The sequence below is a fragment of the Eretmochelys imbricata genome, chromosome 5, assembly GCF_965152235.1.
Source record: "Eretmochelys imbricata isolate rEreImb1 chromosome 5, rEreImb1.hap1, whole genome shotgun sequence".
Lineage (NCBI taxonomy): Eukaryota > Metazoa > Chordata > Testudines > Cheloniidae > Eretmochelys > Eretmochelys imbricata.
This window is the reverse complement of record NC_135576.1, coordinates 100445839-100517927: the sequence shown is the minus strand read 5'-3', so window position 1 is coordinate 100517927 and position 72089 is coordinate 100445839. Positions and strand designations below refer to the sequence as shown.

Here is a 72089-nt window from a genome sequence, read left to right as displayed (position 1 = left end):
TCGCTCCCCTCCCCTTTTTATTCATTTGTTTTTGTCTCTGGAGCCTTAATCTGAGCTTTCTTTAATTTATAAGGAAGGTGAAGTCTAGGCAATGGGATCACATTGCATGTACGCCAAAACAAAACTCCACAGAGTTGTGTTCCAACCAGAAGGGGTTTTTTGCATCTGCTGGCAGAAGTCACTGGTCCTGAATTCAGTGAACATTCTGGAGGGAGACCCAAAGTTGCCAGCTCTTCTGTACAGGTTTTGGAATGTTTCTGTGTGAAATTTTTTGACTCTACAATACAACTCAAGGCCAATTACATTTAAGGTGCAATGACCCCATTATGTTCTCACCAAAGTCAAGAGAGTTGGCCTCAGTAATTCTTTCTAACATGCCCTTCCCTCCAACCTACAGCATGCCAAAGAGCTCCCTTCTTACTATTTTGAAGCATGGTGCTTCTCTTACAGTTTATCAGTTTCCACTTATAATTTATTTGTGCACCCAAGAACTAGTTTTTCCCAATTAGTGGAGAAGGATAAGTATCATGTTTGTGTTTCTGAGGCCATCTATTTATTATAGGCCAGGTTGTGACTGCCCCTTACAGCAGGGGCCAGCAGATGAGGGGCCTATGCTGGGAGTCTTCGCCTCATTCTTTTGTGCCCTATAAAAGAGCCAGTCATAACCTCAATCCCAAGTGGACAGGAGCTGTTCCCTCCATTGCACCTGGGCATGAACATCGTCCCAAAGTGCGGAGGAAAGGTCAGCGTGTGGGACTGTGTTCCAACTCATAGTTCAGGCCTGAAGCAGCAAGGGGAGTATGCTGCATCCCTGAATGGACATAGAAGCGGGAAGCGTCAGCTCAAACACAAATGGAATTTGCTTTCAGCGCCATTCCCAGCACTTCAGACAGGGAGCTGAGGCATCAGTAGCTCCAGATGCGTTGCTTGTTAAAGAAACCACTAGAAATATCAGTATGAGTAGACATGTATTGGGTGGGTGGGTAGATGTGGGTTACAGAATCCCAGAAATTAAGGGATTATGTTAAAAAATGTTTTCAAAATAAATCCCAAAGTGCCTACCTGGAAACAGTCCCCTCCAAGGGTATCAACCTACCCAACAATATTAGGCTGTAGCTTTAAACAAAAATGAAATTGGAAACAAAAGTGAGTCTACCAAACTGTGCTGAGTAAAATGCAAAAAGTAAACAATTTGCAAATTTGGCAAAGCAAATTAAATTGAACCATTCATACCTGTTTCAGATGTTAAGAGATGTTAACATTTCAGATGTTAAGAGCTTTAAAAGTCTCAGATGGGATGATTATTATTATAACTAGTAACAGATGGCGGGGGGGGGGTGAAAAACAACACTTTTATCCCTGTGAAGAACCAAAGTCTGTTTTTTGTTTTTCTCCTTTGTTCCTGAATCATTTCATTCCAGATTTAAAGACCAGTGGAAGGGCATGAGCTATCAGGCTCTCTGGAATTTTTAGCTGTTGTTAATAATTTACTTTGATAGCTATTTCAAAGCATTATTAGGCTTGACTTATAAAATAAAGGTAGATGAGCATGCAGGAGGAAACCAGAGCAGCCTTCACATTCATTTTAGGCACACTCAAAAAATTAATTGGACCAGTGACTTAGAACATTGAGGTCGCTTGCATGACTCATTAAACTGACATTTCTAACATTTGTAATTCACTCTATCAGAATGATAGAATCCTATAAGCAATCTATATGTTTGAGCTCTTTTATCAGAGAACAGTGCTATTGCATTCAGTGCCTTCAGATTTGAATACCAACATCAATTGAGATACAAGACAACCGATGCAAGACAACGAAATTTGATAGATTTCCAGACTGTGGCAAAGTAAACTCCGATCTTTTAAAGCTACACAATTAATTGCTATGTCTTTTATTTATGATCTTTAATCTCTCACTGGATACAGCTGACTTTCCACTTCAGTGAACAAAGCCACTGCATTAGTTCGTATTTAAAGGAATTAATAGATCATTTCAAATTATAAAGCAGTTGCTTTATTATCTGCAATTTTTAAAGTTGCTCAAGTTCCAGTTATTTAAAGTTCTTCATCTGAAATAGACAAAAACTGATGGTGTTCCAGCCACACTGCGAAAGCCATTTATTTATTGCACAGAGGTTTGTAGTGGGGGGAGGGGAGACTGAGGGCATGTACCAAGAGTTAAAGGGACTGGTTTTGCGGCTTTGATTTATTGGCTGGCAGAGTTAATTCCTTATTTGGATATGCTTATTTTTTGCTGCTGAGCAATTATTTGGGACTGGAAGTCTAATTAATTGTTTGAGCACTCACAGCTTTTTGTAGAAGTTTTTGTTGTTGTCATTTAACTGTAAATAAATAACAAATAATTCTTTAGGGCTGAACTCTGCTTTCAAACACACACACATCTGTTGATGTCAGTCTGATTGACTTTCTATTGAAGTCAGTTGGAACAGCCTGGGTCCAAGAGCAAAATTTTTCCCTGCTTTATTTATTTTATATTTTTAATTCTGTCCCGTGAGTTCTGTGCGTCTCCCCCCGCCCCCCACCCATTTTCCCCTATTTATTTCCTCTTTCAAATCATCTATGTAGGTGAGATAGGCCAGACTCCACTTTGGATAGAGTTGGACCACTTAGAACATTTTGATGAGGGCTATATTATTGTTATTCAAGTCTTTAGTCAGTCTGCTGGTGTATAAGGTTTTATATGGACATCAAGGTATTGTTGTGTCATGTAAGAGTACTCAATACATCGAGATAATTGTTTAGCCCTAGTAACAGTTTTCCTCTGTTGTTAGATGTGTGTTTTGCACAATATTGCAGTCCGGCAATGTAAAGGTTAGTACTCCCTAAAAATATACACATATAGGCTAAATTAAAGACCATATGAGCATCTATGTTCCTATTGGTTAGGTGGTGCTGAAGAAGATGATACTTTGTTACAAATTCTCCTAACTGTCAGACTATTGATTTTGATTAGAGGGAGTGTGACTTTTTCTAAACACAGCTGTTTTTATTTCTATCACCCCTTGGTAACCTTCCCTTGCAATTAACAAAAAAGTATTTTGGGTGCAAGTCAGCAACCCCTAGTTACATTGCAGAGCTCATGCAAATAGTCCTATTGCCCAAATAAAGACTAAATAATGAAACCTAGGAGTTTGATGTCCTAGTACATTAAAAACCAATATTCATAGATGCAGGCTCAGAAATCAACCTTTTAAATAAGCAATAACTTTGCAAGGATCCTGCTTTAACACATCATTTTGTCTTCTCTTGTTTTTATATGTAAAGTCATTGAATGCAACCAAGCTATTAGACGCTGAAAAGCAACTTCTGTGCAAGCACGTTAATGACTTCTCAGAAGAATTTTCACCAAGCGCATTGAGGTAAATAGGATACATTTTTTAAATTGTCCAAATACCTATTTACACAATAGACCATAACTCCATGCTGTAGAACTTGCTATGGTCTATCAAGTAAATGATACACATTTTAAAAACTGTCTGGATGTACATTTACCTGATAGACCATCGGACTGCAGTTGTTACGGTCCACTGGGTAAATAATACATGTTTTAAGCAATTTTAAAATAGCTATTTATTCTCATACACTTCAATAAAATTGCTTTTCTCATTTTTTTAAACCAAATGTTAACACACAAAGAAAATTAAATACAAAACCCACATCTGGAAAAAATGTATTAATCTCTCTGGGCTTGTGATACCAAAGTTCCTTAACACAGCTATGACTGAGCTCTCATAGAACATGAGAACGTTACCAGTACTATTTTGCAATTACTTTGTGTTTTCATAGGCAAAGAACAAATAATCGTTATGTGTATCACAGTAGGGTTTCAGAGTTCCACTGTGCTGGGCATTGTACACATTCAGTAATGAGAAAACAGTCCCTGCCTCTGAGAGCTCCCTATCTCAGTGTATTCAATAATTGATCTGCAAAACAACTTCACGCAAGGATGTATCATTAGCCACGTTTTGTGAGTGCAGAAATTGAGGCTTGGTTACTTACCCCAGGCCACAAGATGGAGTTAGTGTCCCAGGTGCTGTTGAGGCCTTAGCGCTGGTTGCACTTGGAACAAAGATGACTTCTTTAGGTGACCTTGAAGACATTTTCTCAGTAGAAGCTTCCCTGGCCGTTAAATAGAAACCATCAGTTTTGGTGGCATACTAAAAAAATAATTCAGGCATGTAAGTAAAATAACCAATGATGGGAGCAGGAGCAGAGCTCACCCACATGCATGCTCTACAGCATTCAGTGGTGTAAATAAGGGAAGAAACAGCAGGGAGAACACATAGTTTCTTGTTTTTATTTTGAAGACTCTGTACAGTCTTGCCTGTACAGACTCTGCTGGCGGAGCTAGAAATATCCAAAAATTCGGGTACGGCATCACTAAACATGCCCGGTAGCCATTTTGAAGCTATATATGAAATTTTGTGGGCAAGCTAACTGGGAGGAGATACCAAAAGTAACCATCTGAACTGAAGACTGAGCCAGTTGAGGTCCCTGAGGAGGAGGCTATAAATAAGGGAAGTTGGAGCCAGCCTAGGAGAACTTAGTAGCTGAATCATGCAGTGATAAGAGATGACCACTGCATGGTCTATATCTAAAGACTGTGCCACTCCATTTGGATCCAGACGGTGTACTCCACAACTCAGGGGGAACCAGAGAAGGTAGAGGGCTCACCCCATGAGGATACTGGAGGGAAGTGAATATATATGTGTGGTTACAAGATACATATTTCCTCAATATTTTGTAATAGCAACAAACGTGGCAATTTGGATGAGAAACACCAGAGAAGAGCTATCACATACTAGTTGTTAGCGAAAAATATTCACAACTAAGTCAAACATCGGTTGAAGGTTGTTCATACTTATTACATGTTACTTTCAAAAGAAATTGTGTCACACTCTCAGTCAGAAATGTAACTGTGTCTAATGTCAAATCTTTGTCCTGGAAGGACTGAGCTCTGCCTTGTGCTTCTGTAGAAGAATAGGCTGAAGCACAGGAAAGGGGGGGAGTGATTAAGTGGAATCTCAGCCCCCTGATGAAGTACTCTGAGACATTCTCATGTACTCTCTTTCCCCAGTGCTGGGCACATACACTCCGAATACCTCACATTCTTGACCGAATTGACTTCACGAGAACAAAAACTACATGTTGGCCAAATTCTTTGCCGTATCAAAGCATTGACTTTTCCTAATGGGAAAATTAGAGGGAGGGGGTCTAATTCCTATTTTCGTAAGGCGCATAGGAGCCTAGGTCTCGTAGAAAGTCAATGGAATTTAGGTTGCTAATTGCTTACGGATAATGGTTTCAAGAGATTTAGGAGACTACATTCCACTTTCAAAGGTGATTTAAGGCCCAGATCCTCAAAGGCTTTTGGGCTCCTAACTCCCAGTGGTAGGATTGGAGCTTTGGGCACTTAGGACCACATTTTAAAAGGTATTTAGGTGCCTAAAGATGCACATAGGCACATAGTGGTATTTTCAAAAGTGCCAAGGTAGGGAGTTAGGCACCTAGGTCCTTCTGAAAATTCCACTAGGTGCCTATCTGCATCTTTAGGCACCTAAATACCTTAACAATTCTGGCCCTTAGGAGCCTGAAAGTCAGTGCCTAAGTCACTTTTGAAAATGGGACTTTGGTGCTTTTGCTTTTACTGGAGGGTCTATATATAAAGAAAAATTTTCCTCTTGTGCATGGAGCTTGTGCCTCCTGAGTTGTTGTTTTTCACCCATACTCAGCCCTTCCATACCTTTTTACAGTCCTCCTGGGCTAGTTGGGTGCCCCACGGCTTCCTTCCAGCTGCTGGTCTCTGCCTTTTGCAGAGTATTACTGCACTTTCCAGTAAGATGGAGAAGCAAGGAAGGTACTGGACTCGTAACCCAAAGTGAATTAAGACACATCATCTATCCTTGGAAACGCCCGAGTTTCACATGTATGGTCCCTTAACTTTACACATTGAAAACGGTTTTTAAAACCCAGAAAATGAATGGGACAAGCTCTCAGACTAGAATACTCGTGGGTGACTTGTGAAAAATGCTGTGAATAACCACTCTGTAAAAGGCAAGAATGCATTTTCTGCAAAGCTGTAAATCTTGGTAGTATTTGGCATTTCCTGCCAACAGAGGTCTCCCTTCTCCTTAGAGAAATGTCTAATCATGCATGAAGGAGCTAAGAGAGAAGCCAAGCAGACGTCCCAAGTCTCAAGACTGTTTGTTTTTTTAAAGCTTGTGGCTAAATTTAGCATTAACAAAAGAGACTAAAGGCAGGCAGGCTGCAGGCTGGGGCTCTGCAATTTTCCCTATGCAGCCCTACCAGGCATGTGGATCCTTATCTGGAAAACCCTGCTTTCTACTCCCAGCCTGATCTTGAGCAGATACAACACCATTGTGGTTTTGTCATGTGTGTCAATGGTGACACCATAAGACCATGTTCACTTATATTGTGATCCGTGTCTTTCCAAAAACTGGACTCAGTTCTCCAGAGGTAACTTGCCATGTCCCGTTAGTCACAGAGAGCCTCTTATTATTAATTGCAAATAATTACTTCATTGTTCTCTTTTAGTTTCATTTTCTACTTGATGTTTAAACCCTTCAAATATTTATAGTTCTTTCCACATTCCCCACTTTTAGCAGTTGTCTCCTTGCTTTACAGATATTTTTTTCCCTTTAACCTTTCTCCATAAATTGACCCCTCCAGCATGCTCATCATTTTGTTGATTTGCCCAGAACTCCTGCCAATTTGTCATTTTCTTTCCAGTAAAAGGCTGGCCAGAAATGAACACAACCTTCCAGATGCAGTTGCATCAGAGCTACCAGTATATAGGGAGGGATGTTTACCTCCCTGCTCCATGACTCATGCATAAGCAGAAAAAATTGCAGAGGTCTTTTTCACTGCCCCCAACACCTTGCAAATACCTGCCTGGTTTGCTCTCCGCCCAGCTCTCTTTCAGCATTACTGCTTTCAAGGCTTCTCCTCCCACTGATTAGCTGTGGTTCAGATTCTTTTTCCTGAGCTGTATTTTTATTTTACCAAACTGAATCTCATTTTATTCTCTGCCCATGTTTCTAATCTCTCTCAATCCCTTTGTATTATTCCTCTGCCCTCACTATTGTTTGCAGCTCCTCCCAATTTAGTATTATCTGCAGAAGTTATTAACATGTCGGTTACGCCTTCTTCCAGGGCCGAAGGGTATCGTTAATCACCACAGCAAAGGGCACTGGAGTAGATTTTGTGCCTGAACTCATGACAAATTTGCAAGACTGGTTTATGATTGTAATTTGGTTGTAATTTCCAAACCTGAAGCCCTTAACTCAGGGCCTGATTGATCCACATGGAATGCCCTCTCTCCTATGGAAAGGAGGTTCAGCCACATCCACAGTAGCCTCTCATCCACCCATGGACTCTAAGGAAGGTGCTCTTCAGGTCTGGGGTTACATTTAGGGGCGTGGTGGCTAAAGTTGAGGAAACAGATATTGCACAGGACTCCAGACAGCCAGAGGCAACAGGAGGCTTTGGAAAGCACTTGGAGAACCTTGAAGGAAAGGCGCTGTACAAGAGCAAAGAATGCATGCAAATGAAGTGAGTAAGTCAAATTCTTCCCTTCATTTATAGTGAAGCCAGTGGGGCTTTACCAGGGATGAATCTCTCATTGACTGTTCTGGATACACTCTTTGATTTTTGTGGTTAGCCTGCGCAATGTAGTAGTAACTTAGAATGAGATGCTTCTTCAACTCTGGCCATTGTAATTAAAGAAACAGCAGATAAAAATTATTAGAAGTAAACTAAGTAAACATCCCAAAGGTTTCTCTCTGCTACTTCCATTCAATGGGAGTTCCTCAGCTAAAATTCCTAGCATTGCTTTGAAAACTTACCTCTCATTGTCTATAGAATAAGACAGGGATAGAATGTATTGGCTTTTGGAAGATATGGAGAGAGATTCATGCTAGCAATAGTTATCTAATAATTCTCCATTTAAGAGCATAGCCATGTCTGTATCTACAAGGCATTTAGTATAGAAAGGCCTCTTGGCCACCAAAGGGTACTTTTGACTATACTACACAAAGTATTCAAAAGGCAATTTCTCATCTATGGTACCAGCTACGATGGTTTCCTGAACAGAAAATGGGCAGGGGTAGCTCCCAGTAAGAAATGACCAAGAGGAAAGGGTGCCAAATCAATAGGAGTCTTTCCATTGACTTTAATGGTCTTTGGAGTAGGCCCTGAGCAGGGAAGTCTAATAGCTTTACAATTTTCAACTGAGCAAACATGAGTCTGAGGGCTCCTTCCCTGAGACCTCATTTCAGTATTTCTAAGAGAGTCTCTCGCTCTCTCTTTTTTTTTTCTAAAAGGATTTTAAAAAAACAAAACAAACAAAAACAAAGGCAAGGTCCCAGAAGGTATTTGTTCTGTTCCTGTGTGACACCCTCAGGTTTGCTGGGGGTATGAGTGAAGCCTCTACAAAGTTGTGTTTCAGAGGAACAAAGCCTTTCCTCTGTATCAGATCCACATTAGATGTTTATATCACAGTATCACTTAGAGACCCTAATCAGGAGTAGGTTCCCTTTTTGCTGGGCACTTTACAAACACATTGGATGACACAATCCATGCCCCAATGAGCTTACAGTTTTTCCCTATTTCTAGCAGAGTAATAATCATGGTGCTTCTGGAGCTTGTAACTCTGGGATCCTTTTAGCTCTTTTCTAAATGTGAGCTGCTTTCTTTAATATTACAGTCTCAGAGATGAGAACTCAAACTTCCTGAGATAAAGTTCCTCTCAATTTGTGCTGTGGAATCCCCAAAATGTGTACATACCCTTGTTTTCCAGGATCTCCTACAGAGATGGGCCCAAGCCTCAAAGCTTGGATCAGAATCTGAACTTTTCCCAAGACTTAGAGGGGCTTGGATTTGGGGTTTTGGTAGGAGTCCATCTTAAATCCTGAGACTTCTCTGAGCCAGGAAATTGTTTTTAGTCAAACCTGTTAATTTGGAGAGGTCCAGGTTGCTTCTGGATGGAGTCACAAGAGTGGGAGAGGATGAAGTCTTTTTCTCACACGTATCCCCATGCCTCTGTAAAGGGTCAGACACAACTGGTTTAGGGTGTGCAAGCACTACACTACGGTGGTGCTGTCATTAGCTTTTCAAAGGCATGGGGAGAGCCATAATCCCAGTCCTCCTCCATACCAGTGAATCATATCTTTGCATGTCAGGGAAGCAACTCAGTTGGCATATGCTTACTCACACCAGGGTTGAAATGGACCCATAGCATCTAGGCTTCTCACCCAGAAGTACCATACCAGTGACAGTCCCCCACTAACTATATACATATCATATACCTTCATGATGACTGAAGTTCCTCCAGCAGAAAACTGGAAAGGGTGAAAAACTTCTGAATGCAAGTGGTTGCAGAAACAGTCTCATAATTCCTCTCTTTTGGACTAACATTTATGTTATATATATTACTATAAAACAAGTCAACAGTCTGGCTCTAAATGAGATGGAATGTGTCACTCGTCTACATTGGGGCTGCTTGAACACACCAGTGGTGTCTGTGACTTGCGGTGCGGTATTTTGCGGTTTCCCCAAGAACAATGGAACTTTTAAACTTCCCTACAGAGCAAGGGTTCAAAGGTGGTTACAATTCCAGATTTTGAGAGACTTTATTGTCTGACCTGGATTGAGAAACTAACCACTGGTGAGCTCAGCACATATCCAGTATGGAATTGGTATGTATGGTAAACCCCTTAATCCAACCATCTGTGATAAATTCCATCCAATGCTGACAGATAGAATTAAACACTGCTAGCGAAGGGCATCAGTGGATGTAGGCATTACTGTGAACTCCAAAGTATTTCCTGTTTGAGGCCGTGGCTTTCAAGGTGTGAACTATTTAGGGCTTCAAGCTATTTGAGACAGGAGGGGCATCAAGAGAACGGAAGTCCAGGGGAGTAAATTACTTTTTTTTTTGGTAACTGTTTATTCTGCTCAATTAATTAAATCTGACAAAGGAATTGCAGGTCAAAACAGGCTGTAGGCTTTTTGTTGCCTTTGGCAAATTGGAAAATGTACTGTTAGTGTTTGCTTGTTGTGAGAGCAAGTGCCAGCCATGGATGGCTATGTTTTTGCCACCCTTGGCAGTTCTTCTGACTGTGTGGGGGAGCAGGCCCTGCTCCCAGCATAACAAAAGCTGTCTTTTCGATGGCCTAAGAAGACAGTGCTAATTAGCTTTTGTTGAGTTGAAGATTACTGCACAGACATGGACTTGGGTCACAGAGTCTGGTTCTGAATCTGAACTTCCCCATGGCTGGAGAAGATTATAGATCTATGTGCAAATTCTGAACCATCTCTAGCACTAACCAGACCATAATCATGTAAAGACACTAGGGAAGGTTCTGACCTGTATCCAAACTCCTCCAAACTTTTGGACATTCAGATTCAGATCTAGACTTTGTGAGTTAGGCCTGCACGTTCACCTCACTAGCACCATCCATGCTTTAGAGTTTGGGGCTAAAATTCCAAAATTTAGGTCCCAACTTTAGACACCCATATCCATAATTACCCCTCTGAATAAGTGGTGTGGTTTTTTTAAGGCACTGACCACCCAGAGCTCCCACTGGTTTCCTTGGGGACTGCAGATCCCCAGCTCCTTTGAGAATCAGGACACTTTATTTAGGCAGCCTAACTTGGGACACTCAAGTTTGGAAATTTTAGCCTAGGGCTACGAGAGGTTCAAAGGTATAATAGTGTCTGCAGTCCCAGAGAAACCACTAAACTGCCTGTGTGGCTTCACTTTGACAAACCCTAGCATTTTTCGTTTGAAATATATATTAAAAAAATGATTTTTGTGGCTAGCGCTGTGACATGTATTAAATGTGCAAGGAGCCTGCTACAGAGTAAGATGCACCAGAGCAGTTTGAGGGTACTTACTGTGCACATCCAGGTTCTCAAGAGCTATGGAGAGCTGGTTCAGTAACTTCACAGCTCAGTATAATCTTTAGCAAAGTGTATTTTTTATATGATCCACTGGCTTTCAAAGTGCTGCCATGATAAATAAGCAAGAGGCAAACACATGATTAGTAATTTCCTTATGGCAGGAAGCACAGCTAAATGGTTTCTGGCCACAGACCAAGGCTAAATAAGAATCATGTTCTCAGTAAAACAGAAAATAGAAAGTTGTCCCACGTCCAAATATCGTCTGGCAGTTCAGTGGCTCTCTACCATATATAGTGCACAAGTACCTGCTGTTAGGTCAAGGGAAATAGAAGACAAACCTGCAAACAACCTGATAAGACTGGCTTACAGGTGCCTCTTTACATGAAATCAGTAGGTTCCTAAACCCCAATTAAAATTAAAAAAAAAATTCCTTTAGTAAAGCAAATGTCTCAGCACTTCTTTTTAAAGCAGGGTGTTTAAAGCATCCTAGTTTTCTTCCAATTCCACCATGTTGATTAGCCTAATATGCCCTTGGCAGTCTTGGCCAGTGGTATAAATCACATAGCAGCCAGAGGGGTGGTAGGGTAGTTTAGATAGTATGTCTACACTGCAATTAAAACCCCATGGCTGGCCCATGCCAGCTGATTCAGGCTCATGGGGCTCAGGCTAAGAGGCTGTTTAACTGCGGTGTAGACGCTCAGGCTCAGGCTGCAGTCTGGGCTCAAGAACACTGCGAGGTGGGAGGGTCCCAGAGCTCTGGCTGCAGGTGGAGCCCAGAAGTCAACACCAAAATTAAACAGCCCCTTAAGCCTGAGCCTTGAAAGCCCAAGTCAGCTGGCATGGGCTAAGCACAGGTGTCTAATTGCAGAGTGGACATAACCTAAAAGTCTATCCAGTCTCAGACTTCTTTGCCTGAATTGTTCTATTCCACACCCATCACAGTGGCATCTGAGCACCTTCCAGAGTTAAAGACTATATAAGGTGAGGCATGGCAGTAATGTTTCCGCTGTCTCCCACCCCTCCTGAAGGGAGTCAGTTTTGTGAGGATCAGGCTTTTATCCTAGTTTGTGTTTCAGAGGTGATACTGGGTTCTGAATTGCTGTGTGGGAAATCAAGGTCAAAGAAGTGGGATTTGCATTTGGATCTGAAAGTGGTGGGGCTTGTGGTCTTTAAATTTGCTGTGGGAGTGAATTCCAAAACACCGGGCTTGCTGCCAAGAAAGCCCTATCTGTTACATACACAAGCTTCACTCCTGTGGTGAACAGTTGTATTGTTCTTCAGAAGCAAAATTCTTGAGATCCAGAGGGTAAGCTGTTTCTTTAGATAACCTAGGCCCAGACCATGGAGATCCTTGAAAATAAAGACGGAGGGTGAAATCCAGACCTGATTGAAGTTGATGGCAAACTTCCACCGACTTCAGTGGGGCCAAGATTTCATGCAGAGCCTGAGTACGGAGCCAGAAGCAAGCACAGAGTGATGTGCTCCTTGTGACCTCTATTGACGCAGTTACGATGCTGCACTTTCCAGAATGATGTCTGTTGTGCTGAGATAATCCCAATGGAAGTGAGAAGCATATGGTGCAGTCCCAGTTATCATTGCACAGGACAGAGAGCAATTTCTTCAGTCGTTGTAGGGGAGAGAGTATGCTTTTTGTAGTGACTGACATCTGCTGTCTAGGAGCCCAGTGTCAGTGAAGAGCCCAGGAGGATCCTTAGAGTTCAGATTACTTTGACATACATTCTCAGATAGTGGACCTGTCATGATAGTGACAGACTCTTCAAAGAGTTCTATTCTGTCTCCGTCTTGTTGGCTAGAACTTCAAGTATCTCTCTCCCCCTGCGGGCAGGAAAGTAATGGTGACATTAGTATGTGTTGTGACTGATAAATAGAGGGTGCTAGTAGGAGCCAACTGTGATTGTGGTTTGTGTGGCATAGACACCTGTTCCCTGGGAACTAGAACTTAGACTAATTTCATACAGACAAAATCACCAGTCACTCAGCAGGGCTTTCAGTCACCACTAAATTGGGTTAGATCAGAGCTATTGAGCTGGAGAGGAAAACATTCTTAATCCCGTTAGAAATAATAGTTATTACCAATCACTTGAGCCACCCAGAGCCTCAGCCCAGTTGACTTTTTTTAAAAATATGATTGAAAGTGTTGGCGCTCTCAAGTTACAAGTTTTAACTTCAGTTCCCCTTAAAACAATCACTTCTGCTGGAAGTAGATGGTGCAGAAATGTGGACCTTATACACAAGAGTCACTTAGGAATAGAAGAGCATAGGAATTGCTCCCCTACCTCAGATGCATGGCTCCACCTGGTCCAGTATCCTGTCTCAGATAGTGGCCAGCCCCACATACTTCAAAGGAAGATGCAAGAAATCCCACAGTATGCAGATGTAGGGAAATCTGCTCCCCTACCCCCAAGGTCTCATCCTAATTCCTAATACTGTTAGGAGTTAGAGATCATTTGAGGCCCTGAAACATAAGGTTTTACCTCCCTTCCAAGACTCTGTTAGCATTAACTCTAACTCTTAAATCATGAGGAGTACTGCGGTGATGAAGGCACTTTCAAGATTGGCTCTGCTTAATGGATTTGAATTAGTCTTTCCCACAAGAAACTGGGAGACAGACAGCTGTTCTACCTAACAGGTGGTTTGAAAAGTATGTGCAAGTAATTAGAAGAAAACCATGCAGAGTGTCATTTTTTTAACTTTTCCCCTTTGAAAAGTTCCCTGCCATCCATGTCATTTGTTCAAAAACGAGAAGGAGAAAAAGACAGGGTAAAAGTCATCTTGGGCTACATTTTGCTCGGTTAAACCTCTATAGATCTGGAGTAACTCCACTGAAGGCAGTGGAATAGAATCCACACCCTCTGTATTTAATCAGATGGCATACCCCACGTTTTTGTTTCCTGACTTAACATCCTGTCCTGCCAAAAATCACATGCAGGGGATGAAAATAACCAATCTTTCAGATGAAGTGTTAAAAGCCTGCAATTCAAAATAGTTTCACAATTAGGTACCTACAAATCAAGACACAAAGTACCATTTAAGCAGATGGAATATTTTGTCCCAATCCTCTGTCTGGCCAAGTAAAGCACAAGATGATTGTCCTCCAGAGAGCACCTTCTCTACTTTAGTTCCTGTGGTTGTGCTGAAAGACTTTAATACGTTAGTTCTGTAGGTATCCTAGGGAGACAAAGAAACTCCACCTACAAATCCAATTACAACAAGTATAGGACCTCTGCAACCTTGTTCAGGGTCTGGCTTTCTGATTCACTTTCCTTGAGCAGTAGGTTAGGGGAATTGGAAAGCAAGTGGTGTGACCTTACTGGAGACTTTGTCCTTTGCTGCAGTTCAAAGGGTACTAGTTACACTGAAACATACCTACTTATTGGGATCCTGTGCTGATCTTGGTTTCGGTACCTTTCCTTCTCCAAGGCTACAACCCTGAATGGCAGTCTAGATGTTGAGCACATATCTACATTCAGAGCACAAATCTGTGAAGGGATCATGTCAGTAGTTCATTTAGTCATGCAAAGGAAAGACTATCAGCTGGTTTTCTCAGCATGGGACATATCGGTGTTCAAATGAACTCACTGGAGACCTGACCTCTCTGGAGATAAAGTCACCAGGCAAAAGAATGCAACTGACGTTTAAAAAAAAGTAAATGCTTGTCCTTGTCTAGTCCTATGCGATGAATGTGAATAGGTAGGACATAAGAACACAGCTGGATTTGGAGCCCTGTTTGGGCCTGAACCTTGAGCATTTCAGTCAGAGCAGAATGAGTGAGACACAGTTTAAACTCACATGCGGGCTGGAATGTAACTAAATGACTTACATTTCCAATAAACCTGTAGTGAGAGCAAGAACATACATCTACACAGCTCCTTAACCCGTTGGAAATTAGCTCCTCTCTGCCTCCTTCTCAGCTGGATATCACCCAGGCACGGGCTGATTTTTGGTGGCTTCTTTTTGTTCAGTGTGTGTGGGTGGAGGGGAAAGGGGGACCCACAAGGGTGTGATGTACTAAGAAGGTCACTTCATTTCTCTCTGTGCCCCAATTTCCCTGTCCAGTAGAAAGGGATAAGAACATCTGTCCCCCTCTGTGACGTGCCTTGTGATCCTTAAATAAAAGGCACTGGCAACATCAGTGGTAAGGATTATTAATAATGACATTCAATGGAAAGACTAGCTATACAAAATGTGAAAATTGACCAACATCAATAACAGTTTAAAACTTGTGAAACTAGATTTTCAATTATAAGTTTCATGACAACAGCAATCAGACAAAATGGTTCCATGTTACACCCTCATCTCATGGAGATGGCTAGACAGGGACTTGTTTGCCTAGTGAAACTCTTAAAACCTGTAGCTACCAAGTACAACTTGATCAGGGCTATAGGAGATGAATGAGTGAAGTCAGCTGACAACGTTAACACCTCAGTAACACCTCAGAGTGTTGAACTATCCACTCATCTCAGCCTTGATCAATACAGCATGCTTCACTACTGCACTTGTAATTCTCAGACTTTTGGATGATGGTAGATTACAACTAAAGCAGCAGAGGAGTAAAACAGCATAATGAAATTTTATTTTGAAAATATGGCAAGAGTCTAAGGCACTTCAAACATTTAACTACATATGACTAAAGTGAATGTGACAAGGTAACAGCATTCCATAAATATGCACTGAGAACTACTTAATTCCACTATAGAGGAACATACAGCTAATGCCTCTAATTTTATTCTCTGATAAACATTATGTATGGATCCTATGGACACTGACACATAGTTAATAAAAATATGGTGACAATACATGTAATTCTTCATGTAGTTTTTAATTACTAGAGAATATAAAATGTTGAAAATACTGTGCGATTTAATTTTATAGATACAATTATCTTTAATATAAAAGTTATACAATACATCCAACTGGTGACAACTCATTTATTTAGCTAATTTCAGACCTGACAGAGAGCCCTTCTTCTATTCCTAAACCATCAACCCACCAGCCCAAGCTCCAAAGAGCTGACGACATAAGAAATTGCAATTTTTATAATTTTAAAATTAAAAAACTCAAAACCGTATTGGAATGACATTTATGAAAATAATAATTGCCAATAGCTCCATGTAAAGTAAATATAAATATTTTAGAGAACAATTAAAAAGTGCCCTGGAGACTATGACACTTGTCCAAAGGGGGGAAAAACACTCATACCTGTGAAGATAGCTTAAAATTCCTGTTGTACATAATTCAACAGAATAGACTCTACAGCAAAGAGAAACAGGATTTATGCTGTATCCTGCAACGATGGATAGATGACAAAAGAATGGTTCTGGCTATGTTCCTAGCAGACTACTATCTAACTGTATGCTTTCTTCAAGTTTATAGTCTTCTACCTTTAGCACTAGATTCTGCTTTCAATTTGCTGGTGAGTTCAGGCACAAGACAATTACATTCAGTATCTGTCTCTGTAATACAGTAACAATTAGCAGCTTAGAGATGGCATTAAAATTTACAGATATTCGTGCATTACTAATCAAACGTGGCTCTGCGGGTAGGACCAGGAGATGTCTTTCTGCTGAGCCTAGGTGTACTCTAGAAAGGGGAAAGGAAAGAACAGTTAGTTAACTGAATTCAGCTAATTAAATAAAGAGATTAAAACAGACTGCACATGAACCACTGTCCCTTCAGTTTATGAAGGCAGCAATTAAAATTCAACCTATACAGAACAGGTAATGTGTTTTGTTTCAGTCCAGGAGCAGCTATGCTGGCTACATATAGCCTAGTATCTGAAGCAGCACAGTATTATGGGTAGTAAAACATTTAGGAACTGTTTATCATGAAGACAAGTGCAGACTGTAAGAGTTGGTGGATGTTTGCCAGTTTGTCTAGGGTTGCAACAAAACTAGAGCTGGCCTTGCTTTGATGACTTGCTCTGTAATAGGCATCACAATTACGCAAAAGAAACTTTGTACATTGGCCAGTCTACGTGGATCTCTGATTTAACACAGACGATGAATTGTCCTCACCCAGAGAGAAAGGGGTAGGAAGTGTTCTCTCGCCAGGGTCCAGGCTGTCCTGGTCTGTATTGCACTATTTGCTTAAAGGTTGTCTTGTGAATAAACACAGATTGTCCTATCCTGTGCTGCCCACCCAATACCTTTCAGAAGCTAAGTATTTACCAAACAAGAAGTACCCACAAGCTATATGCACTTGTGCGTGCAGTCAGAGGGAGTATATTCACAGACAGATGACCTACATAGCGCTGTCAAAGTTCTTTGTATGCAGTGTTGTTATAGCCATGGTGGTCCCAGGATATGAGAGAGAAGAGGTGGCTGAGGTCACATAAGTTGGTCCTCACCCACCTTGCCTCTCTAAAAAGTTCTTTGCTTAAAGCCTGGCCTCTCCAGACACTGACCACATAATTTTTCCCATGTTTAGTCTCAAGAACAGAGAGATACCATGTAAACTCCGTGTTCAGCGACCTGGAACATTTAACATACTAACCGGTGACTGGGGTTTGGAAAAGTTTACATGAGCATAAAGAAGAACGGCTATGTCCTTGTGTCCCGCTTCCAGAGCTATGGAAAGTGCTGTGCTGCCATCCTTAAAGAATGAAAAGGAAAAAGAAATTAATGTTCATTTGCATTACCAAGCCCCTTAAAAGCTCCTTCAGTCTACAGAGAGTAGAAGTTACTGAAATGAGGCCCTATTGCTCCAACAGCCAGCCTAATTTAGGGTCCTGTTTAATTTCCTTTATTATAATTAAGTGACAACAAGCCTTGTGCTTCTGTTTTATGAGGCAATCCAAGTGCCAGAGGCCTCATAATTTCTCTCAACAAGGGGACTGGATTATAGCTGAGAAAGAATGAGTGTGCCATTATTACAATAACGTTACAAGTAATTCTGTGTAAAACCAGTGATTTCAGGAGATTGGTTTGAATTTGCTTGAGAGAAATTGCATTGTTGGTGGGGAGGGGAAGAGAAGTGAAGGGAGGGATAAAAGTTAATCAGATACAATGAGAATTAGCTGTGTTATAACTCCCATTAAGAGTAAGAGCAGCTGCATTCCTAATTCCAAAAGCACCTGGCTGAGAGTCTACCCACGAATATTGTTCTTTACAGATATTGTTTTCTTGCATCAGAAAATATTTTATTTATTTCAAAATCATTGGGGAACATAAGATTGTACCTTATTTGTGTGTGTGTGTTTACCTGCTTTAACCTTGTAAATAAATCTCTTATTTCTTTTTCTGAGTTAATAAACTGTTAATTAGTTTACAATAGGATTGGCTACAAGTGTCTTTAGTGAGAGATCTAGGGTGCACTGGACCTTGGTAAGTGATTGGTCCTTTGGGACTGTGACTAACCGGAATATTGTTGTGATTTTTGGTGTAAGGGGCCAGCTACCACAGAGGCAGGCTTGTCTGGGTGGCAAGATAGATTGGCATCCCCAAGGCTGCCTATTAAGGCTGATATAGTGCCGGAGCTCACAACCTGTTTGAGGTTCGTGCCCTGGCTCTTGACAGTCTGCCCTAAAAGTGGCACCCACAGTCCTGTGCCATTCCAGACAGCGGGACAGTTGACTCCTTATCTCTGACCCTCTCCTGCACAGCACACAAGTCAGTCAAGAGAAGCTCTCCCTGCCCTGACTCTCCCTCCTGTGGAGCTAGTGTTTGCTTCCCCTCCTGAGGCCAAGCTGTGATGGATGCAGGCATCACTCAGCCGTAGCACCTGCTGACCAGTGATTTTTAGCTCACAGGGCACGAGGGGATTTGCCAATAACAGCGTTCAGCACTGATATCACCAGTGCTCACTAGTGTGCTGTCAGCCTCTTCTTCCCTTGTCCACACAAGTTTCCACTACACCACCAGCATTAAAGCTGGCATCACAGTTAAATGTTTGGGAGGAGCAGACTTGTTAACTATTGCTGTGGCATTTGGTATTAGAGCAGTCAAGACCAACCTAAAGGAAGGTGCAGCCTTGATCTTTGCATGGGCCACCTTTAAGTGAAATGCTTCCTTATCAGGTGGTGAGGAGTGATTGCCATGTTTAATTCTACTGAATGGACGGGGGTGGGGTGGTCAACCACGAGGATATTTGTGCTAAGAGAGGAACACTGGTACATTTGGGGTGTACACAGATTTGTCCTGGAAAAGCAGGAAGTGTTCAGCAAAGTTCCTGAATCATTAGCAGGATGGCACAAATCAATAGCACAGAGCTCATTTCCATAATGGCAGCTGGAAACCAAATTCTTGGTCCTAAAAGGGGACCAGTAGAAATATAATCATTCCTTAAAAATGCCAAAGTACCAAGCAAGGTACTTGCCCATATCAAAGAACTGGAGGTAATTTAATCTCAACAGATCTACAACTGAATGGCTTGTGTAATTGACAGCACCATAGTATCTAAGTCAGGGTTGGTGCCATAGCATCACCTAAATTTTAGGCACCACCAATGTGACCAACAGAATGTTGACAGGCTGCTTAAAATTAGCACCTGTCTCCGGTGGCCCTAGACTGCTTTAAGAAGGGACCTGTTACACCAAGGTAACCTCATTCACATGTCTATCGGTACGTCTATACAGGGAAAAAAGCCTCGAGGAATGGCCATAGCTGTCCTGGGTCAGCTGACTCGGGCTCACGCTGTGGGGCTAAAAATTGCTGTGTAGATGTTTAGACTTGGGCTCAAGCCTGAGATCTGGGACCCTCCGCCCTCGCAGGGTCCCACAGCTCGGGCTCCCAGCCAGAGCCTGAACACCTACCTACACAGTGATTTTTCAGCTTCAGAGCCCAACCCCCACGAGCCGGAGCGAGCAGACTCTGGCCAGGCATGGGTTTTTTATCTCAGTGTAGACATGCCCGATGAGGCCAGCTATTGTACACCACTCACTCTGACGGCAGTAAAACCAACTGACCTTCCTGACTAAGGTTTATGTACTGAAAGTGTTACAACTGTTGTACAGGGAAGTTAAACCCCCAAATTAAAAAAAAAAGCCAGACTGTGTAAGGGTTGAAAGTAAATAACTGGGTGACAGTAATAGCTAGAATCCAAACATACCCTGGAACAATACTGTCACCAAGAACACAACCATAATACTCAGTCAAGACATTCTCAAGTTTTAAAGGATATATTGATCAAATCCTCTATCTCAGGGGTTCTCAGACTTTTGTATTGGTGACCCCTTCACACAGCAAGCCTCTGAGTGTGACCACTCCTTATAAATTAAAAACACTTTTAAACGTATTTAACACCATTATAAATGCTGGAGGCAAAGCAGGGTTTGGGGGTGGATGCTGACAGCTCGTGACCCCCCATGTAATAACCTCATGACCCCTTGAGGGTTGCCAACCCCCAGTTTGAGAACCCCTGCTCTGTCTACTCACACAGGGTGCAGTGATCTTTTCTAACCCAAGAAACATACAAGCATATCATTCTCAGTTGAGCACACATATTGCCTCCTCACCCCCCAACTTGTATGCGTGAAGTTAAGCATCTAAGTTTAGGCACCTTAATAAGGGAGCCCTGATTTTTGGAAGTGCTCAGAAAACCATGTATTTAAAAGAAAAACAATCACAGCATGCACTAAGACTAATAAGATTCTGGCATTTCTATTTTAGGTTGTCAGCCATAAATTTCACATAAGTAGATCTTTGAATCTCTCCATTCAGTAAAAATAAATCAACATTCCAAAAGTTATCTGGTGGAAAGGTAGAGCAGTGTCTGGAAAAGCAACTCACATTGTCCTGTAGGGTGCCATTACATCCGGCTTGAGCCAGCAAGAGCTTTACTATCTCTACATGTCCATGTTCACTAGCACACATCAGAGCAGTAGAGCCCTCATCATCCTGGATATTGACATCTGCACCACAGGCCAGCAGAGCTTTAACCATGTCTATCCGTCCATGACTTACTGCCAGCATCAGAGCAGTTTGGCCGGCCTGAAAGGAAAATCACAGCTGAAGTAACAACCAACCAAGGGCTGGGACTGTCAGACAGCACCTGTTTGAGTCCTCTAGCTCCTACACATGCACATGCATACACTCACTCTCATCTGCAACTGCTGAAAGAAGTCAAAACTATCACAAGAGAAGATCTGCTTTAGGAGAAATGTTGCGGTAACAATATCTCACAAAGTATAAAGAACTATGAGTTCTACAGAGTTTACAAACTTCTCCTGAAATTCAGTTTTGTTTTTCCACACAGTGCCCCAAAAAATTAAAAGGACAGTTGAGGCACTTGAAAAAGAAACATCTTATTTAAAGCTCAGATATTTTTCCATGGCTCCATTTTGTAAACAGGAACCAAAACCATACACACAGATGTCAAGAGGCAGTGACTGGCTGCGTACAGTCCATGCAAACTCTGAACTAATGGAAAGTCACACATCTGCTCTGCGGTTGCAATAAAGGCAACTTTATAGTCAATTTACAAAGCAAAACAGCTTTGAATGGTATCTGAGTGCGACAGTACTGACCTGACTGGCTTTAGCATTCACGTCCCCACAGCCAAAGAGTTCTTCCACTATTCGCATGTCTTTCTCAGCCTCCACAGCTGCAAGAGCAGCCAGCATGATGGGGGTATAGCCAGCCTTGTTCTGATGATTTACATTACAAACATCTGCAGAGGAATGAGATAGTTTCTTTGGAAAGCAGGAATTGTAGTAATGAACTGAATAAATTGCTCTGAGAACGGCCTATTGAATCTGCAGTAGTCGCTCACATAATGAAAGCAATTCAAAGGAAAGCTGAGGAAAAAAGGGTGCTCTTGAACCAAAGAAAAAATCATTCTTCTTCGTTACATGTATGACATACTTGCCACAGAAAGGATACAAAGCAATTAATTTGTCACTGTTGAGGTACTGTTAAACTTTAAAAAATGATGGAAATTTTACAAGAATATTACATACAATACCAGCCTTGGGTTGGAATTTGGGGCAGGCTAGCTGGGTGAGCCTTTATTTCATTTTTGGAATGAGGATTCCCTAAATATAATTAAATTAGTAATTATGGCCAATGAAATTCAAGACCAAAAGGTTTCCCCACAGCACGTTTTCCTTTAGCTACTTATATTGGTGCATTTTAAAGTTTTGCACAAGATACTCTGACTTGTTTTGGAGCTTTAGAAAAGGCTTTCCAGTTAAAAGGTTTCAAGCTCTAACAAATACTTGTCTGGGAACCAATACAGTAAGGCCGCTGAGGAAGTGTCAGGAACTAATAATCTTTTTGTTCCAACCTAATACACCAATCTGTCTTCTATTCCTAAAATTTTTGAGTTCAGTGGGGTTAGTACTCATTTAGAATCCAATAGCTTTCGAATGTGATCATATTTTAATTATCATTTGGAGGGCAAGAGGGGATTTATATAAGGTTTCTGTAAGAGGCTTGAAGTTTCAGCTCCACTGCAGATTTACCACCAGAAAAAAAATTCACAGCAACATCTTCACGTTTCTCCCTGCTTTTCAAACAAAAATGGCATTTGCAAAAGCGATGCAGGAAGAAGAAGCAGGATGGGAAGGTGTCAAAAAATGTATGCATCCATGTCTCAGAGGAGTGGCAGTCAATTATACTAGCTATAACCAGCTACAGAGATCCAGGCTTGCTTTCCAGTGCCAACATGCTGGCCCCCCCCAGTTACCACTGGGGAATTCAGCTGAAAGGATCAAAGATTTTCAAAGGGCAGAAAAATATCTGACCCCTTTTAAGTGCTGCTCTGCTGCAGGTGACAAATGCTACACCTTGTGGTGGTGCTAGCTGAAGCCATTCTTACTTGACTGATCCACCTCAGCATTTAAATGCCTCCTAGGAAGTGCGTTCTCAACTACCCTCCCCGTCTTTATAGCAGGATGGGAGGAGAGGGTCCTGAACCTTGTTTCTGTTGTAACATTGGGTGACAGATTGCAAAAGGTTGAGAGCCACTCTGCGCTATTACAACTCACTCCATCCTTGCCAGCTGGAGATTTTGCACCTATGCACAGAGCTGATTTGGGAAGTTCACTGTTTCATGTGTCTAGTGACCATTCACATACAGTAATTAAAGGAAGAGCTGTCCACACTGACACTTAGGAAGGAATTCTAAACCTTTTAACAGGATGCCTGGCACAACAGTCCTTTTCACATCGCACTAGCCCATAATTGTTGGCATTTCCAATTCCAGTCACTTCATTTAATTACTAATGCAACTACACTGGCTATTGTGGACTGAAAAACAATGGCTTCCCACACAGCAGCAGCATGCTCATGCTACTTTGAGATATTCAGGGAGGTAGGAGAGAAAATTATTTCCAACAGTCTAGAGCTTGCATCAGAACTCAGTCCTGTCACATTCTCCTTCAGTGACTCATTGCTTCCACCCGGCCTGCGTTCAAGCCAGCCTATAGCATTTGAAGTGCTTGTTTTCCTGTCAACGGAGGAGGAAGTCTTTGGTGCTGGATGTGCTGCATTGTTACATTATGTTCATTCTCTAGCTGGTGTTTCTATTTTTGCTGATGAACAATCGTTAGTATAGCACCTTTCCTTTGGGAACCACAAACCAATTTACTAGCATTAATCAAGCCTCTCTACACCCTTTTGAGGTACAGCAGGTAAGTATTATAGCTATTTTACAGAGACAAATTCTGTTCTGTACCTCACTTGGGGCACAGCCCATGTGAGGTGGGGTGGGTTCTGGACTACCCTTACACTATCTACCTTTTGCCAGGGGCCAGCTCTAATTTACAGCAGCCCTAGCTGGGCTGTCCACTGCCTGAACTGCAGCCCAAAGCAGTCACTGTGCCAACTCTCCCTACGACCACTATTTCTTTCCCTCCCCCCCTTACACTGGGCTGGAAAGGGGGCAGTATAGGGCTACATGTGGCAGCCCCACTCTGCTCCTGGGCTAGGGAAACTCTCCCCTGGCTGCTGCAGCACCTTTATAGTCCCCATTTGCCATCAGGGTAGCGCATAGGTGCTGAGGTGGTGGCCAGGCTCAACCCCTAAGTCAGTGGCTAGATTAGCCATTCAGCAAGTCACTGGCAAAATCTGGAATCTAACCTAGGAATTTAGATGCCAGTTGCCTAGTCTAACAACTAGACAACACTGCCTTCTCTTCTGCAAGTTAAGCAAAAACCATCACCCGCAAAGCAAGTCTGGAATCCTTAATTCCCAGTGCTGTTTTAGTGTGAAGTTGCACTGTACTGTTCTAGAATTAAAATTCTGGAGGGATTCTGCTGGAGGAAGCCCAAACCCAGAATTCTGGAGCTGACCGGCAGGATGTTGTTACCTGTGAGGATCACACACCAAAAAAAAAAAAAGAAAAAGAAAAAAAGAAAAAAACAACCCATCCCAAAATCCCCTCAAAAACAGCCAACCTACTTGCATCCAAAAGCAGCTTTACAATCTCAAAGTTAGAGTGTGACACACTGTAATGGAGAGCTGTGTTGCCATTCCCATCTGCCATGTTGATTATGTGTCTGAGGACAGGGGGAGAAAGCTCTTCAAAAGCAGCTATGTAGTCTCCAACCATTGCAGGAACGGCTGACTTTTGACTCGATACGCGAAACCACTCATGCTGGATGGTATTTAAACAAAATCTCTGCCAAAAACAAGACAAAAAGATTTTTAGATGCATGTACTATTTATAGTGTTTTCTGGCCCACAAGGTGGCAGTTCAGGAAACCAAGACTTCTTTAGTCCGATGTGGGAAGAATGTATTCAACTCAAACCCAAGAAATAAAAATTGAATCTTTTCCTCCCACAAATCTCCATGTGAAACTCAGGTTGTTCATTTCTACCTATTTCACCTCATTTCCAGGAAGCTTGCCTGTCTCTCTGGTGGTCCTAAGTTTGACAAATGACTGGCACCAGAATTCATAGGTATCAAGTGTTGACTGATAGGAGCAGGGCTTGCGATGGTAACTCTCTCCTTACATAGTTAACTAAGTGTATATATTAGTCTTGTTTTAGGGAAGCGTACCAGACTGACAGCAATAAAAACTGAAGTTTTTCAAGTGCACAGCTACAGTGCAAGCTTCCCTATATTGCCTCACCACGGTGTCTCCGTCCTAACCTGGAAGGACTCAGATATTTCTCCCTTCTCTCCCTCTCCATTCTCTAGTTCTGGTCTCTCCCAGCTCTACTCCCTTCAGTACAAAGACTCACAGGCAGGGAAACCTACTCTCATCAAGAAATCCCAGGGCAATCAATGGTGTATTCACTCAGTGTGTTTCTTTAGGCCCTTATGCTGCATTAGTATTTGCTGGTGCTGTCCCTGGCACTTGTGTTAGCAGATCTTGAGACAGAACCAGGGCCAGAGATTGTAAGCTTCGTTTATGTCTTGTTTTATTACCTAAGCCATGCCATTATCCTTGATAACATACAACTTTTAGGGTGTAAACTGTTAGTATAGTCCCTTTTGTTTATATAACACCTAGCATATTGTGGGCACTACCAAAGAGAAACAATCAAACAATAATTATTAATACAGAATGCCCTTTAGTGGTACACATAGAAATATTTTCTTATTTTAGAAAGCAGTATGCACCAAAATTTCACCAATATGCTATTTTGTAAATAGCAAATATCAAACTGTGAATAAGGACCATGCTTTCTACATGTGGATGCCTACATTCAGGCACATCATCATATTTAGGCATCTCTGGGAGCTGAGAATGCTCAATACATTGATAAAAGATCATACCACTTATTTAGGTGACTAACTTTGGATGCCCAAGTTTGAACATTTTGCACAAGGTTCATTTCCAACTCATAGATAGAGGGAACTAGAGCTGATTAGACTGGAGTTCTCAATTACAGAGAACCCACTTGTGCTTGTAAACAGTTTGAGCATGAAAAATAATGCACATGTTCAAATTACCCTTGCTGGGCAAAAATAATCACCTGATTATTCCATTATGGACACTTTCAACACCCACTAGGCTTGAAAGTTTGTTCTTTTCATGAAAAACTACCAGAGCAGACAGGACTAATACAGGGATTAAAACTATATGTCACCCAAACATTAACCAACAATGTCAGGCCCAAATCAGAATTAGAAAGACATCAGGTTCGAGACCTTTGGCCTGATTATCAGAGGCGCTGAACACCTGGAAATCAGGAGCTGCAGTGCTTCCCATTACTGGCAGTCAGGCATTTGATTATTGTATTTCACACCTCCTCCAATTATAAAGCTGTAGTTGTAAGTACAGAACACAATTTCACATTATATTTACAGCAATCTACATTAATTCATCTTCAGAAAACCCTCACAAAATGCACAAAGATGATGGAGGTAATTTCCATATTTAACAAGTGACATTATTTCTTTAAGATAATATTAGCACAGCAACCTCATTCTGCTTGTTTGTACTATATTAAGAATATTTTCACAAGTGAGAAAGAAACAGCACGTACTTCTACGTTTGGAAAGAGGCAGAGCACATTCCACATCAGAACATACTCTGTACTTTTGTAATCAAAAGGAATGCTAACTCCCAATGCCATATATTTTCCCACAGGAGTGTGGTTACCAGATCCACATCCAAACTTGCCAGCCACATTAGCACAGCACTTTCTAAAATATAAGTGGAATGCACTAATGCAATGAAACTGCCCTTTAATAAGTAATACTATTTTTATGTGCTTGTCTTTTGGATGAATACATTTCTGGCATGAAGTAGTATGGATGGGTTGGTTGACAAAAGTCTTCTGATGTGGGACCAGAAATGACATTCGGAGACTGTCTAAAGACAGTCTTTATTCTGCCCAACTATTTAATTTACAGTCCTGAAAACAGGAAGTTACCCTGACTTGTGCTAAAAGAGACTGAATAAGTGAGAAACCTTCAGAGTAGTGACTTTACACTGGAGTGGGCTTACCATTTCTTTGCTGGCTAAGGCCTTCGGATCATCTATGTTGCTTTTAAGTAGATTACATGCAGACAACATCTTTTCACTTAATTCGTATCTGCGGAGCAAAACCAAAATAAAAAGGCATTTGTAAATTAGTTCCTCTTGATTTAAATGGTTTCCCTTGTAACTTTTCAAAAAGCTACAAAGGAGCAAATGGTTCCATCCCTGCCACAAATGCTGAAATGTGGAATCCATTCTGGCAGCAGTTTTAAGTGCGAAAAGAAGAACAGGCTGCACCATTGCCCTTCAACAACAGAACAAAAAGTAGGTTGCCCAGATGTACCTAGCAGGATAATTAGTACTAATAAAGGTGAGCAACATCTAACTCCTGAGTTTTAGATGCACTTACCCTTTATATAAAATGCCAATTACATTCTGTACTGTCAGAGGTAACGGTTACCAGCATTAAAAGGAAATAGAACTAATGGGGGAGAAGCAATGTAAGCTCTGGCTCCTTGCCTTTTCTCATTACACCCCAGATGCCAGGAACACCCTTGCTAATCCCTGTTCAACATGTGATTTCACTCTACTCCTTCGAATCCCTGTTACTTTTCCATCACTGACCTCCTCCCCATCCCTTATTATTGACATGGTTCCCAAACTGCAATATATTTATTTTAAAATCAAAAGAAGAACTAAAAGATGTGAATGTAGCAACTGGGGTTGAATTGCCCAGGTTGCTGATCGCATGCTGGTCTGTGGAAAATGGCCTGTATTTTTGCACGGTCTGAGAGACCAGCGACAATTTCAAGCAATAGCCTTTTATGAAGCACTAGGGATAGAAGACACATCCACGGGAAAGTTAGGGGTTTTAGCTTTTCAGTGATATAAAGCAGTTTTTCCTAGCTTTGGTACCTCATGTGAAATCAGATGTTAAAAAAAAAAAAATCACACTTTGGTTATGCCTCTGCACACCTACTGCATCCTGTGCTCGTAGGATAGCACCTGGGGCTCTGATCTAGACAGTCCAATCCGGTTAAAAAAAAAAAAAAAGACTTATCTTATACACTTCACCACTGTAACCTTCCTCCTTCTTCATTCACCTTTTATCATCCCTTGCTACGTATTAAATCGAAATTCAAATGCAAATGCAAGTTCCTTGCAGAATAGACCTGTTATTTTTATTTTGTCTGTAAAATGTCACACCTACCTCTGGCACTGTATAAATAAAATAGAGAAGACTTTAAAAGTCATCGTCTAAACACATGTATATTAAAAACCCTTAATTATTTATAGTAGTGGTGCATACTTGTTATTTAGCAGGAGATAAATACACATATGTTTTGCTATTAAGTTTTATCACCATTGAAATACCACAGCTGAATAACTATTATCTAACGGGCTTGTTTACATGGAACAGCAACACAGCTTACGGGATGATGTGATTTCTAAAGCGCGCTAATGTGCTGCTTACTAATGGGCCCAGGTAGCCCTGCTGGTGAGCACTAAAAGTTCCCAACTGTGCTTCAGGGTAGTGCTGTTTCAAACAGCACTATGTTACAGTGCACTAGGGTACTTTAGTGCACGCCAGCAGGGTCTGCACAGACCAATTAATGCACAATACACTAGAATGCTTTAGAAATCACAGCCCCGTAGGATACATTGGGCTTGTCTACATAGAGCAGCACAGTGGCCATTATGATGCCACTTATTTATTTTTACAAGTGCACTTTTACCATTTTACATTTTAGCAAACCTTGTGTGTTAAATGGGTATTTTATCTTGGTTCAGATGTAAGACCACTCTCTCTATTCTTACAGTACTTGTTATGTAGGAGGCAGCAACCCACAACACAGTACTGTCTGCCACGTACGGAAAGGGTAAGTATTGCTTGTCCAATGCGATCTTACCTAGCTCATCACCAGTCAACCTTATTAAAAAGAAGCTTGATAGTGGTATGCTGTATAATGCATGACGGAAGCTTTAATTTACATGGTCTGGGGCTTGATCCACTTGACACACCACACCCCGCCAGTGCATCATCCTGGCAGTTGAAATCAGCTGAGGCATTTCTGATGACAGGCTCAAGTTCAAGACTAGTATGGATGAGTGGTAAGTGTTCGGTTTGTTGACCTGCAGGGCATGGTGCAATATTTATATGTTTTCTCAGGCTTTATTCTGATGAGGTGGTTAGGAAAGTGTTATTCTTTTTTGTTTTTAAATATGAGTGCCATTGGTCATCAGGGGATGGCCTGTACTGACTATAAATAACCTGGACCTAGTTATAAACAGACTATTTTAAATTGGATATGGGGCGAGCATGTATATTATAAGAATATAGTCAATTGAAAACAATGGAAGTGGCAAAAAACTATAGTCCTCTGATATGTTCTTACTATTCACAGAGAATCCTCTTACCATAACAATCCCTTTCTTCTGGTCAGTGAAGATTACCATCCCTGGCTACGTTTTTAGCAAGCATATGCAGATAAATTTGGGAGAAGTTTAGTATTTACATATTGGGATCCCGCTGAATATAGTATTCAAAGAGTTGAATGGAGAACAGTGAAGAATACATGATCAGGAAGAGGCGTACTCAAAACAAGCCTAAAATTACAGTTTTTAAAAGATAGTCTCCATTGACCTAGTGACACAGGAAGTGGGTAGCATGCCAGTAAGAGTCTAGGTTTGTGCTTTCCAGAACATAGTAATTAGCAATGATGAGGATGTACTACTGAAAATAAAAAGGCCCGCTCTATGCAGTATTATATATTAAACAGGGAAATATACCACACCTCTCTCTGATTTCAACCTTCTCAGGCTCACTCTCTTGAGCCTGCACCTCCTCATCCACACCAACACACCCAACATCTTCAGCATTAAGCTCATGATGTCCTCCTTCCATCTTATGCAGGCTGTACCTCTCCTCCTGGTGAGAATACTCATCGCCTTCACCCTCATCATCTGACTCTGAGGAAGAACTCTCTTCTGAACTAGACTCGTCACTCGATGTGGTTTCATACCTAGATGGCAATCGGGAGTTGTAGAAATAGTCCATGAAAGATTTCATTCAGTGACATTTGATATTGATCAATGCCAGATTAAACTAATACTTTGCACATGTATATTACTATCCATTGGTATCCAAAGAACTTCAAAGCCTTTTACAAGTATTAATCAAACATCAAAACAACTTTCTGAGGTAGAGACCATTCCCATTTTAGATAGATGGGGGAATGCAGATGCAAAGAAATTAAGTGGCTTGACAAAAGGTTGCACAGTAAGGCCCCAATTCAGGAAAGCAATTAAGCACATGCTTAACTTTAATTATGTGCTTATGTCCCATGACACATTCTTAGTGTTTTGCTGAGAAGATATGCTCTCCTGCACTGGGGCCTTAGCTTAGGACCTGAAATAGCAATTCAGAATGACGCCAGCCAGTGATACAACTTCTGAAGATAATTCTAATCATACACAGAAAAACTGAAATAATAGAAAAATGTTAGTAAGACATCCAGTATTAGATTACTGGGTAATTCTTCATTATCTCAAGAGAATGAAGCAGCTGATTAGATTTGATCATTACATTCTTTGATAGTCAAAAGTGAGGATAAAAGTCTTCCAAAGATTTTTAGAATACGTATTTAAGAGTTGATGCCTAAATAAATCTCTGCTAAACGATATTCTCTCTCTGACACTTCAACCATTACATTCACATTGTTCCATGACTGAGACTGTGCAATGCAACTAGTAGGAGAAAAAAGAGAGAATCATCCCTTTTAACAGTAGAAACCTTCTTACAACCCCAAATATTACCTGAGCCACTCAAATGAAAGACAAACTACTCCTGCTTAGAGAGGAATTTATTGCCCTGGGCTTCTCCACTTCCATCCTTTCCCCCTGCCAAGCTAATATTACCTAAGACCAGAAGCAATCTCCCCCCACCCCCCACACACGTTTTTTTGCGGTGCTATGATGATGGGGAACTTTTGTCTTTTTAGATTAAAAATAAATAGGGGTTAGACCATTTTGACGCTGATTCTAATGAATTACCTGATCTACTGAGTTTTTAAAGAACACATGTGATGCTCAGTGATTGTTTACACATACATTCTCACATCTACAGAAATAGGTGAAATCTCACCCCCACTGCAATGACAAAACTCTAACTACAACGGGGTCAGAATTTTGCCCAATATATACAATAGTAAGTAATTGTTTAATGTGTAGGTAAGATGTTCAGGCTTTACTTTTCAATTTCCTTTTAAAGTATTTGGTTTTTTCTTTAACAAAAAAGCATTTAAAAAGACAATGATGTGCCTATTTGAAAGTTCCTTCTTTAACTGATAAGTTGATGTAACATTCTGAAATTGATAACATTTTAAAATGGAAAGATTTTTAAACTAAAATTTGCTTTTCACTACTTATGTTTACTTTAGTCAATTTCACTTCTTGATCTTATACAGACAGCACAATACTGCAATATCTTGATTGTCCACACTTTATTAAAACTGTATGTGTTGAAAAACAATTCAATTGAAATTAGAAGTGTTCCCATGGGTCTTTGTTTGCTTGGTATTAAGTTTTTTAAAAGCTTATGTATACAAAAACTTAGCTTTGGGACCATGTGTGACATGGTAGCTTCCATAAAAACAAAAAAACCACAGAAATGAAAGATCTCAATAAGATCATCCCAGACAAAAATTTCATTTCTCTCCCCCTCTAATTCATACCCTTCAGGATTGCTCTCAAAATTCTGAGAGAATTGCTGTACCACTATGTACACTTCCCTCGTTTTGTCCTGGGAAAAGGAAGAAAAGTGTTTTGATTGAATAGTCAGATATTTTTGAAAACAGGATTCCTCTTACCCTCCATTTATACCGACAAATTGCAGGTTCTTCTTTGCACCATTCAAATCCTTTTCCCCATCCCTTTTCTTCATGATGGACTTCAGTGTACTTTCATTATTTGCACATACTGTTGGAGAGAGTGCCAAACACATGCATCAGTACAAGTTTTGCACCATCTTTGGGTGTAACTGCTTGTTTTAGATCATCTTAAAACAAACAGCTCTTTATTTAATCTGTAGATTTAAGGTGGATTTGTCTTATTCCTTCTATATACGGAGCCACTGGCACATTAAAGTTACAAACAAACTATTGTTGTTTGTGTGCAGGAAACACAAACACAAAAAGCTATCCAGAAAATCAGGTCCAGAAGCAGAAAACTGAAAGATAAGGTTATCTAAGGGGGTGGGTTTTTTTGCTTGATGGCAACCTGGAGACAGATACATTTTTACTGTTTTGTTGCCGGTGTCAATTTTCTAACCATTGAAACTGGTTAATTTAGTCTGTCAATAAAATCCTAATTCTTGGTGCCAAATGACAAGTACTTGAGTGCCAACACTGAAGTTGCCAATTGGTTGGAACAGAAGGTTAGATATATAACATCTATGCACAGGAAATATGTTTGACAAGTACTCATTTAACTGGGGAGGGGGTGAGGTTTATTTAGATTGGTGAATTTAACTTTAAATATTCATTGAAGTAAGTCAACTTATCAGTTTAAAGTTAAACACACTATGATTACAAAATATATATATACACCAGGCATTAAAGGGTAGCAAATGTTAAGCCACATTTATCTCTTATTAGATTTTGTCTGATAAGTCATTAACAAACTGCACTCAACCATTTTACAATACACTGTAACCTACCATTTAAAAATTAAATATTGACTGGACATGATAGCACTCACAATGTCCCTCACCTTCACTTCTGTTTCTTCTGGAAATATTCCTCCTACCTCTATAATTATACATGAGGAGCCATGTGATTTATTCCAACTGTGTTTGAATATTAAAGACAATTAGCATTAACAGAGCTATGTCTCTGCAGATAGTTACCATAGAGGCCAGACGCAAGCTGGTCATCTGTTAGATTAATTGGAGGTATTGCACTGTCTTGAGAAGACAAGGATTTCTTTCCCCATCCTCTTTCTACTGTGGCAATCATCTTCTCCTCTCGGATGGTCCCAGCCTCCTGTTCAAATTTCAGTGTCCGGGAGCTAGAAGTCAAGCATGCACTAGGAAGCTGACCATGCGGGATGTACTCCAGATCAGCATCTGTCAGCAAAGAGGGTGAACATTATTAGTACTGAGAAGTCAAACCAAAATTACTGCTTAGTACCAGTAGGGAAACTATCATGCTGCACCACTGAATAAATTGTACGCTATATTGCTCAGTGATAAAAATCCATTAGAAAAAAGAAAAAAGAGTATGATGATTTTTACAAGTTTAAAAATTAATCAGTTCAAAGGATTTGTTTCCCTCTTTCAAAGTACACAATACAAAGACAACTACTGAGATCCAGGCAGTAAAGGGCCATCATTGAGGCAAGTGTTTCTGGGGGTATGCATGCTCGTGCACCTTTTCCCTTCCATAAACCCTGGATTTACTCCATTCCTTACTTCCAGGATTTCTCGCTCAGCCAGAGCTGCTGTCAGGTTGTAATCCCTGTCCCCCAGATCTGTGGCAATAACTACCACAGCTGCTCCTTTGCCAGAGCTCTCAGCATCATGCTCACTCTCCTACCTGCTCTGAAGTCTGCTCCTACGTGATCAGGGTCATATCTGAAAGGAATTTTTACAGGGAATGACAGTGTCCAGGAAAGCAATTCAGAAGTTAAATTTCCATATTTCTCTGGCTTCCAGTAACCCTGAGAGTTCTGTTCCTTGTCTAGTTGTCTAGGTACTACAGCCTTTTTCCACCTGCCAAATTCATTTCTGGAGAGTGCAATTATAACCACCACATTAGGCTCTGGTGAGCTGGTTCAAGTCAAATTACCACAAATGTCCAGAAGTTTAACTGGCCTAGAGAAAAGGGTATCTGACATGACCCCATTTCTCCTCCCAGGTTAACAGGGTAGTCTGTATGTTATTTTTCTCTTTTGCAATCTGGAACCTCTCATGTACCCCTCTGCAGTCTAAACATGGAATCCACACTAGTGTGATGGGGCTGGAAAGGCTGCAACACCAAAGCATGCTCTGTCTGCAGTGGTGCTGGTTTTTTCCATATATCTCCACTTAAGTAAACTGTTCAGCAATACAAAAGAGAGGATGTGTTTTTATCTATTCTAACACTGCCATCTCTTCACCGAGAAAGCAATACAATTCCAATTCCTTCCCCATTATAAAGAATTTTTGCCTTCAGTAATTAAACAGGGTTTCAAAAACGTATCTAAAATCCACTAGTCCAAGGACTAAAGGATACCAGTCAGAGAGAAAAATACTTGTCCTTCCATACACCCAAAGTTCATTTCCCCACAAAGTTATGAAGCCTGTATTTATAGAAGAGAGCTGTACTGTTTATGACACTACATTTAACAGTTGCATAGTGTCACTTGACTGTCTATTAGTCAGCTTTTAAAAATATACCTGACTACATCTTCCTTCCTTGTGTTGTCTTTCCTCCCTGGCTTCACTCCACTTTTTCTTTTTCCTATAATAGCATATGACGTTTGTACAGCCCCTAGCGTAATGGGCTCCTAGGCAGCATGACAGCAATAATAATAATAAATAATAATAATAGTGAAATATCAGTTTGTGGCCGTTTCTTCTCTTGTTTTCTGCTCACTGTCCTACCTCAGAGTCTCCTAGCTGCTCTGAAGTCTCTCTACTCTAACCTCTCAATCAGCCCCCATTTTTGAGTCACAGAAATATCTGCAGATTAAAGAATATGGCATGGCTCCAGTTTATACATAGTTCATACTTGGAAGAATGCTTTGTTACCATAAGGACTAGAAAAGTTATATTTTATTTTCAATAAAGGCTTATATTCTGCAAAAGTTAATGGTACTCCTCTGGGTAGCTTCCTACCAAGTCTGGGTGAGTGGATTTTTCAAGCCCACATGAATACCAATGAATAACCACCATGCACATGCAAGGTGCCAGTCTAGCTGAAACAGCAATACAAGCTGAATGAAATGTTGGGAGAGGATTCAAACAATCTGATGGCCCCAGGTGCAAGGAATTAACCCTCCAGAAATGTTCTGCACACACCAACTGAAACGGTCATCCTTACAAACAAAATCAAACCTTCTGCATAAAGTCCTTTCGTATCCCAAATTTTCACTGTATGGCTTCAACAATTAACGTAACATAGGGCATTTCCTGGTGTTCAGTGACTGGGTGGGTTAACATCACTTCTCATCAGCTGGTCCTGATGACCTTAGAAGTGGCCAGCAGAGAGGTCATTACTGCTTAAAAACATCCAGTTGTTTTGCTACCAAACTCCCCTCTCCTCAAAACTAACACAAACTTTATCCAACCCCTTGGCTGAAAGAAAACAATCCCCCTCCCCCACTTTGGAGTAGTGAAAGTTCCAGTGCATGTGTAACAAACAGGATTTTAAATTACTCAGGTGTTTGCGTTAATTCCTGAAGAGGTTGTCTTAGGAACACGTTTTATTTGGACAGGTGCTCCATGGACTGACAAGGCACCACGGAAGTGGTTAGTGAGTGGTTTGTGAAATGAGGGGTTTATGAGCTCAATAGAAAGTCAGAGAAGTGGGTGACAACATATAATCTCAGCAACACTGGGTCATAGACTGTCAGCTTTTCAGAAAGAATGTGTGATATATATAGCATACAGCCCCCATTTCTCCTTCTTCTAGTCCTCTCTTCTCCCAACCCCATCTCTCCCCTCACTGCAGTGAGGGACAGGGGCTACTGGAGGGACCATGAGAGAAGAGTAGTTTTGAACAGTGTCACCTGGATGCGCTGTAGCACTTCATTTCAGGGTAGTATTCCCACCCTGCGGCATGCTGTGCTACCAGCAGGGCCAGGCCAGGCCAAATAGGGGTGTTTGTCATGGAGCAGGAGAGGAACCATGGCCCACAATCCCATACTGAACTCAGATGCTGCAGCAGGATTTGGGATCCATGTCACAGTAAGAAAATATGTGTGATTTTGGTCCCACTATGTGTGAGATTCAAAATGGCTGGTGGGGCTGTTGCAGAAAGTTTTCTGGTCCTGGTTTGAGATGGCTGGGAGCTGGGTGTGGATGGCCTGGCTACTCCTCCCCCTCACAGTGCTCAACTCCAGAGGCTGGGAAGATCTGCTTCAAGGAGACTATGGAGACAGGTCCACAGCCTTTTGGCATGCCTCTTCCTCCGCCCTGGAACGGAGGGCTGTGTGGGTAGGGATAGGGATGGAACAGCAGGAACAGGGAGGGAGAAAGGGGAAGAAAGAAAGTTGATCTTTGCCTCCACTTCCAGAATTTCTCTCCTCCCCACCCCACAAACAAAGCAAAACCACCACTGATACAACGAAACCCAAAAGGCTTCCCCCACATTCCTCACAGGTGAGAAATACTGCCTTTTGGTCAGGATGTTATTTGGGGCACGGGTAGCTTCAAGTGAGTTAGAAGAATCCTAGTCAACCTCCAGCACTTTAAAAGGAGGAATATGAAAGCATTTGAGAGTGAAGACTAAGTTATAATGGTATATGACAGTGCTTTTGTCTAGAAAGCGCTCACAGGTGTGGGTCCTTTTTCTGGAGTTTCCAATTTAATCAGCTGGGAACTCGCTTGTGACACAGACTTGGTTTAGTTGACAAAACTGGAAAGGGAAAGCCATTGGTATTCTTGTGCAAATTTGCTCTGAAAAGTGAGACTCTACCGTTAGTAGGCTGGGTTCTGTATTTACTGGCTGGCAGTGAGTTACATGGCAAATGTGCCAAGTTTACTTTACACCTCCCCTCCAAACTACTAGCCCTTCAAACTCAACTTGGGATCTGAGAGACAAGCTGGATTCTTTCCATCTTGCACATCATATCTATGAATCTATGAATCATCACCAATAATACAGGTTCTAGCAATCAAATTATGCCTTTAGTGACACACCACAGCCTATAATGGATTTGCACAGGTGTAGTTGATTGGAACTTGATGAACAAGTCTGTTGTTGATGGGCAAGGAGGAACAGAACCCAACTCACCTCTCAGCAATGCTGATTCTGGAAGGCAATAAGAATAAGCACTAGTAACTTTAGCCCCTTTTCAGAGTAAACCTGCACTTTAAGAGGTTATTCATTGTATCACTCATGCCAGAGCATTGGAGGAACATTCATAATTTCTTTATTACCTCATGCATACATTGGAGATACAGTTTAGCATCACAAGACCAATTGTCATGTTATTTTAAAATATACTTTTAAACCATTACCCACTTCAAGATAAGAGTTTGAATCAAACCAAACAGCCACGCGTGATGGATTTATATTGTTAACATACTAGGCCAAATGCAGCCCAGGCACAAACAGATATATGGCGAGACGCATCCTTTTACAGGGTTGACTTTAGCTCAAGTTTAGACAATGATCTCCTATTTCTAATTTTGTTTTAACTCTGGTCCCTCTATTTTAAGAGGCTACTTTCCATTATTAGACCAGTTAATGAGACTGGTACATAAAAACTAGAAGAAAATGCAGGTCCCTTGAAGTGAAGATGCTGGAGCATAAAATAATGCTTCTGAAAAGCAGCCGATCAGCTTATATAAGAAAGATTTTCTTCATTAAAAAATGGGTGAAGTCAAGTTAAAGTCACTATTAAAGTTGCTGCTGAATGTCAAATCAAAGTATCATCTGATGCTGTGCGTGGCAGAAAAGGTCATTCCAAAGCTCTTTTTTCTCTGGCTTAGGAGACTTGATCAGTTAGGTTAAAGCTTTACTATAGCTAAACTGAACCTGTATTTTCTTGGAAAATGGGAATCCACCCAAATTAGATATTTATAAATGTTCCCGTTACCATGGGAGCTGAACTCAGAGTAAATTCATTGCGCTGAACATCATGCGTCATGGTGAAGTGGAGGAACTGAGGGATTTACCAAATTCACTCTAATAGACAGAGCTGCTCAGCAAGTTCAGATATTGTACACAATCTGTACACAGATTTTTGCCAGGAAAAATCATTTACAATAGAAGCAATTTTTTAAAGTTAATACACAACTAGATTTAAAGTTGATGATGACCTCCTAACCTAATTACACAACAGTTAAAATTATCAGAGACAAATTCATAGCTCAAAACCTGTGCAAAGATGTAGTATGTAATTCTGACCAGGAATGTGATTGATCACATTCATAAAGACTTTACTCTATGCTCTCAGTGCTAAAGATAATGGCATTACAAGCTCAAACAAAATTTTTCCTAAATATTTTTGGGAAGAATGTGAAATATAAAGCCTAGTAAAAATGCTTTTATTAGAAGATAATCCACCACTCTACATGTGCCTAGATAGTTTCTAGGTTCTTCAGACTAAATGTCTGACATCATATATTAAAAGTGAGGGATAGAGTGGCAGATTAACAGTTTGTTAAAATTCTGGTTGACATTTTTAAGTGCCATTTTAATGCCTGTTGGATATTCTTATTATAGTACCATTACCTTTATGAAGTCATATGTATAATGTGTACATTATAAAGATAATAGTGTAAATAAAATATTATGTTGTATGGATATAGACAGGATATAGTATATTTTCTTTATCGCAGCGTAAATGTTGCCTACTGCTGTACTGTAGTAAATTAAAAGTTTTAATAGATGATTCCAATTAATGCATAAGAGGAAAAATATTAGATTTACGCAGCTGTCTTTACAAATCTACAAGAAGAAATTTATTTAAGATAGTAAATAAACTATAAAAGCTTCATTTAGCAGTGTGCTAGATAATCACTATTAAATAGACTTTTTTATTACAGTAATTTTTCCTACTCAGTATCTAGGAGACTGATATTCACGTCTATTTGGACAAATTTCCTATCTTTCTAGTAGACTGTTTATTTTTACTATTTCATTGTGGGAAGAGTGCATTGTGCAGAAGTTATTGTTGGTTGGTGATCTCATAACAATCTCTAAGAAGCCAACTATTATGAATTCAGTAGTACGTAGCTGGCATTCACAGACATAAAGTTGTTAGAAAAATATCTAGTTACATTTTTGTAGGTGACACTATGCTTTAAAGTTGTGAGCAGAGGTACAAAAGAATTTTTAAAAAAATTCCCTAAGTTAATTACGCAAATTCTAAAATAAACAGGACACCAAGAAAAAAAAATATTTAAGCCTCTCCCGAGCACCACTAAAATCCGAGTAGTCAATATTACTTATGCCTTGTAAATGTGCTGCTGTAACTGGAGACTATTACAAACACTTACTGAAACACAGTTGTTCTTGTTACTAAATATTCCTTACTGACCCATTGGTAGTCAACGCTAACAGAGTGGGGAACAGTACCTAACAGTGTTCTAATTGGGAGACAAGAAGATGAATGGAGAATGTGGAAGCAAAACCACCAACCTTTGAGAAAGAGGCTGAAGATGCCTCATCATCAGCTAGAATATTCAACTTATAAAAGATGAATGTGACTTAGGAGAAAGTCAAACATGCCTTGCCATAGTTTTAAAAAGCTGCACTCTGCCATTAAAGAGGGACAGGGGAGCAAAAACTATGTTAATCTGAATAATCTTAAATTATAAAAATGGATAAATATTCCAAGTTAAATTCTGTCACATCACCCAATCACCGGATGTTTTATCTATCTATCTATCTATCTATCATTTCTACCAAGCTCAGCACTATTCTTCTCCACCTTCTGAGAGTGACAGGAATGCACACAGTCAACATACCTGGGGTAGCACTTTTGTCCATACACTGTTTCTGGATATCTAAGTTCCGCAGCTCTTCAGTGCTTGCATATTTCATGACAGAGTTGATGGACGAAAGGGTGTTTATGAGCTGAGAATTCAGAGACTCAATCTGTGAGTGAGGCTCTCCAAAAGCTTCTGCTAGTTCACTGTAGTTTTCAGCTAGCAGCATCTGTTGTTCCTGCAGCAGCTTCTGTACTCGCTCAATGTAGTGATCCAAGCCAGTCCTCATTTCAGGTGGAGGGAGAGGACTTTCCACTAAAATGCTCACAGGTTCATACACAGGCTCATCCCCAACACCAATGCTTCTGGTACTGGCTGACACAACAGACAATGGCGGGGGACCACACGCAATATTTCTCATTTTAAGACCAACTAGATAGTTCTCATGAACGTTTATCTGCCCTACTCCACAGTCCTTGGTCTTTATCACAGAGGTCTTTTCAAAGCTAGAGTCACAAGAAAGCAAAGTTCCCACTCCAATGGATCGAGTTTTGGCAGATATGTTTACGTCCTTTACCCGACCATCTCCCACTGCTACAGTCCGCATTTCGACATTCACAGTGTTAGTCTGTTTATCGTAAGTGCTCAAAGTGGTGTTTGTGCTGGAATCCATCAGTGAAGCTGTTTCTGTATTGGTGAACTGGTTCACCATTGCCAGTACAGTACTGGTCTGCTGGGTAGCTGTCTGAGGCACGGCCATAACTGCAGATTCTACTGTGCAAACAACCTCTGTGTTTGTGCTGCGGGACAAACACTCCTTTAGCGGACAAACAGTCACATTCACTGAACAGTCTCCACAACCTATCGATCGTACTTCCTTGATTTCCGCTTTTGTCTTGCAGAGACTCAAATTATCCACAGACTCCTCTGTGTTGATGCCAGTTTCACAAACACTCATTTCTGTGCCCACATTCTTGTCACACATCTCAGTAGATCTCCCAATGCATTGGTCACACATGTCTGCTCTCTCCTTCACAAGCCACCGATTCATTAGCAGTTCTGGACCCACAGCTGTACTCTGCAGATTAGGCCTGCAGGAGATTCCAATATCTCTCATTTGTAGATGGTTCCCCACACAGGAGTCAGCAACATCCACATGATCTCCTACCATTTGGTCTCTTGTTTGTACTACAGCTTCCACCATTCTGCTGAAAACCAGAGGTTGAGCCATCAATGCTTTATCCACTTTTTTCCTAGATCCAGCTGCCTGCAGCTCTTGTTTTAATTTGGTCATTTCCCTATCATGAGTAGTTTCTTTTAACTGAACCTCCAATCTGTAGATCTTCCCCTTTAGGGCTTCAATGGTCTGTTGCTGAAGCTCTATTTCTTTGTCAGCTTCTGTGGTGATGCCAAGCATCATCTCTGTCACCCCAACTCCAGAATCTCTAGTTTCTTTCTCTGTTCCCACTGCTACCTCCGTGCATGGTCGGGAAGACCTGTTATATATAACCACATCATTCATATTTTCATCAGCACCCACAGCAACCGACCTGCTTTCTTTTGTTAGATTTTCTCTGTTCATCCGAAGATTAGATGGGATTTCATAGTTGCTGTCCTGAATTTTTCTCTCCAATGCTTGCATTTCAAAAGTCAACTGCCTAAACTCCTCTGTCCTCTGTGAGTTCTGCTCCACGTCTTCCTCACAGTCTATATATAATTCACCTCCTCTTCTGACCTGAGACAGATGTCCCCATTGCTCTGCATTTCCCGCACTATAAGATCGCTTTCTGAAGCCATAAGTGTCATTTTGATTGGGTATTCTTTGGCTTTTGCGTTCCGCCATCATCTGTCTTTTCTCTTCCTGTAATACTGAAATCTTGACCTGGAGCACAGGAATAGTTTTGACTTGTTCCTCAAGCTCCTTGAGGCGTTTGAGGGCAACTGCCATTTGTTCCCTGATATGCTGCAGATGCACGGGGCTCACATTGGTCACAGGGGTCGATATTCCTGAACTCAATGGGCTATGACGGATGGAGCTGCCCAAAGAGGAAGCAAGATAGACATTATAGTCTCCATTACCCTGGTACCCATTTTGAAGCTGTTGAGACATCTGATTGTGCCCACTAGATCCTACAAAGGAAGGAAGGGAGCTTGCTGAGCCCAGGCCTCCAAAGCTGGAAATCCTGGGCCTGCGGACATCCCCTGGAGTCACCTGCATTATAACCTTCTCCTGTTCCAGTCTTCTCCGGGTTTCCATGAGAGTTTTTGTTACATGAAGATTGTGCCTAGGAAGCTGTGGTGAAGGAGGGGGAAGCTGTCTGCTCTCGGGAATGGTTAAGACGGTAGGAGAGGCTTCAAAGGAAATTGATGGCCTTGCAGTGACAGACAATGCTACTTGATTCCTTGCTGCAAAGGAGGACTGCTTATTCTCATCACTGTTTGATGAAGAGAGAGACTCTGTTGAGGTCCACCCACTGTATTGGCCACTGGCGTTCTTGGTACCTGTAAAAGTTGGTACTAGTTTCCTCTTCTTCTGGATATTTAATTTCTTAATCGTGTTTCCCTTTTGTATATCATCCACATACTTGAGAAAATCCAAGTCTAACTGGTAGCCGTAAGGAGTTTCCACAAAATAGGGAGCTTTATGTTCTTTGTCATCGTCTCCACTCAGAACACCTTCCTCTTTTTCTGTAGGGAAAAAACCCAAAATCAATACATTTAAAATAAAATAAAACAAGCTACTTCTGGCTAAACTATACAGCGGAAAAGCAAAAGATAATTACACTCTACTCGTAGCACAGACTAAACATTACAAGTTGGAAGACATATTACTTGTCTATCTTCATTCACCTTGAAAAAGTCTCTCCCTCTTTCTCATGCACACACAGATTTAACGCTGAAATCGTAAGTAAACACATGTAAATATGCTGCTTTAATTTATGAAGGCCCCGCAAAGGTCTTTACCGATAGCGGGAAATGATACTTCGAGGAACTCCGGTACCGCTACCACATCACAACAAACGTTCACACAGGTTAGTGCTAGGTCCGGCATGAAAGGATCAGGTGATTCTTTGTGCTGCAGTGAACCATCTGGAGACAGTGCTTCCTTCAGGGAGTATTAAAAGGGTTACGCAGAAATCGTTTCCTCCCTAATTTGCCAATGCAGTTAGACTTCAGGCAACGGTTTTTAAAAAGGTTAAAATAATTTCAGATCAGTTTTAAGTCGGAGCAGCAATACGAGCTCTCTCTTGCTTGGGAGCACATTGATGTGTGTCTGTGAATCTGTCTCTTTTATATTTCAATCCTGCACGAAGCCCACTCACTAAAAATATGCAGCGAGACCTGTTTCCAATGCAGTCTAAAATTCCACAGCCAAAAGAGGAATCGCCAGCTCAGATGTCAGGACAGCACAGCTTCCTGCAGACACTGGACTCACATGCCACCAAAGCATTCTAAATAAAACTTTGCCACATCTGTTGTGCTTCTGCAGACAGAAAGTTTATACATGAGGTCGCTGCAGAGCCTGCTCCTCCTTCCCCACAAAAACTATTCATAACTCACAAGAGGAATCAGGTACTTTTGAACTGCAGGGCAAACAATAAACGTTAGTTTTCCAGTTACCTGAATTAGCGACATGTCTCTGCTCTCAGACCATACATTTTCCATCCAACTAAAACAAGGCCTCTGATTTTTCTCCTTGCCGTCCTAGCTTCAACAAGCTCTCTGTTCACTAAAGCCCTGCCTCTCAACTTTCTCATTCTTCACCCCTTAAGGAAAAAAGTCCACATTAGTGTAAACTTAGCCAAGCAGAGCACATTTTCATAGGCTGAGCTTTCACCAATGAGTTCTGTTCTACAGCAGAACTGAAAACTACTGCCTTTTTAGCACCCATAAGGAACCTCGGCAGTCACCATGCTCTATCGTCTTAATAATAAGAGAACTGTTAGTCTTTTAAAGGTGCAGTAATCTCCACCCATTTTCTCCTCTGTTCCCTCCCCACCCATGAATCATTGTTAATTTGTGTATACATTTCATTTTACTGGATATACTTACTGCATTTTAGTTCCTCCTTAAAAACAATTATTCACAGTCTCTGTGCATATAAAGTTGATCTGGCACTTGGGTCTACAAGCTACGATTGTATGTTTGCTAAACTGGCTACCCCTCCAATATTCCCCCAACAAAGAAACACAGGCTACTGCAGGCAGCCACAGTACCTGCAAACAACTTCTAGCTCATTTTTTGAATATGACTACATTTTAAATTGGTGTCCCTTTTAAAGGTACATACACAACTTAAAAAAACCCAAATCACCCTGAATCTACTATTGCTAGAAGTGACACCTAAGAATGCTCTAACAAAGATTAGAATAAAGAAATCTCTAGGTTTTTCAATTTACTTGGTGAATTTGACCAAAGCATACTTTTGGTACTTTGGAAAACTTTCCATAGTTCTGACTGGTCTTTCTCTGCCCTGTGCTGATTGGTTATTTGCACCAACCCTCCCTCTCCCTCACAGTCTCTTCATCTCAGAGAGTCACTCCTCTTACCCTACTCTTCCCTTCCCTGTCCTCCTCAGTCACTCTCCCTTCCTCACTAACCCAACCAACCAAAAAATAAATAAATAAAAATTGTGGAACTAACATGACTTTTGACGCCATCACATTGTTCACTTGACCTGCTCGACACTCCTTCCCGCACCTTGGATCTGTCTTGCCTATTTAAATTGTAAGCTCTTCAACACAGGGGCCATCTTTTTGTTTTGCATACGTACAGAGCCTAGCACAATAGGGTCCCATTCCATGACTAGGGCTCCTAGGTGCAACAGTAATACAAATAAATACTAGTCAGTTTCACCGTTTTGTTGAGGACAATAATACTATCTGCCTCTTAATAGCACTTTTAATCAGCAGATTCCAAAGCACTTCACAATCTTAAATGCATTTATCCTCAGAACTCCCCTGTGAGGTCAGGAAGTGTTATTATCCCCACTTTACAGATGGGGAACTGAGGCTCAGAGACTTGCCCAAGGTCACAATAGGAAGTCTGTGGAGGAATAAGAAATTGAACCTGGATCTCCCAATTCCTAGGGTACTGTCCTAACTACTGGACCATCCTTCATCTCAGTCAATTGTGCTTCCTGACTTCTGCAGCAACTTGAGGGCACCACACTTTCCTCTACGGTCGGGGAGAACTCATACTTTAACAATGGTCCTGCAAAAGGGTGATTTGCAGTCGTAGCAGCAAAACTGAGCTTGTAGTTGGTGGGTGTGTGCACTAAAAAGGAAGGAGAGGCGCCAATCCTGCAATTGATAGCATGGGGTTGGACTGCCAGATAAAACACTTCAGTTTCAGAATGGGGTCTTGGTGTTTTTACTCATGGACTTACCCAAAATAAATTTCTAAATATCAGCAGCAAAAATATCCATGTATGTATATATATTACACACACAAAAACTATAAAGAATATTATTAAGGTTGCAAATTCAAGCACTCAAAAGATAGGAAGTGGCAGAATTAAGGTTGCATGTGCAGCCTTAATTCAGCTCCGTTGGGTGTATGCATGATGATGCTGTTAGGCTACTGCTGGGTTAAACCTCATTGAATCTAGAGGGTATAACTGCTGCCCTTCATTTAAGATAGCTGTAAGAAGTCATTAAGCTCTTTTAGAGAAGCAGGTAGCTGAAACAATAGGGATCTCTAACCAAACACAGGAACAGGTGAGGCTGATCAGGAATTTCAACTATGTGGGTGGAGAGGAGTCCTTGGGTATTGTTTTAATAGAAAGTGTGACTGTGCAAAAAGGAGAAGGTAAAGCAGTGATGAACACCAGAGAACTAAGAAACAGCAGAAAAGCTAAGGATAGAGTGGGGACAAGCACTGGGAACATGGCCCTGAGAAAAGCTATGAGAGAGATTTTGGGCTAAGTGCTGACTGGAAAGGGGGCTTGGAAATGGGAGCTAACATACTCTCTTGTTATTTTATTCCTACTGTGTTCAGGGAAACAGGACTTTCTGTACATTCTTTGTACATAAACAGGATTGCATCAAAGAAATACCTGACTCCATCATCAATTTCTCCTCCTGACTGAACAACTTACAAGATCCCAAAATTTTCACTAGTAGCTTGGTCACAAGGGGTAACAATTCAGTCTTTAGTTACATAAGCATGTACTATTTTTCCACATGAGATGATCAGGGTAGTGTACTGAAGGAGGCTGTTCTCTACAGGATCTCTGCCTCATTTGTTGCAGAACGTGGATGCTGTGTAGTGAAGGAGGCTGGGAAATGTGCTTGAGTGGGCACACACTTCTGCCTCCCCTCTCACCCCACTTGATCCCTTCTGCCCCATTCCTGTCCTCTCTCTTTCCCGTTCCTGTCTTCTCCTCCCAGTCCCATTCTCCTCAACCAAATAAATTCTCATTGCCAAGGAAGTTCTAGTCTCCCTTTCCAGACTCCCAGGTGCAGTCATAGTCTTCTCCTTCACCCCTCATGCTCAAGTCCCATTCCTTGCCTATCCTCCCCATTCCTGATTCCCCCCCTACCGGCTCCTCTCCCTGATCTGCTTCTGACCCCTTCACTGGCCTACAGTTGCTTCCTCACCCATGATCTCCATCTCCCCCATGGGGTTCCCAAGTCCTAATTTCTCTCCCCCAGGCTCCTCAGCCAATCTCAGTCTCCCAACCCCTGTGGCTCCTTGTCCCAGTCTCTCTGGCCAGTGCCAGTTCTCCCCAAACTCCCTCCCTGCCTGTCAGATCTGTTCCCCTCCCTCTTCCCCCACTCCTTTCTTTCAGCCAACTGGCTTGCAGGCCAGGGATACTTTACCTTGCAGGCATAATATCCTGATCAACATGTCCCAGTCTTCTTTGCCCGCCTGGCTCTCATTCCTGATCTCCTTGCCCAGCCAGTCCCAGTCTCCTTTCCACATCCCAACTACAGTTTCAGTTTTCCTCTCAGCCTTCAGCCCCAGTTGCCTCCCACCCCACTCCAGCTCCTTGTCCCAACCTACTTCCCCCATCTCATCCTCAGATCCGGCTTTTGTCCCCCCGTGCAGTTGATGCAGGAGACTTCCGCCTCCACAATGCCTGGACCCAGCAGAAGGGTCGATAAGCGTGCAGGAGAGACACCCTTCTTGTCTCCTCTTCTATGCACGGTCCTGGCACAGAGATCTGCAGTCACAGGGAAAATCCTGTTCAGCCTCCTGCAGCCCCGAGGCATGCTCAGTGTGGATTGAATATTTGCCATTTTTAGTTGCATAGCTCTGGGAAGTCTCTACTCAGCATGTGTAAATTATGATTTTCAAAAGGGCTTATAACATGGTCAAATAGCAGCATTTTTTCATGAGGAAGGCAAAAGGCAAGTCCCTGAAATGTGGCAGGGATGGAATTTGTTAAAGGCAGAGGACACTAGAGCTTTTCAGAGAAAAGGCTGCCAGAATTTCACATGGGCAAAACAATGATTTTTTTTCTGGCCTTGTTCTCAAAAACTGTTGAAGACTTTTGGCTGAATATTTCCAAAAATATTCAACCTGAGACAGACTCCCAGTATGGACAATTTCAGCCCAAACAGTTAAAGTTTGGCAATGTTATAAGCAACTGAAAACAGAGATGTAAAGATAAGTATCAGGCAACCCTAACAGTAGACATTGCTACCAGCCACACTGCCCCCCTCCAACAATAGACCGTTATTCATGACATATTATTTAAAGGATCATCTCAGAAAATTAGCTTTTGTATTTTTAAATTTTTATTTTTAAAAAAACAAGATGGCAGTGTCAGTTTAAGTGCCAGATGTTCTTACGGACTTTCTTCTCTGTAAAACCAGTTTATAGAAAGCAGAAGCATTTGGTTTGCTACAAAGACTCAGAACTTTGGCATAAACTGTAGAAAAGATTGTATTCTTTTCAAAATTAACCACTTATATTTTTCTGTCAAATTCAAAACCATAAAGGTGGAAGGTTAAAAAAAGTAGTAAGAATTTCATTAAACATTTAACCCTCCATATCATGCATTGTGCTTTTGTGGCAGGAAAGTCCCAAGACTCCAGAATTAACCTATCAGTGGAAAATTACTCAAAACCTCTGAAGACAGCTCATTTAAGTTTAAATCATAAGAGCTAAACTGTCAAATATTTCTCCCTGAAACAATTCAGGTGGAAATTACCGAAATTAAGCCTCTCCAAAATCATATCAATTCCTTGCATCTTTGCAATTAAGGCTGTGGCTAATTTGGTGGTCTCTAGCTAAACTGGCTATCTTAGTAATGTTGACATTTTGCACCTGACAGCCCATAATAAGAATTACTTACTTGTATTTTTTTTAAGAGTTGTGTGCAGTTAATCACACACAATTTTTCATTAAAATAACACTGGGTACACTTTACTAGCACAATTACACCACTGTAGGGGGATCATTGCAACAATGGTTGTTGATGCTACAGATAAACAACAAGAAGTTATGTAATCTGGAGGAAAGAAAAATCTATGATGCACCATGTCAGAGCTGTGCCAAGCCTTTACGCATTTTACAGGCACATCCATTTCAGACTTTGCTATGAAGTTTCAAAGTACAAAAACAAAGTGAAGTGGGCTGCTATTTTAGGGAAATGGAAAATGATTCTGCCAGTTTCAAAAATCTACTAAAAAGGAAAAGAAATAAAACCCTGTGAGAACGTTATTCTTTTCTTTCCTAGCCCTGATATACCGGACGCACCATGGATGCACTCGCTCCATTAGCATTTGGTGGGTAGTATTATGCTGCACAAAGCAGCACTGATTAACTTTTGAGGAAGCTGAATCGATCTGCCATTCAGCCAAGAGGAAAGGTCTGCATATCTTGGGACTCTGAGTGAGCAAGAAATCCCACTGCCACTAAAAAGAGTGGCAACAGAGAACACTAAAGAGATTCCTGTTGAGCCTCTTATTTGGTCCTTGGCTAGCTGAACATGGGCACTGCAACAAATAAAAGACATTCGCAGATCTCTGCAATACTTCAGACAACTATAAATTACACCACTGCGCCACAATGAACTTCTTTTCTTTGCATGTTGATTTGCAAAGGTTAACTTTAACACAGTCGCACAGACACACACACACACACAGACTTAAGTCATCAGCTTGGGAATTTAATATGCATTGCTATTTCATCTGCTGAACACTCAACCATTAGAAGCTGGACTTTACATTGTATGTGCTCATTTTGGACAAGTGGTTGTGAAGCAAGGTATTCTGGAATTTTTTTTAATTTGTAGAGGCCTCGTTGTGTTACTGTCACCATTAATTCAGTTATCTAGAAGCGTGCACAAATTGCACTTCCGTCTCCCTGCTGAATAATAATCACAAACTGGACATAGGCATCATTTAACAAACACACTGTTCTGTTCTCTCTTCCTGAAACTGCTGTGACCAGCTCTGTCTAAACACTGTAGTCTTGCCAATTTCCATTAAATTATATCCTATCCGATGCACTGCACAAGAACTTCAGTATATTAAAGCACTGAGTCAGAGCTAGCATAGCCCACAGAAATTGCTTCTTCTCCCTGAATGGGAGATTCAAAGACTACAATGTTTAATTGATGGGTTCAAATTAGTTAAAAGCCTTGGTATCATGTAAGCGTAAGCAATAGGAGACAAAGGGAGAATTTGGACAGATGTAGTTTCAGTTCAACATGCTAATTAAGACAAAAAATCACTACTGTATAGTGTCCTGGGAGGGTCAAGAAGTAGTGAACAGAAGAGAAGAAAGGCAGCCTGAAAACATTTTAAAAGCTTATTCTAAATCTAAGATGCCTTTAAGAATATACAGCTTGCATCTAAAAGGTTCTCTCTCCATATGTTTAGGGTACGTGCGCTCAAGCATTTTACCTTTAGTCTGATAACTATTTTAAAAAAACCTTTCCACTGAAATAATGTTATGAATAATACATTCTCCAAGAATTATCACATAAAAAAAGATATAAGGAATGTTGCAAAGAAGCAGAACATTGGTATAACTGTGAAACTACATAATATTCTTATGTGCCAGACTCAGATTTAAAAGGTAACACAGAAAAGGGAGGAAAAAAAAGGGGGGGTCTCTTTTTCGGTTCTTTATTGTGTTTGCAAGGAACTTAATGGGTTTTCTGATTCCCCACACCCCCGCCCGTTTGTTCTTCTATCTGAGGAATATCAAGTGAATAAGGAAAGGAAAAAAGCCTGTCAGGCCTTCCTTATGCCTTAAAGCAGCACCAAATCTCTTTTTTCCTTTCCAGATTTTTTTAAAAAGCATGGCAATAAGTTTTACAATATTACCTTCCCCTCATCACCTACTCTAGCTAAGCAGAGAAAATGCAGGGAAGGAACCACTACCCTGGAGAGAGACAAGTTTTCTCTTGTTTCCAGCCTTGCTACAACTGCTCCCAACTGGAAATGAAGAGGAGCTGATTTAGCTACAGCTGCTTCCCATGGAGAGTAAAGCTATGGACTTCCAGAACCTACTCTCCATCCCACCCTGAACTACCACAACTGCAGAAGACGATGAGAGACTCCATTACCACTCCGAAATGAAAAGGAAGGGTTTGCCCTGGCTCTCCTGTTATAGAGAAATTCCATTTACAGTAAAGGTTCCTGGAGGACCTGCCGCCGAATTGCCACCATGGGACACGGACTGCCCCCTCCCCCCCCCCATTCGGAATGCCGCCCCAAACACCTGCTTCGAAAGCTGGTGCCTGGAGCCGGCCCTGTAAAATATTCTTAAACTAAAACAAAATTTGTCTTAATCTAAACCATATATGTATTTTACATTTTGGAAAAACACTAAGAGCTTTTTGGATAGCAACTTCTTTTTGATGTTAATAAAGTGAAATAAAGATCCAACACCCAGACACCATGGTGAAGGCTACAATACAAATGTTTGTAGTGAATAGCATTTTATTCCATTTTGGATGTTGCAGAACACCCACACACTTGCATGCTGTAGATGACTGTTCTATATTTTCTCCAATATTGCTATATCTGCTGTCTTTTATAAAAGTTTCCAGAGAAAACACTGCCCTCATGATGGAAGAGGATGGTGAAGATTTGTATATTATGTTAATTTGTTCTATGTTGGCAAAAAAGGGTAAACTCATGCAATATGTAGTCTTACATATTGTTTAGATATCCGCAGTACCTAATCCCATAGTGGTGAGTTAAGGACCTAGCCTTAGGGCTTGTCTACACTTAAAAAGCTGAAGTGGCTGTGCTGTGCTGTAGTGCTTCAGTAAAGATGCTACCTACATGGACAGGAGGGCTTCTCCCATCAGCTTAGGTAATCCACCTCCCCAAAAGGCAATAGCTATGTCGATGAAAGAAGCCCTTCTGTTGACATACCATTGTCTACACTAGGAGTTAGACTGTTTACTAGTGAAGACCAAGCCTTCGAATCAATGAGCATAAGGAAAGTGAGCTAAACAAAAGACTGTTCGTAATCACTATGTTGTGTTTGCATGTGAAGGGTCTTAGACCTGAGCATTCCATTACATTTACTGTAAACATCACAATACTTTGGCAAATGGGGTATAGTTAAGATGGATCATATGCCTTAACTCTTTACTCTTTCTATCTTAAGTGGGCCCATTAAGAAAACAAAGAATATAGGACATGATCCACAATCTGCTAAAGTCAAGAGGTGGGTCTTTCCACTGACTACACTGGGCTTTGGATTAGGCCCACAGTGAACAGGCTTTCTTCAACTGAATTAATTTTTCTCCCCAAAAAAATCACCACATCATAGGAACAGTGTCAGTGGTGGCACTTTGGTCTGGTTCTAAGTGATCAAATAAATTCATTTGTTTATACATGTCCCATGACTATTTACTGCTCAACTTTTAGTTCCTAAAATAGTGGAACCATTTCTTTAGCTCACAGGACAGAAGCTTTGGCTTTTCATAGACTCACAGAATTGGAAGGGATCTCGAGAGGTCATCTCGTCCACTCCTCTGTAGTTCTGTGCCCTGTTCTGACTACTTGTGCCTGACCACGGTACAAGTAGTAATAGTTTTATTTTTTGAGAGCATGTTCAAGTGCCACCTTAGGACCGAATCCTGCACACATGTATGCACGTGCAGAACTTCATGCATGTGAGGAGCCCGACTGAAATCAGCCTGACTACGCATGTGCTTAAGTTATATATGGGCATAAATAAGTGTTTGTAGGATTGGGACCTTAGTAACATCGTTCAATTACAAAAAAAGTTTACTTTCAGAGTAATGGTCCAACACAGTTTGATGACTTTCACGACACTATGTGAGACACCTTTTCCATATCTATATTTACATTATCTTCACCATGAATGTCAACATATTTCTGGAGCTAACTGTGGTTATTTTAATTAACACCCATCCATTGTGGGTGACTTCCGCAATTTACATTTCAGTTAGGTGTGCATGGATTAGATTTTTATTAGTAAGTATTGGCAAATGTAGATCTCACCCTACATACAAAAACTGATTAAAAAACATTTTGATCAATAATCATCAAAATGTACAGCTAAGCAGCGTTTTTCTAACTTTGCCTAAGAACTTTTATTAGAGTTTGATTTAAGAATATTTACTTTACATATTTTGACATGCGAGGTTGACAATTGGTGTTTTAACTGTTATAAAACTAACTTTTTGCATATCAACATCTGCTATCATTAAAAAACTGTCTGCCCACCCCACAATTCCCCAAAGCTGTGAAAATTTAAATCAATAAAAATTATCAATATCTGTAAAATAAAAAATATTGAATTCTGCCAAGTCTAATTTTAGTACTTGTAAAAAATGTGCCTAATAACTATGTCTACAAGGCACATGCTATAAGTTGCTATTTAACAAAAAGACGCAAATGCAACAGACACACATAAGGGGGCAGAATTAAATTTGCTGTGGAAGCCTTATCTTGGAATTTTCCAACTTTACATTCATGCTGAAGTAACTAAGGGCAATTAACAGTGGTTGAGGGGGGGCTAGGGCGGGGAGGGAGGGGGAAGAGATCTCTCAAAGGGGAAGAGGAAAGAAAGATGAAGTATAAATAGTGCATTTTAAAAGTATTTTGCCAAAAATAGTTACATGCATTTATTTGAATGTTTGATCCTTATACGTTAGAGCTGAACTTCCTTTTTCTTTAAAAAATAGAAAACCTCCGAGCTGAGAAGTTGCAGCCCAAAAGGTGGCAATTTTGTAAAGTTATATGCCACTGCAACTCTAAGGTTAGCTCTGGCTGAGGAGACATTTTGATTTTAAAATCAAGAACAGCTAATGAGTAAGAGCATTCTGGTAAGAATAAATAAAGGGTGACGAGGCTAGTCTGGAAAATGAGTGCAGGATATAAGAAGTCACCCGTGCTAATTAACACTAAATAAAGGATTATGCTTATTTATAAGGAATCGTTGCACGCACACACAAAACATTGAACTAGGATTGTCTGCATTCAAATGCAAAATGGTTCTTATCACACTCAAATCAATCTACCTTCTCTGTTAATAATCCCCTCATCTGAGGCCTAAAAATTGTAGGCTGAAGCCTACTCTCTGGTTGTACTAGTTTTCCTGATACAGCGCTAGTTTTGGTGATACTATAGCACAGACACTTTGTAAGTGTAACAAATCAACTCTTCTGGCCACTGGAAAGATGACTTCAACTACAAGGCCTAAGTTGACGTATTTAGATCTACTTACCACGGGGTCCACACTATGTGATGTCGATGCAAGATACTCTCCCGTCAACTCCCCTTGCACTTCTCGTTCAGGTGGAGTACAGGAGTTGACGGGAGAGCGATCTGCGGTCGATTCAGTGGGTCTCTTCACTAGACCCAGTAAATCAACCATCGATGCATCGATCGCTGCGCGTCGAACCCCTGGTAAGTGTAGACAAGCCCTAAGGTTGCTTTCTTCTGGTCCCTTTCCCATCTCTGTCTCAGGGCTTGTCTACACTTACTGGAGGAGCGACACATGGCAATCGATGCATCGGCAGTTGATTTAGCAGGTCTAGTGAAAACCCACTAAATCGACTGCAGATCACTCTCCCATCAAGTCCTGTACTCCACCTGAACGAGAAGGGGAGTCAATGGGAGAGCGTCTCCCGTCAACATAGCGTAGTGTGGACCCTGCGGTAAGTAGATCTAAGTACGTCAACTTCAGCTACATTATTCACATACCCATAGTTACACAACTTCAGCTATGTCTACATTACCCACTGATCCGGCGGGTCGATCCAGTGGGGGGTCAATTTATCGCATCTAGTCTAGATCTGATAATCAACCCCCGAGCACTCTCCCGTTGACTCCTGTACTTCACCGCCACCAGAGGTGCAGGCAGCCTCGACGGGGGACCAGCAGCAGTCGACTCACCATAGTGAAGACACCGCGGCGAGTAGATCTAAAGTACGTTGACTTCAGCTACGTTACTCGCATAGCTGAAGTAGCGTAACTTAGATCGATCCCCCCAGTGTAGACCAGGGCTTAGATTGATCTTCCCCCTGTAGTGTAGACAAGGCCTCAGAGACATCAAGGGAAGTGGAGTAGCAGTAGGCAGGAAACACATAGCATGGGTGGGAAGGAGTACAGATGCTATATCCCAAACTGTTTCCAGGGCAGGAAATATTGCTGGAGGTCTCTATTAAAGCTGCCATCGTGCATTCTCTCTCATTAGTTGTCACGAATGCCTCAGCACAATGGCTCATCCCCACTAGTCCTCACTGCCCACAGAGACATCAGCTGGCATCTTCCCCCACCCAAATTCCAGAGCTCCCTGGAAAAAGGGCAATCAGAAGAAAGTGGGAAGCTCTCATAGACTGGAGGGAGCGCCACAGAAGGCAAGTTTTGGCTCATCACAGTCTCTCTGCCTTCAGAAAAGCTGCTCAAACAAATTGACTTTCTCTCTCTCTCTCTCTCAAATGTTGTGCTGCTGCATAAGAACTACCTGGTGAATTTGCAGGCTCCTTTTGCCTTTAGCGGTCTCCATATCCAAGCACTGACATCCCAACCCAGCCTACTTTGCTTCCAAAACCAGATGCAAACAAGGCAAGTTCAGGCGCCCTGCTATTTTCAAGCATACTCTAAAATTGCAACTTTCTGCATCTCTCATGATTTATCTACTTGAGGATGCATCTCCATCATCTGATAATATTTATTTTATTCCACTCACTTTATGACATGCCTACCCACTTGTTCTAGGCACATGTGTCATAAAAACTAACGTATAAAATGTATAAGATCAATCAATGAAAAAATAAAGTCCACCTTATCTATATTAACCTGTCATGACGATCACCCCCCCACCCCCCAATTACACACCTCTCAAAAGCCTGAATGGAAAAAGGCCTTAAAGTTTGCCTTGTCAACTGACTCTGGCGCTGCTGAAGTAGAGGAAAAGCCAGTGCTGGACTGGCAGGTAGCTTCATGAGAATGCCAACTGCCCCTTCCTTTAAGTCACAGGGGACTGGACTAGTTTAAGCGCCGCCGCTGATTTCAGCAACCACAACACCTCCAGGCTGTGAGCTTTGTATACCAATGGCAGGCATGGGGCAACAATATCTTGGCACTTTTCCCAGTTGCTCCTCTAAGTCTTGTCTAAACTGAGTCAAGTAACCAGCCTGAAAGCCACAGATTGCCACTTAGCACTAGGCAAATCACTCATCCACACAGACTAGTCTGAGGGAGATGGAGATATCAAGCTGGGTGACAAGCAGCACAGAGAAAGGGGTTCTCAGCCTTTTCCTTTCAGAGTCCCCCCCCCACCTACTATAAAAACTCCGTGGCCCTGCGGCTGGGGGGTTTAGCGGGGGGAGAGCGGGGAGGGGTGGCAGCACCAGGCTTCAGCTGTGGGGGCTTCTGGTTTTCGGCTGTGTGTGGTGGGGGTTACTGCTCCGTGGGGCTGAGGGGGGGGTCTCAAGGTCTTGGGGCTTTAGCCACACTGGGAGGTGGGGGTGGCTTAGGGATTTAGCCTCGTGGGGTGGCTTCTGTCCTGCAGGGCGGTTTCTGCTGGGGCTTCTGCCCCATGGGGTGCTGAGGCTTAGGGCTCCGGGCTTTAACCCCCCCAAGGCAGGGGCAGGGGGGTCCACCCCAGAGGGTACCAGGACTCAGGACTCCAAGCTTCAGCCACTGGGGCTCTGAGCGGCCCTGCTTGGCGGACCTCCTGAAAAGGCCTGGGGACCTCCAAAGGGCCACAGACCCCTGGTTGAGAACTGCTGACAGAGGATGAAGCTGCCCATGTTTCCTTCCTAGTTACCCTATTGGGTGCATTTTTACTAGGAAAAATGTTGCATTCTTAATTCACGTTAGTTAACTCTGTAACTAACATGAGATAAAATCCTAGTGAAGATTAGGCAAGTTAAAAGACAATCTGCCTGGTCGCCACTAGGATTTCACCTCATGTTTGTTACTGTGAGTTACCTGACTTGAGTTGAGAATACAACTTTTTCTTAGCAAACACAAGCTCATACACACATTGAACAGGATGGCAACAGAAGGGAACCCTGTGAAACTCTGCCTAAGAAAGCTCTCGATGCAGAGGAGAGTAGCTAACCAATAACCCCTTGAATCTGTCAAAACGAAAGGAACACAGTCACTCATCCACTCCTGCTGGGGTCCAAAGGCAGGTCACCACTTCCTTCTGGTCATCTGTATAAGCACACACACCTCCCATCTATCATCAACAGATTACCAACCAACTGCATTCATGCAGTCTTTCAACCCAGCCCAGACCTAAAGCCGAATCAGCTAAAATCATGGACAAACAGTACTTCAGATTCTGCTGGAAAGGTCGTGCCACAGCCTTCTCAATAACATTCCATAACAAAAAGAGAGAGTAATGAGACTGGGCACAATATCGGTCAAAAGGGTCTAATTAGTGCTTCCTTAAAGAGAGAACGTGTTGACAAGCAACTTCAATGGCTCCAGAATCTTCTTGCTAGCTTTTGCCAGTCAGGACGGACACAGATAAAATGCAGGTCTTAACTAGAGAGCTTCTCCCATCCCATATCTATATCCCAAACCTAACCCTCAAACCAACACTTCAATCAATTACATCAGCTGAAACTCAAGCAAAGGCAGCTGCATTTGTCTCCTACCCAGATACAGCTGTGTACTCAGAGAAACAGATTGAGTTTATAATGTCATTACCTTTCTAAGTTTATTAACCTCTGAAGAGGTGAGCAGTTGGGAACAGTTAAACAGGGTTACTATTATAGGGAAAGGGTCACCATAAGGAAAGTGTCCAATCTCTTTAGGATATATAAGCTTACTGTATGAAACTATTGCAGAGACCCCCATTTCCAGGTCACCCCTCTCTGAAGCTGTAAGGTCAACTGGAAAAAACCTGTCTTATCCGATAATGATTCCACAAATATTTTCACTTGTAAGTACTGGGACAGCTACTTTTGGTAAGTGCTCATGCCAGTAAGAAAAGTGATATACTCTACATGCACTCAGTATGCAATTTCAAAACCAGTTTAGCTTTGGTTTTCCATTTGAAAATCCAGCACAGATTCCTCACTTGGGATTATATACGTGCTGCATTTGATACTTTAAAACAAAAGCCGTTTGTATTATCTGAAAACAAAATATCTGAACCATTGTTTGAACAAGACAAAAAAAACCAACCAAACAAAACAAAAAACCCCACAAAACAAAAAACACCTTTTCTCCATACTTGGATAGCTCAAACTGCTGACCTGATTTTTTTCAATCTTTATTTTTTTTATAAAGTTAAGCATCAGCCAGAGTAAGTATATAAAATATCTGCCTAAAAGGTAGTTTTATGAGCAAATTATGAATAGCTGAAAACAGTGGTTTAGAAGTAGATCACTAGCAGCACAATCAAGCCACCCAAAGGAGATTTTGCTACTTCTGCTGTCGAGACCTTGATATAAGTATGTCTGGCGCTTCATGCACCTGAAGATAAAAAGTACCCTGATATATAAGCACATCTCTGAACAGAAAATATGCATCCTTTCAAGAAACTAACTACTCAGTGTGTAACAAACACAGGACAACAAAAACAACAAGAACCCTGTCCAGAGTTGACGCAAACCATAAACACAAACTTTCTTCAGTGTGCAGCCTAACACAATGCCACCCTGTCCAAGAGAACAGTCGAAACTTTATGTTAAAACAAACAGACCAAACCACAGCAAGAATGTATGCAACTAATGTGCATGTACCAGGACTTGGTGGTTGGCTTTCAATTAAACCAGTTGCCGGGGGGATTTTTTTTTTTTAATTCTTTTTTTTTTTTTTTACCAATGGCAAACAAAGCTAACATCCATTTTCCCCTCTAACTTCTCCTCTATTTGACAGCCTTACTTACCATTCCGCGAAGAGGTAATTGTTGAATGTTTCAGTGTTTCGTTTTCAGGAAATTAAGTCTGAAGCACACTTTTCCTCAGCCTTAAAGGGAATGCGTACTCCTGACACATCAGCAGGCAAGGAGCCCAGGGTTTGCTACAGAGAATTTATTTATACTCTTTTGGAATTTCCTGACAAAATTCTAGTCTGCCTGCCAGCCATAGAAGCTTAGTTCCAATGTTTTTCTTTGCATTATAGACTGTGATAATTGACACTGAGGACTACTCCTCACAATGATTTAAATTTATAAAAACAAACAAACAATGACAAACGTACTGTACTAAAACATAAGCAAAAAAGGACTAAATATTTCTGAAGATGTCAAACTAGGAAAGAATGAAAAGCTGTGATGATTTCTCTTACTCATTCCCCTCTCCTCCCTGCTGTCTGTTGGTTTCTCTCTCTCTCTCTCTCTCTCTCTCTCTGTCACACACACACAGACACACACAGAGATAATTTGGGCAAATAATTATCTCTATTGGAGCTGCCATCATCCTAGTGCACTCTGCTTTTATTTACTCTGGTCTAATACAACTTATAATTTGAAGGATAAAAATAAAACCTTTCTATATAAATTAGACACAAGCATTTTTCTTCTTCAATGAAATGGTCAAACTACAGTTGGTGCCTTTCTCATTGAGACAAGTTGTTTTAAAATGATACATAAGCTTATTTGGTTTCATAGCGATATGATATCCCTCCAAACTCAAGTCAATGTAACTGGGAATCAGCCTAGACATTTTAATTCACAGCATCTTAGGGCTAGTCTACACTGACAACATTAAAGCGCTGCCGTGACAGAGAGCTCTCCCAGTGCTCTAAAAAACCCCACTTCCACGAGGGGCGTAGCTCTCCGCGGTGGGAGTGCGGCTCCCAGCGCTGGTGCACTGTCTACTCTGGTGCTTTACAGGGCTGAAACTTGCTGCGCTTAGGGGGGTGTTTTTTCACACCCGAGCGAGAAAGTTGCAGTGCTGTAAAGCGCCAGTGTAGACAAGCCCTTAAAGAGATTCCTGCATCTCTCAGCTAAGCCTCTTTTCAGCTCTGCCTAAAATGCAGACTGTAAACATCAACCGAACAAGATTACGCTACAACAAACCCCGGTTGACTAAACAAAGATTCCCAAGTTAGGCTCCTCCCTCCCCCAATTGTTAAGGAAGGAAAAAGAACCTTTCTATGCCTCTGTAGGATTCAGGGAGAAGACTCTGTTCTTCCCTGGAAAGGAACAGTGGATGTGGGAAGCGTGTCTAGGACAATGCCTCTATGTGCTCCACAGCTTCACTGGACTCCCTTGTGTAGTTCTCCAGGGTACATCTACCATGCTGGAAATTCCTCAACACACAGAAGAGTGTGAAAAACACCCAGTAGCCACAGGCAGCTAAGTGGTGCGACAGGGACAGGCCGTGGCCACCTGCACAGCACATGGACATCAGACACTTTACAAATGAGAGCACGAGGCAGATGCTAAGTTCTGGTGTAGTAATAACATAACCAGAGTAGTATTTTTTTTAAAGTAATGGAGCAGCGAGATCTGTTTTATAAAGGGGCAGTGAGTTGGTTGAGCTTGTTTTGGGCTTGAGCTGCTTCTTTTAAAATTTGATTTTGCTCTTTTTTTTAAAAATCTAACCTGGCAATGCTGTGAGTCTGTCGGCAGGGAAAGCGGAATTGCTGAGCCTGCCCCCACACTCACGTTGCAGCAGTGGCTTGTGTGGCTCCGGTCCCACAGGGGTGGCTGCGCTTGGCTCCCTGCTTGAGTTTGACTAAGCCACCCCTCCGTCATGATAACGGGGGTGGGGAAAGGGGTTCTGGCTGCACCAATCTGAGTGAGTGGTACTGAAACCCCATGCACAAAGTTGCAATGCCACTCACACAAATTTGACATGGCTAGCCGCCATCAAAGGGATCAGGCCAAACCTGTGGTGTGCTGTGATCTCTGAGATCACGAAACCAAGAGCATGGCCCAGCCAGCTCCATAGGACAGGAGCTGCTGCTATGGTACACATGGTGTACTTATTACATTAATGTGTATTATATATTGTGGGTAAGAAATACTTAGTGATCCAGATTTTTTTCCCACTAAAGCTTGTTTACTGGGTAGCGACAGGCAATCAAAGTGGGTCCTAAGCCCAAAAAGGTTAAGAACCTCTGCTCTAGTGGTATGATACTCTGGCTCACCAGCAATGGAACGGTATACATACCAGTAAAACACGATACCCATAGCCATCCATACATTCTACTGTCAGCTGGGACTGGAACTGTGGTGAACAGCAGAGAGTAAGTTCCTCCAAATGTCCGAACGTGACAGTGTTTAACTGACCGTCCGCAGGCACAGGTGCCCGCAAGTCCCAGTGGCTGTGGTTCACCGTTCCCGGCCAATGGAAGCTGCGAGAAGAGGCACGTGCCTGCGGATGGTCAATGTAAACACTGTCTTGTGGCTCGCCAGCGGATTACCCTGACTGGCTGTGTATGGCCTGCGGGGCCGCAGGTTGCCAACCACTGCTCTAGAAGAAAAGGGAAGTGGAGACCCCTCGCAGCAGCATCCCACGCAGGCTGAGCATTAAAAACTGTGTTAGAAGAATATTGTATCAGTAGTGTTTTCCCAGTTTCTGTTTGAATGCCTCTGCCCTCTATTTACTGGATCCTACTGCTGAACTTTACCCTCAAAAATGAGAGATGTCACGACAACAAGTGAGGAAAATTTTTTAGCCAAAAAACTTTTGTCAAAAAATGCAGATTCAGCTCACATGAAATATTTAGTGAATTGATGTAGAATTTGGTGAACGGTTTGGGTTAAAAAAAATATTCCTAAAACATTGACATGTTTTCTTTCAACATGCAACATTTCAATTTTTTGACACAAAATTATTTTGTTTAAAAATGTACTTGAATTTTATTTTTTAAAAGTTTAAAAAAAGCTCAAAACCAAACAAAACACTGCATTGCAGGTTGAATTAAATGTTTTAATGCACAACGCGTTATGTTTTTTTCCTTTTCCGTTTGCTAAAGTTTTTTTGCCACCAAACCAAAACAGAGAGTTAATCTCAGCGCTCTAGTCACTACATTTGTGCCACAGAGGCAGCAGTATGTCATGTTGCACATCTCACATGCTCAGGCCTGGTCTACATGAATATTTTTTGCACTGGTGCAACCGCACTGACATGAACGTATAATGTAGACTCACAGCCCCAGTTGAAAATGGGCCTTGTACCAGTGTTGTGTGTGTACGCTGACATGAAAGTTGCTACACACCAACATGAACGCCCCTCCTCCCCCCAACTAGCCCGCAGGGAGACTATCTGAGCTGTATTTTAATGGACATCCTGTATTTGTTGCCTAATATCAACCTGTATTCAGTAAGGAGCAAAGTAATATTTAACGAGATGAAAAAGAATTTGTTCAAGCATTGATCATGAGTAGACTCACACCCTTGTAATATAAATCCAGGATTTTCTAACATGAAGAAAAAATGTTTTTGGGGGAGTGGTCTCTTAAAAATAAGCTTTGTCCAATTGTCTTTTATTTCCTTGAAATACAGGTGGTCACTGTATACATACTGCAACCCAGCCCTCTCCCAGCTGTCATCCCTCTGTCAGGTGAACGCAGAGCAGATCTAAAGTTGATTCAAGAAGAAAGGAGGAAGTAACAATAAGTATCTGGACAGAGTAAACAAAATTTTGCCCATAGTAATAAGCAGAAGTATGTGCCCAAATCTTGGGTGGAAACCAAACAACTAACGCCTCTTGCTGATGTGTCAATGCACAATCTCCCTCACTCTTCATTGTGTACAGCTAATTGAGCAGCACGTAGGCAGCTGGGACCATGCCCACATTTGGTTTTTACAGTACTCCAGAGTATAGTCCCAGTTAGAAAGGTGGCCAAACCCTGCATCACCCATTCCATGTAGAATGCTGCTCTCAGTGTTCTTCTGTACAGGATTCTTGCCTGGGGAGAAATCAGACCTAAAATTTGTCCCTTTCAAGCAGTTACCAATTTCATTTAAGAAAAAGTAATTCACAGGAAGCCTCTGAACTACTAGTACAACCTCTAGTTTGAGCAACAGGTTCTTAAGATTGGTAAAAGAAAAATAGGACAGCCCATCTTTAGTTTTTTTCCATAGGAGTTTGTTGGATACAGGAAAAATCATAAAAATAGAATACATGCATGAAAATGAAACAGTTCCCTCCTTTCCCCCCAAACTTGAAGTTATGCTCAAAAGTATGCATCAAAAGATGTCAAAATTCTTTTGGAAAAAACTGAGTAATGAAAACTCATATTAAAGGATAGCAAAGCATTTTGGAAAGGGAAAGAGAACAGCAGCTGTACCCACATGTTCCATCTGCTGATAATTATTTTGTGGTTTGAAGTGCTTGACATCTGACAGAGAACTCTCCCATCCAAGATCACACACCCATAATAGACCTTCTTCAAAGTTCTCTCAGTAATTCACCAGACCCAAGAGTTCTGCCATAAACATAAGGGAAGAAAAAAAAATCTGCAAATATGTCAGAATTTCATCCATAGGTTGATTGCACATGTTGACATCTATTTGGACTAATGAATATTAAAACCAAAGGCAGAGATTATGTGTTTATTCACTCTCTTGGCCTTCCAGATTATTATGGTGCCAAACAAAAACATTCAGCTACTGTTTACAGTGGAAGGAAAAAAAAAAAGCCAGAGAACAGCACTAATGACTGAGAACCTGATCTGTCAGCAGAAAACAGAGGACCCAGTGTATAGACAGGTGTCTATTGGTGGCCATTCTGGCTTCATAGAACAACAGACTATATCACACCCTCTTCCAAAACAAAAACCAGACAGAGCAAGAGACACAGGTCCAAGTGCAAGCTGGACAGGATTCACCTCCGACATTTGTCCAAGAGGGTCTTTATTCCACCACGGATGGAAAAATATAGGTGAAGTTCTCGCTTTTTAAAATGTTGTTCAGAATACCCCATTCCCTACCTCTTTTTAAAAGGAGCATCTCACTAAAATTTGTGCCTATTTAGTGTATAAAATGTCAAACATGTATTTTTGTCTTAAATAATTGCTTTTAAAGACTTTAAACTTTAGCAGATATACCAATGATCGAAGCAGATTTATGGTCACCTTTCCAGCCAGCCCTAACTCAGCCTCTAAGCTTCCACATGCAAAAACTGCTTTTAAAGTATGCAAATAACAATTTAAGTGAACAGATTGGGTACTTAGCTACTCTAGTTGCATGTGCAAACATCAATTTGCATGTGCCCATAGAGAAGTACAGCTGAAAACATGACTCTTTATGTGATGAAATGTCCACTTAGTTTACTTACATGCCTGTATAAACTGAGCATGCACTTTTGATGGCCAAGCTGGGGAGTTAGTGTCAATAAATGATTAGAGCTATTAGCATATTGTTAATGATTCCCCTGTTCAAACTCTTGTAAACTGGAGTAATAGAAACAGGGTGAGATTTAATAGTGCAGAGTACAAGGTCATGCATTTAGGGACTAACAACAAGAATTTTTGCAATAAGCTGGGGACGTATCCGTTCGACGTGACAGAACAAAAAGACCTGGCTGTATTGGTTGTTCACAGGATGACTATGAGCCGCCAATGTGATGCGGGTGTGGAAAAGGCTAATACAAACCTAGGATGCATCAGGCGAGGTATTTCCAGTAGAGACAGTGAAGTGTTAGTACCGTTATACAAGGCACTGGTGAGACCTCATCTGGAAGACTGTGTGCAGTTCTGGTCTCCCATGTTTAAGAAAGATGAATTCAAACTGGAAGAGGTACAGAGAAGGCTTGAAATTAGGTGAAGGTTTCTAATCATCAGAGGCGTTAAGTTCTGGAACAGACTTCCAATGGGAGCTGGCGGGGGGAGGGGAGAACCTAAAGACTGAACTTGATAAGTTTATGGAGGGTATGGTATGATGAGACTGCCTATGATGGCATGTAGCCCATCTGCGACTGCAAGCAGCAAATGTCGCCAACAACCGGGATGGGACACTAGACGGGGAGGGCTCCCAGTTACTATAGAGAATTCCTTCCCAGGTGTCTGGCTGGTGGGTCTTGCCCACACGCTCAGGATCTAACTCATCACCATATTTGGGATCAGGAAGGAATTTCCCCCCGGGTCAGAATGGCAGAGACCCAGGGGTGAGGTGGGGTTGGAGAGGTTTGCCTTCCTCTGAAGCATCAGACATGGGTCACTTGCAGATTTAAACTAGTGTAAATGGTGAATTCTCTGTAACTTTAAGTCTTTACACCATGATTTGAGGACTTCAGTAACTCAGCAAGAGGTTAGGGGTCTGTTACAGGAGTGGTGGGTGAGGTCCTGTGGCCTGCAATGTGCAGGAGATCAGATTAGATGATCATGATGGTCCATTCTGGCCTTAAAATTTATGAGTGTCCTTCAAGAATGTAATTGCTCTGACACCAGACCAGTGCTGTGCACTCACGGCTCAATGTCACCTTTTAAAACAAACCTTGGCAGGAGTCTTTATTACAGAAGCCAGAATGCCAGTTTAAGTGAGAGGAGACTAATTTGAGCCATAAGACGTATGCAATGTTGTTTAGCATAAGATTGTTTAGCATAAGTAGTTAACACATATTTCAAGGGACCATTTAAGGTGAAGTGGCCGTTATGCCATAAGATGCAGTGCAGGCCTTTTTTCGGTAAGCAGGATAGTCATGGCTCATCATATTTTGACTCAGATACCATATGATCTTTGCTCATGACACCCTCTGAGCACACCTGTGGAGAACATTGGAAATTTCTGGACTGTTTTTATGAAAAGTAAGTATAAGACTCAGTTTCCCCCATTTCCTTTTGTATTGTTATCCACTAGGAATGAAGGAGGTAATTTCTTTCTTGGGACACAGCAGAGGGAAAGCAATGAAGTGACTGGGTGTTCACCACATAGACATTGGGCTGAGGTAGGGGTGGGTATGAATGGTCTGTCAAGACCAGTTAACATATATATGGAGTTACCTTGGAGATACAATGGAAGATGAAGGACTGGATGTTAACTGCAATGTGGGCAGAACATGTGGAAACAGCATGACTGGAGCTTGAGATAAAGAACAGACATGTTAGCAGACTGCAGTAAGAATGCTGCTAATGAATGAACTAGGGGGTGGAATCCTGGAAGTCTGGGCGAGACGGGTGGACTGTGCTGGATCACGCATGTGCAGGTAAGCTTTGCTTTACCTTTCTAACTCAATGTCCCTACATACTGTATTGCAGTTGACTAATAAGTGGCATCATGTTTTGAACAGGCTGTCCTGTGTCGCTGCAACACATCTGCTGGCTATAGAGCTCATAAGAGGGCAAGTCTCCAGCAGAGTTTTAGACCTGTGGAAGGAGCCATTGTGAGAAACGGATGTGCTGAAACCAGAGCCTCAGTCTTGGAGTTGCAGAGCCACGGGGGCTTCACCCTTGTATAAAGCAGAGCCTCAGGGCCTAGCACCGAGAAGGGTACACTTCCAGAGACTGTATAAAAGCCAGAGTCATAGCATGCTTTGTGGATCTGTGACAGCACCTTTATGTAAAAGGTTCGGAGACACTTAACACTAACATGTGTGTGTGTGTGTGAATTTAAAAAAAAAAAAATCCACACTTGCAGTGAGGAAGGAATGAGTTATTGAACCCTGAAAAATATGCACTGGCTTTTTCCACAATGCTTTTCCAGGGAAAGATGTAAAATAATTTCACATCTATGTTCGCTGCCATGCCTGTGACAGATATGACAATTTCCTGCAATACCTTTGGAAGATCTTATTGAATTAAGTATCTTTGGAGTCCATCGTATTAAATGCAAAGGCTGCATATTATTATGAGCACGGATGATCGGTGGACTATATTGAACAATGTGGCAGCCAAGTATGAACTTTTGGGACAACACATGTGAAGTGGATTTTCAAGCAAATTTCTAGGGGTAGGTAATCTATTCACTGACCATAGGAAGTTCCTGTTTATTCAAATAAGGCAGGCAAAAATTGTGAATGAAAAGGAAAGAGGAGCTCCAGGAAGTTCCATATTCAAAATATGTGTTCTCTGTAAATTACCACACACAGCATATAGGGTACAGTACAGTAGTATAATAAAATAAAATGCAATAAAAGTCACATTCATAAAAAGTCAAACGACAGGACAAATAGGGAAGGGTTATCAGCAGGGCAGTAGCAATACTGTCCACTCTGGAGGGAAAAGATGTCTAGATGTTTGTAACTGGACAGAAATGAAGCGAGATGGATGTGAAACACCAGCATCGGTCACTCTAAATCCGAATTTTGGGATCTCTAATAAACTGGTTGTGTCCAAGCTCAGACCAGGATCCATCAGAACAAGTCTCCAGGAAGAAGTCTGTAATTTAAAGTCTATCCAGCCAACTAAGAACTGTGTTATTCAGACATTCCTACTATTCTAAGCACCATGTGCTGTAATGTGTATCATATGGATAACAAGTTCAACCATTTATTTCAATAACTGTGATAGTTATAAATTTGGATGAAAGAAGAAGGAAGCATGAGTATGTTCACATACAAAGTTACATCCCATTGGGAGCAAAGTGGAATTTCATTTTAGGAGGAAAGATTACAAGATATGGGGGTAATGCTGAAGTATGCAGTGTGAGAACTAACTTACTCCCTAGCACTGTTGAGAAAGCAAAATCTGGTAGAGGCTGTTCTTATGTAATCTTCGGTCTTATGTACTACACAAAAGGGTGTGGAGTGAGTAAATTATTACAATAGCTCAAGTAAGGACATTCCTTCATTCATTTCTGTTGCAGAATTATTAACTGGAACAAGATTAAACTCAGATATCAGGCACTAAATTACAAGCTGTAAACAAACTACTTCCATTAAGTTGATGGGTTTAAAAAGGCTAGAAAACAGTGACAATCCTACAGATAATTCCCAACCTCTTTTCCCAGGAGAAGCTCAGAGAAAAGTGTCAGGAATACTACAGAACAGTGCCAGAAAAATGTTTTTGTATCAAATGGATACAAGAAGATTTGGGACTCTTGTATCTGCACTTAACATTGTCAGGTGGTAAAAGCTCATCACTGATTTTGTTCCCCGCCCTGCAAGTCTCAGGAGAGTTTATTCTAGTGCTTCCTCTGAGACAACTGCATGCACATCTACTGCTGTCTCCTGTGTGTGCGAGATTGCTCATGGAAACAAATGAGTTAAACACATGTAACACACTTCACCACGGGGCCAGATTCTTTTTTTCAAATCAGTGCAAATCTGGAGTAACTCTGTTGACTTCAGTGGAGTTACTTTGGATTTACGCTAGTCTAAGTGAGAGTAGAATCTGAGCCATAGTGTCATACGAAAGTGAGAATCACATAAATTATCCAAAGTTTCACACCGGGCACTGTGAGCGTCCATGCCTCTATTGATCACAACCACTGTGATGGGGATAGGGGACAGGTGGTCGTTCAGATACTTTCGTTCCAAGACCATTAATGATTTTAGAATGTAAGGACCTTTATCTTTAACTGGATTCAGAATCAGAGAGGGATCCAGTTCATTCTGTTAAGAGGCAGACCACACAAGAAGGACCAGTTGCAATCTCCATGCAGCTTTCATGGTCAGGACCAGGCAGAGTACACAGCAGAAGTCTGAGAAGTGAGAAGAGGATGATGACCACAGGTAAATCCACACTAGAGAGGAAGGGGAGTAGTCTTTTGGCTAACCAAAGATAGAAGGTATTTGGAGACAGTCTAGATATTTTGGGCGTCCAGGAGAAATGGGCAATTCAACAAGATACAGACTGCACTCCACCTTGGCTGCAATGCTCCCTGATATAGAATGTTAAGTAACTGATCCTGTCAGTTCTCACAGTGCTTTGTCCCTCCTATTAGCATCAATACCATCTTATCTGGCTTTATCTTCAGCCAGCTGTTTTTCATCCAGACTTCAATTTCCTCCCAAATAAAGGGACATCTGGGAGAGTATTATCCACACATGAAAAAACAGCTGAGCTTGGTCTACACAAGCAACTTATGTCAATATAACTGCATCACTCGGGAGCAGGGCCGTCCCTAGGTATTTTGGTGCCCTAAGCAGCCCCCCTATGGGGTCCCAGGCCTCCGCAGGGGGGAGTTGGCCCCAGGCCTCCTCGGGGGAGCTGTGTGGGGCCCCGCCCCAGGCCTCCATGGGGGGAGGGGGTGAGGCTGGCCCCAGACCTGCGTGGGGGAGAAGGGGGCTGTGTGGGGCCCCGCCCCAGGCCTCTCCATGGGGGATGGGGCCTGGCCACTTCCTGCAGGAAGTGGAGTGACCCGGCCCCAGCCTGCTCTGCTCCCCTGGCTCCCAGGCTTGGGGGGAGGGAGGAACCACCCCCCAGCACTCACCGGTGGCGCGGCTGGGAGCCAGGGGAGTGGAGCAGGCTGGGGCTGGGTTGCTCCACTTACCGGTGAGGCCCGGCCACTTCTGGAGTCCTCAGGGGAGTGGGGGCAGGGCTGGGGCAGAGCAGGGGTTGGGGGCTGGGGAGAGCCAGAGCAGGGGCTGGAGCAGCATGCAGCTGCGCAGGGCACCAGGAAATGCCCTACGCAGCTGTGTGCTTTGTGTATTGGTAAGGATGGCCCTGCTCGGGAGTGTGAATTTTCCACACCCCTGAGCAACGATGCAGTTACACCAGTCTAGCTCCCAGTGTAGACAGTGCTCTGTCAACAGGAGGGCTTTGTTGACATAGCTACCACCTCTCAGGGAGATGGAGTACCTATGGATATGCCCATGGGAGAAGCCTTCACGTCGGCGTAGGTGGCATCTTCACTGAAGCACTACAGCTGAGCTGCTGCAGCATTTTAAGTGTAGACAAGCCCAGAGTGTCATCAGCAACTAATGACATTTGTTTGTAAAATTACTGGGGAAGCTTGAGAGAAACAACACTCATAGGAAGTGGAGGCAGGTGAGGAGAGAGACACTAGGACTGAGTCCTGGGACCCCAGTCCTTCGGTGAGAGCTCTCAGGAAAGAGAAGCCGTTGCCCATTATGACTCTTTGTGGTCTATCAGAAATGCATGCGCAAAGTCAGGCTAATGCCATGACAATACATTGCTGGAGAGGATGCAGTCGTGTCAACAGCACCCTTAGAGTCAAATAATTAGTGTGTAAGATACTAATATAAATCCACCCCAAATAGACAGGTAGGTAGTCAGCTATTAAAACATGTGTCCATTCAGAATTGTTTGAAATTTGCTCTTGAGGAAGATCTGGAATTGCTATGTAAGAGATGTTGGGTCTATGAAAATGTAGGTAAGTTTTGTAATGACGTGCTGTTGAAACTGCTTGAGGTGCATTCAACCCTCCACCCCACTAATGTCAAGGTCTCCACCCTACTTTGTTTTAAAGTGGTGTGCATCAAGGTGAATCAGCACATCTCCATAGGTGAGGCACTGATAAGGTACCGCTGTATAAATCTTGCGGGTATTGCTGCAGTCTGCCCATCCATGGAACACAGAAAGAGATGCAGCAACTCAGCACTGTTCTCTTGCTTGGAAGCAAAGGTGACAAATCAATAGCCAAAAAAAGAGGAAGCATTCAATTTATTCTCTTTCACTGTAATCATGACAGGATGCATGCCTATCGCACTCTGAATGCTGAAGGAAAGGCATACATATTTATACTGTGAGTCACACTGTCTGACTGAACCAAACCAGCACTGGTTGGGTGACTGGGTTCAACAAAAATATGAACTCATCTGAACCTGATTAGCTCATAACAATCGCACTAAGCAAACACTATGGAGTTTGAACTAAGGGTACTCAAATTTGCAGAATCAGTAGCACTGCAACACTACTCTGGAAAAGCCTGTTCTCCAGGAAACCATCCCTGGAGCGTAGAAGAATGCTAGCAGTTGTCTATATGCCTGCCATTCCCAGCGGTCATCCATGATGTTCATATTAGTGAAAAATGGTACTGAAGTTGCAGACTTCATTACAGAAGCCAAATGTCTTGAGTTGCTAAGCTCTTGAACACTCACTTCTGCTAATCTCAATTCAGTGCTGAAATTCACAAAAAAATTATGTATTTTAACTTTAACCTAGATGACAAGAAAAACAACTGCCTTCCTAAGAGAATCATCACACAACAGATTCCATTAACACTCTAAAGTTCTATTACAACCTAGTTTCTCCTTAACTAGCATACATTACAACTCCTGACCCTGCAGGGTCTGCCAGAGGTTTGTGCTTAGTTGTACATGGTTCTTTATGAGGAGTTTCTGTAGACTTAAAAAAATAACCAGGGAAGCTACTGTAATGATTTATCATAAAAATACCTTGGTAGCTCAAGCAAACTTGTAAGCAATGGAGAACATGCCTATAAATATTTTGTAAAATTTCCTAGAAATCAGTGGGAAGTTTTGCATGATAAAAAGAGTGCAAATGTTCCTTTAAAATAGCCATACTTTGTAAATGTAGCCTTAATGTAAAGGCTTAATAAATGATTAATAGACGTTTTAATCAATGGCTGATCAATTATACACTGTTATAGAGCCCAACAGATGAGATTTAAAAAGTAATGCTAGATTCTTTTGGCATTGGGTACCTTTATGGTTCAAATTTTCAAGCCTCTTTTTGCAACCATGAGGGCTTGAAACTTTATTATGATTATTTTTTTATTAAAAAAAGTAAGCAGAGATTCTCCCAATCAGATGATCCCAAGAGATGGAGCTTTTAGAAAAACTCCCAAGACTTGGAATAAAAATCACAAGAGTTGGCAACACTTTCCCAAACCTTTAGTACAGTTTATTCCTGTAGAGCTGGCTACTCTTTTCCTCATGCACTACTTGTGCCCTGCTGCCCCTTTAAATCTAGAATGTGCCAGTGTGCTCCTGCAAAATCAGGTCTCTAAAACCTAGGGCTTGAATCCATGTCCTGCTCAAGTCAATGTGAGATTTCAGTGGGTGTTGGATTAAGCCATTAGAGAACAAACACTGCCAAGTGGGCTGGTAGTTTTTACTGTTTTCCCTTTAGAGTCGGGGAACCTCGATCAATTGTATTTGAGAGCTAGCTGACTATCAGATTTCAATATTTAAAATTAAATATAAATAAAGTCAGGGGAACCTGATAAGCTGCTGTTTGGAAGCCTGTACTCTAGAGCTCTAAATGAAGGCTTGGTTGCTTATATGAAGTAGGTCTCCAAACCTTTTTAAGGTTACCCATCATTAACTCTCACTGGATTACACTGAATGCTCCGAGGGTATATTCCTCTACGTATGGAGGAAAGTCAGTTGGGGGATTATATTTAAAATTTCACTCAACCAAAAAGATTCAATACAGGATCTAATCCATATTCTCAGAGCTTTCAGCTCACTTGCATGTAGAAGACAACCCTCCAATTAATTTACCACACCCAGGAGAGTGTACAACACCTGTGCTCCAGCTCCAATCCCAAGAAGACTGGAAAGTGGGCATGGAGCAGAAAAAGGAGAGGGGGAAAGGAGGAAGAGGAAGGATGATCCAGCGGATAGGGCTCTAGCCCAAGACATGGGAGATCTAAGTTTAATTCCCTGCTCAACCATAGGCCTCCTGTGTGACCTTGCATATATCACTTGATCTCTCTGTACCTTAGTTTTCTATCTGTAAAATGGAGATAACAGCACTTCCTTCCCTCCCAGGGGCTGTGAAGATAACTACATTAAGACTGATTTATTTATTAGGTGCTTGAATGCAGCTATTTTTTCAGCTTCTTCTTCTTTTTCTCTGGTTCACTGTTAGTGCTCAGCTCTGTAGTCTGATTTGAAACATCACTTAAGTGATGTTCCAAATCAGACTACAGAGCTGAGTACTAACATTAAGACTGAGGCACTCTGATTCTACAGCAATAGGGCCCTGTAAATACCTGAGACAGAAAACCCTGCACTGAAAGTAAAACAGGCAAGGGAGAAGGTCAGATAAGTTTGGAAAATCCCCACATCTTTTGGAAAGAGGTTTTTAGAGGAAAAATATTCTAAAAACAATGAAAAGTTGTAGAAAAAATTTAGCCTGAAGGAAAAAATACAGAGAGACAAGGAAGGTGAAGTAATATCTTTTATTGGAAGAGCTCTGAGTGGCTCAAAAGCTTGTCTCTCTCACTAACAGAAGTTGGTCCAATAAAAGATATTACCTCGCTCACCTTGTCTCTCTAATATCATGGGACTTATCTGGGAACAACACTGCATATGACAATGGAAAAACTAAAGACATTCAACCCCCCCCCCAGAAAAAAAGATTAAAAGCAAAGAATAAATTGATTTGGGCTGTGGCAAAATTGCTGCCCCAACACGTCCCCTCCTGGCTGGATGTGGCACTGGGGCAGCTGTGCCTCAGTGCCCCTCCATTGTCCTGCTCCAGCCATA

The 72089-nt window shown here is 41.7% G+C and overlaps 1 protein-coding gene across 2 annotated transcripts; it reads right to left on the bottom strand.

Moving 5' to 3' along the window:
- Window positions 1-15894: 15894 nt before the first annotated feature.
- Window positions 15895-41753, bottom strand: KANK1 (KN motif and ankyrin repeat domains 1). Of its 2 annotated transcripts, XM_077816416.1 has the most exons (13): window positions 39471-41753; window positions 37152-37166; window positions 36095-36150; window positions 33373-33387; window positions 32685-32799; window positions 31648-31756; window positions 29575-29802; window positions 26807-26894; window positions 24306-24525; window positions 21431-21573; window positions 20694-20894; window positions 17461-17559; window positions 15895-16548 (listed from the first exon to the last, which is right to left on the bottom strand). In XM_077816416.1, the coding sequence occupies exons 1-13, from the start codon at window positions 41674-41676 to the stop codon at window positions 16486-16488; spliced, it is 3558 nt and encodes a 1185-aa protein (XP_077672542.1). In that variant the 5' UTR covers window positions 41677-41753; the 3' UTR covers window positions 15895-16485. The 2 variants fall into 2 exon arrangements, with proteins under 2 accessions (XP_077672542.1, XP_077672543.1); XM_077816417.1 differs by lacking the exons at window positions 33373-33387; window positions 36095-36150; window positions 37152-37166 and having other exon boundaries at window positions 32685-32903; window positions 39459-41753.
- Between the last annotated feature and the right edge of the window lie 30336 nt (window positions 41754-72089).

Bases quoted from the DNA above. Each gene is read 5' to 3' on its own strand.
- KANK1 (XM_077816417.1), bottom strand. From the start codon at position 41,676: ATGGAAACCCGGAGAAGACTGGAACAGGAGAAGGTTATAATGCAGGTG. The intron at 31,757-32,684 runs GTAACTATCTGC...TCTCTCCAACAG, and splicing joins GCTTGCGTCTGGCCTCTATG to TATGTGCAAATAATGAAAGT. The intron at 21,574-24,305 runs GTAGGTTGGCTG...ATTCCTCTGCAG, and splicing joins AAAGCTGCTTTTGGATGCAA to ATGTTTGTAATGTAAATCAT.